Genomic DNA, 72,089 nt, shown 5'->3' with positions numbered 1-72,089 from the left:
AAAAGACTGAGCATTTAAAAAATATTGTACAATATCCTGGATAAATATGTCATGTGTCTATTGCCACCTAGTCCATATAATTTTCACAGAAAGAAAGAAGGTTGGGGTGGAAACAGGATAAGAAAGCGACCTAGATGGTTTTATTTCAAAATAACAAAAGTACTTTACTATTCTTCAAATCATTACATTTGCATCAATGTCTTCAGGGTAGAGTAAAGATAGCTATACCTGTCTGCACAAAGCTCAGCCTCCAAGGACTTGAAACCACTTACAATTTTTAATGCTGCAATTTAATCTTCACTAGCCTAGACATCATCACTATTCAGAGGGGAGTTCTAAACTTCAAAACAATTCTCCAACTTGTGAAACGCATATGATTACATAAAAACTGATTCACTTAATTCTGAAGTCATATCACCACTTTCGGGCGGCTTGATTACAAAGGGGTATGGGCAGGAATATTGTTTTACCCTGACAAAATGTGTTACACACCTTAAGGGCGATCTTTCACAATTTCCACAAATAAACATTGTGCCCAAGTATAATAATCACATTTTCTCATAACAGCTACTATGTATCAATGGGTAAGAAGATAAATGAGAACGTTTCTGGGAAGTTTGTGGGCGCTCGAGAAATAAAAGGATTAAAAGTGAGTTAGCGCAAAGAGTACTAAGGAGCAGAGGCTATGATGCTGTCTTAGGCAAACACCTCCCTCCTTCTGCGTCCCGATTTTCTTCTTTTTCAGGTAAAGGCTGTGGCTTAGAGGATGCCAAAGAGCATTTCAATCATAGCCCTTACAGTCCCCAAGATTCTAAATTACTTTATGTAATAATGTAAAGAATTAGGTAAAAAGAGTAAGTCAGCAATTCTGCTATTAAAGAATGGGATCTGTTCATTTTCATATGCTACCAGGGATAGAAGCAATAATATCATCAGCCCGAGGATAAATTCCACAAACTACATTTCCTCTTTATTGTCTCTCCATTTACTTACTTCCTCCCTTTCAATAGTGGCTAATCCTTTAGGTTCTTATTGAAGGAGCTTGTTCATTTCAAAAAGGCCCTCACACTTCCTAGTAATAAAAATGACGCGGGGACATTTTGAGACAAATGGATTTTAGAACTTCTAGGAGTGTGTCTTTTTTTTTTTTTTTTTTTTAATAGCTACATATGGTTTCCAGACCATAGCTTCTTCCTTGGCCATTTCTCCTAACGATGACCAAGGAGATAACATGACCCCGTCATGGAGGTTCAAATTTGGGAGTCAAATGAGCCAACTATGCTCATTTTATATTTTGTAAAGTATGTCTTACATACACTTCTCTCCCCAAACTTACAGAGATATTAAAAATCCCAACTCTGAGGTTATGCAGCATTAGGAGAGAGAACATTTCCTTCCTCAGAATCAGTAGAGAAATAAAGGTCTACACAGGAACACTGGCTTTCGAGGCAGCACCCTGGTGACAGGGGAAGAAGGCCAAAGTGGAAGGAAAAGTGGGTACAGTTTTATACATCTAAATCAGATACAAAGCAAAACTCTGAGCCACTTCTAATTACTTAATAGTTCATCATGTGATATGTATGGTCTCCATTTCATTTTTACTCACAGTCTGAGGGAGGTGCAATATATGTCTCAAAAGGGTTGAAAAAATGGAGAAAAATGTATAGATGATTAAACCAAAAAAAAGTCTTTGCTCACTTTAAACTAATCAGAGAACTTTAAATAGGTGCAGGTTTGGGGGTGGGGAGAGTCAGATACTTGATGGTGAGTTAGAATAAATCACTTTTTAAAGTTGTTTTCAAAATTTAAAATTTTTAAGTCCTTTCCTATTCCTGGATTCATCCTTCCCTGTTATTCTGGGGACAAAGATCCTAGCTAAAATGAGTGTTGGTGCTAATTAGCAGTAATACAAACAAGATGTCCCAATGACACATTATTCTAACTAGCGCTCAATTATGCTAAATTCTTTCCACTGGAAGAATTCAAAAGTATTATTTACTGTGTTAATCATGTAGTATCCTATAGAATTTTTTTTAATTTCCTTTTTGACTGCTATTATATAGGGCCACTATTAATCCATTTAGGTAAATATAGAACATTTTTTAGCAAGTTTGTACACATTTACCTATTGGATTGTTTGATTCCATTCTGATTATCACCAATCTACCATTGTAAATTATTATTTGTTTACCATTATAATTTAATATTGCAAATAATTATGTATTTGTCTTTTCCTAAATGAAGAAGTTGATACTTATAGAATTATCCTATTTCTTTTTAATTTTTATTTATGTTAGATATACAAAAAATACATGTAATATATATAATAGTATATAGAGAGAATATATGTATGGTATGAAGCAAAAGAATAAAATGAACACTCATAAACCTACCGATAAGCTTAAGAATTACACATCACTAGCTTTGTTGAATCTATTTCCGTGCCCCATATCCCATCATCCTGTCTCCTCTCAGGAATAAACACTATTCTGATATTTTAATTTTCCTCTTACTTTCTTCTTGCTTTTAAAAACATAATAATTAGGACACGTATTATACCTTTCATGTATTTCCATATAAAAAGAAAGCAGCATTCTAAATTAAGAATGGAACAATATATGGAGAGAAAGAGATTGAGTACTTAAAATGTCATGCATTTCAAGCAATTGATTTCCATATAAATATCAGGCCTCTGTGTAACAGATTTTAAAATTTAGCTAAGGCCAAAAGTACAATGGCCAGATTTTAATAATTTCTCAAGTTATTCATTCTGTTGACCTGAATATGTCCTACATTCTTAAGCTTTGTGACTATTCCATACCAACAATGTATGTACCACATTCCAAAATGTTTTCTTGACTTAAAAAGACTTGAAAGACATTTTAAGAAATAGATATATTAGCAAATACAGAACACTCTATATGTCTAAACTGTGGGGAAATGCGTGTGTGTGGGTGTGAGTGTGTTTTCAAACTTCCATAACTGCACTTGACCCTTGAACGGGTCATGGGTTTGAACTGTGATGGTACACTTATATGCGAATTATTTTCAATAAATATATTAGAAAAATTTTCGGAGACTTGCAAAAATTAGAAAAAAACTCACGGATGAACCAGATAGCCTAGAAATATAATAATAACAATAACAATAATAATAATAATAATAATAATAATGTTAGGTAGTAACATTAAAATGTAAAAATACAGTATATTATACATACAAAATATGTGTTAATCAACTGTTATTGGTAAGACCCAGTAAATAGTAGGCTATTAGTAGTTAAGTTTTTGGGGAGTAAATGTTATATGCAAATTTTTGACTGCATGAGGGTTCAGTGCCCCTAACCTCAGCATGGATCAATGGTCAATTGTTCTTCTTTAGGTTAAGTTTCTCTAAGTAGGATTACTCTGCTATAGAAATATGCATTAGAATGAATATTGCTTAATGGCTTCCAGGAAAATGTATATAGCCCGCCAACATTACATTAGAACATCTACTCATCCACTCCTGCACTGGGCCTTATCACTTATTCTAATCTAAGAACCTGATATGGAAAAATACAACATTTTAAATTTGCACTTGTTTTTACTAGAAACGTTGAATATACTTTGTTTACTATTGATATGTCATTCTGTGTAAATTACTTGATTACGCATTTTGTACACATTTTCATTGTTTGTTCAACTTTTTCTTACTGCTTCCCAATATTTTGTATATTTATTAAGAAGTTAATATTTTGCCATATGCTATTCTATTCCATACTTACCCAGTTGTTTAATAACATTTATGAATTAAGCCATTATTTCTACATTTGCTTAAAACTGAAATTTTAATCATATAATAATTTCCCATAAGTAGTTTGATCCATATCTGTTCTTTACTTACTGTCTATATTTAGAACCAGTTCATTATCTTTTTGTTTGGATTTGATATCTTATTTGTTTGAAATTTTATATAAATTGCCTACTTTCACAAATATAAACAACATGGAATTGTAAGGCAATCATCTAGATAATTCAACCCAAAATTTATTTTAAAATATTCATACAATTGAAGAAAAAATAGGTCTGAAATCCACATAGTATCACCTACTTGTAAAATATGTTATTCAAATTTGCGTATATGGCTTTGGAACACTTTTCATTATCAACTGTAAAAACAAATTACAGTAATAATTACTTCGTCCAAGCTTTAGCCACATTAACAATTCTGCTTTTACAAACTCCAAAATTAAGTATGTATGATGGAAAGCAGGAAGATGGTGGTGATATTCTTAAAGGTTTCTGTACATCAGTATAGAGAAGACCAAATAGGCTTAAAAAAGAATTGTTATCAAAAGTGTATGTCTGTGCATTGAAGAATGAATCCTGAAAGTAATATCTAACCTTTCAAAATAGCTGGCAGAAACAAAATGTATCCTGAAATTTGGAAGAAACTATTATTTCTACTTGCCATAAAATGTTCAGGTTAATAATTACAGTCTAACATTAAAGTGATTACAATCTCAGTAAAATTTATTATAACATTCAGTTTTTGTTATAACTTTTATTATTAAACAATGCATAAATCTGCATCTCTACTTTCTAATTGAAGGGGAAACTGAAGAACTGAGACAATTATATGGATAATTCAAGCATAAAAATTTTCTCAATTCAGCTGAGCCACAATTATCTATCATTTACTTATAAAAAACAAAATCGGATGTTTCTTTGCTTACATAAGCATTTACAAAATACATTAAAATATCTAAATTTTCATTGCTAACTCTATTCTGTTGAAGTAAACCAAGAGTTCTGAAGGAACGAAAAGTTTTTCTCTTTTAGCTGATGCAGAGTAGAGAAGATAATATCCCAAAAAACCCTACTTTGAAGAAATTAAATTAAGAAAGCATTTTATTTATTTATTTATTTATTTATTTATTTATTTATTTATTTAGACTTGATTAGTATTTTATTTTATTATGTTCAATTAGCCAGCATATAGTACATCATTAGTTTTTGATGTAGTGTTCAAGGATTTATTAGTTGTATATAACACCCAGTGCCCATCACCACAGGTGCCCTCCTTAATACCCGCCACCCGGTTACTCAGTCCCCCCACCCCCCCTCCCTTCTGTAACCCTCAGTTTGTTTCGCAGAGTCCAGAGTCTCTCATGGTTTATCTCCCTCTCTGATTTCTTCCCATTCAGTTTTCCCTCCCTTCCCCTGTGGTCCTCCGCACCTTTCCTTATGTCCACAATAGCCAAGCTGTGGAAGTAGCCGAGATGCCCTCCAACAAATGAATGGACAAAGACTGCATTTTAAAGGGTTCGAGGGACAGAGCCATTCTGAAGACAGTTTTGGAAAAGAAAAGCAAAAACAAACAAACAAACAAATAAATAAATAAATAAATAAAATTTAAAAGATTAAAAAAACAAACTATATTTTTATTAAGTACTTGACATGTCGTTCTTAGCACAGGTGCATGCTATTGGTATGTATAGGAGCAAAACGGCCCTCTGCAATCCATGATAAAAGTGTGAATGGTGAGGGGTGCCTGGGTGGCTCAGTCGTTAAGTGCCTGCCTTCGGCTCAGGGCCTGATCCCAGGGTTCTAGGATCAAGCCCCACATCAGGCTCCTCCGCTGGGAGCCTGTTTCTTCCTCTCCCACTTCCCCTGCCTGTGTTCCCTCTCTCGCTGGCTGTCTCTCTCTCTGTCAAACAAATAAATAAAATCTTAAAAAAAAAAATGTGTGAATGGTGAATCCTTAATTTACTTATAACTTAGGACCACATAGAATTTTTCAGTATCTTCGGGGACCCAAAGAAACTTTGTTACCACCCAATTCTCCTTCCTTTTCCGTCTGGTGGGTGTGTTGAACATCTGGAAGGTAAGGAGGGAATCAGGGGAGGTGCTGGTAGAGAGGCAAACTGTTGCTAGTGCCAAAAAGGAAAGGAGTTGCTTGAATATGAGGGCTCCAGTTGGCTTTTCACACATATTCACTGTCTCCCTTTATTTATCAGTGGACTGACCCAAGGCACATTACAAACTGTTGTTTTTACTTTGGGCATCTATCTACAGTCTGTAAGAACTCCTCTTCATGCCTTTTATTTAACCCCATCTCCTTATGGTAGGGAAAAATGGGTAAAATCTTTTATGCATTGTTGTGGTACACAAGTAAAATATGCTTTCTTTAGAAAATCTTCACTCATCTTATTTAATATTCAAGACCTTTTGAGCCCTACTATGTGCAGGATTAAAGAATTAAATGAAGGACAAGACAGCCGTTTTCTTTGAATCCATAAAGTTCACAGCCTAGTGAAGAAGAGGTAAAATAGTATAAGTTTTACCTGAAGTTAATTGGGCAGTTGGGAAGGTGGTCCTGCAGTGGGCCTGGAAAGCTTCCTAAAAGCACAGAGGAAGGGAAAAGTATGTCCTTCCCAGACACAGTGGGAAAAGAGAGAAGGAAGGCTGTATAATGGCAGAAAAGAATTCTAGTGTGGCTGGAAAACAGGTAAAGAGGAGAATGACACTTGAAGAAATTTCAGTAATGTCATCAAATGAAGTGCAATTGATTTATTGTAGTATAAAATATTAGTGTTCAAAACAGACCAAGTTAGAAGGAAAAATAAAAATTACCTCCAGTGCCTACACTTTAGAGATGAAAAAAAGAAAGCACAGAGATCTCATGGGACATTAGTGAAATCCCAACTGCTATTCTGAACAAGCTGTGTTATTTGTAGATCTACAATGAGTTCCCGTGGTCAATTTCAGAATGATTTAAATTACCCTATGCTGTTGTAACCATTTGACAGTTTAAAAATGTTAATAAAGTGCCATAGCAATGCTTTCACATTCTGTGTTATTCTTTAATTTTAATAATAACTTATATAAATGTCTATATCTAATTTCCAATGTATGATAACAGACGCAAAATTCAATTAGAAGGATACTTTGGGGACAATTTATGTTGAGGAGGGACCCTATGGAAAAATTAAATGTGCCGAGTCACAAAACAATTTATTCTAAAAGCCCAAACAACAAAAAATTACAATATCATTGACATCATTTACTAAGTTAATTTTATATAACAAATATTATTTCCTAGTCAGTCACTTGCTTCATGTTCATATATGTGTAGAGATGAGTGGGCGGTAGGAAAAAAACCAAGTAGGACAAAGGCAAGGGGATCCAACTGGTAGAGAGGGGTTGTACTCATGTATGGGGTCATTAGTGGGGGTCTGAAAGTTACATTTTTGCAAAGCCTTTAAGTTGGTGAGTTCCTTTGCTTATACCTATTGAGATTAAACTGAAATGGGGAAGGTCTACAGTGGGAACCATTCTCAAGTGGTTTTTCAAATATATGTGATAAGAGAGGATGATGGCTTTTTTCAAGGCAGTAGTAGTGGAGGTGGTGTTTTTCCTCAAAATTATTTCTTCAGAAATACCCACAAATATTACAATTTAAGATATTTGTATTGAAGTATAATTAACATATGGTGTTATATTAGTTTCCGGTGTGCAATATAATGAGTCACCAATTTGATACATTACTCAGTGCTCATCGTGATAATTGGACTCTTGACCCCTTTTATCTATTTCAAACCCATCCCTCCTCCCACTTGTCCTCTGGCAACAATACAAATATTTTCTGTAATATTTCAATTTATTTAAACTGAGAATTATAAAAATGCAACTATTGGTAATATAGCTCATTTTTCTCAAATAATCTCATAAATTTTACATATTTGCCTTTAATAGAGGAAGGGCTAAACATAAGTAGAATCCAACTTTTCTCCTTGAAAGCTAGCAGACATTTTCTTGTCATTTCATTCCATTTCATACATTTCTTTCTTGTGCCACACTTACTTTTTGTTTTACTTCTAAATAGAATTAGTAATGTGCTTTCAAAACAATGTGCCATTGAAATTCACAATTATTTTCTCTGAGAGATGAACTGTGAGGTTCATGATCCTTGGTACTTATGTTTCCTTTGAAGAGTGGCATCATTCAACGGCCTCTTTTGTTTTCATGTACCTGTTTTGTCCCAGTTCTAGCTTTTCCCCCCCCATGGCAATGTCTAACCCTTGTATATTTTCTTATCATGTTATCGTTAATTTTGTTTTTAATTTAATTAATATATGCGCATTGCCTAAGGAGTCTATTAGTTTTATGATCTTCAAGATAAAGAGCAGCCCCCCGGCTCCCTTGGTGCTGGTGTACAACTGTGGTCTTCAGACTTCCCTTTCACCATCATCCTGGGAATTCCCTTCACTTTCTTAGTTGTCTCCATCATTTTCTGGGACCTCTGGCCTTTTCTTTTGATTATTTGTTATCCAGTAGCTTCCTGTAAAAAAGTGTGAGGAAGGTACCTTTTCTCAGTCTTTATATATCTGAGAAAGTACTTATTTTCCCCCTCTTTCTTGGTCAGTATTTTGATTACACATGGAATTATAAACTTGAAATAATTCGCCTTCAGTATTTTAAAGGTATTGATCAATTATCTTCCAGCTTCCCACATTGCTGTTGAGAAGATCTTAGTCATTTTGATTTTTTATCTTTATCCGCAAATATTTATGTGTTCTGGATATTACACATTTATCCAACATGATATCTCTCCTTTCTGTGAGTTTTCTTTCCACTCTCATAACAGCTTCTTTTAATGCAAAAAAAGTTTTAAAATTTAATAGATTTATCTATTTTTCCCTTTTCTTGCTTGTACTTTTGGTGTCATATCCAAGATACTATTATGAAATCCACACTCATGAAGATTTAGTCTTATCTTTTTTTTTAAGAGTTTATTGTTTCAGCTCTTATATTTAGGTCTTTCATCCATTATGAAGTGATTTTTGAAAATATTTAGTTATTTATTTGAGAGAAAAAGAGAGAGAGAGCATGAGCAGGAGGGATGAGGAAGAGGGAGAGAAATTCTCAAGTGGACTTCCTGCTGAGCATGGAGCCTGGCACGGGGCTTGATCCCAGAACCCTGAGATCATGACCTGAGCTGAAACGAAGTCAAATGCTTAACCTACTGCACCACCCAGGCGTTACCATTATGAAGTGTTTTTATATGTGGTGTGATTTGCATGTGGGTATCCTGTTGTCCCAGCACCACTTGTTAAAAAGATCATTATCCCCCTCACCCCCCATTAAATAGTTTTGGTCTCTTGTAGTTAAGTTTAGAAGTCAGGATATTTGAGTTCTCCAACTTTGTTATTTTTCTCAAGATTGTTTTGTTTATTCAGGGTGTCTTGCAATTCCATAAGAATTTTAAGATCTGCTTTTCCATTTCTGAGAAAAAAGTCATTGAGATTTTGATGAGGATTGTATTGAATTTGTAAACAGCTTTGGGGTATTGTCATTTAAATGACATTAAGTCTTCCAATGCATGAACACAATTTTTCTCTTCATTTATTTGGGAGTCCCTTAATTTTTGTTTTCAGCAATGTTTTATAGTTTTCTGTGTACAAGTCTTTGTATCACCCTGGTTAAATTTATTCCTAGATATTTTATGCTTTTTAATGTCATTATAAATGGAACTATGTTGTTAATTTCCTTTGGCTTGTTCATTGCTAGTGTAAAAATGTCTCTAGCTGTTTTCTGTTGAACTTATATCCTGTAACTTTCTTGAATCCATTTTTTTGCTCTACTAGTTTTCTTGTGAATGCTTTACACTTTTTTACATATTATATCATGCCCTATCTGTGAACAGAGATAGTTTCACTTTTCCATCTCAATTTTGATTTTCTTTCTTTTTCTTAACTAATTGCTCTGGATAGAAATTCCAATTAAACAATTAATATTTGTTGAGTATGCTAAGAATGGGCATACTTGTCTTGACCTTAGGGAAAATCTTTTAATGTTTTACCTTTGAGTATGATGTTACCTCTCTCTCTCTCTCTTTTTTTTAATAAATACCTTTATCAGGTTGAGGAAGTGCCCTTATGTTTTTAGTTTGAGTGGTGTGTGTGTGTGTATGTGCGTGCGTGTGTGTGTGTGTGTATGTGTGTTTTATGAAAAACTGTCAAATGTTTTCCTGCATCAATTGTAATGGTGATTTTTTTTCCTCTTTATTCTATTATGTGGTATATTTGGAGTTTGGTGTGGTATTGAAATGGATCATCTAATATTTCAAAGAGGAAAGTAGATATTTCTCATTGATTCCCCCTGGGGTCAGTATAGAGGTGTTTAAAGAGTTAGAACCCAATAGTTATAGATAGCTATTGTGGAAATTGAAGAGTGGCCTTTGGTCAACTGATATACTGAAACTTATTCATGTTATTCTTACATTATCTCACCTGCACTCTTCCATGCTATCTATGCTAAGATCAGATCCACATGCCATTTCTTCGATAAATGCATTTTTCTGCATTTCTGGTTTGGGGGGCGCAGCTTTTTTTTTCTTTTAGTTAGATTTAGAAACAAAAAATATATCAAATTTATATAGAATAAATATGTCCAGGGGTGCTTGGGTGGCTCAGTCAGTTAAGCACCTGGCTCTTGGTTTCAGCTCAGGCCATGATCTCAAGGGTCGTGAGATCAAGCCTGTGTCGGGCTCCTCACTCAGTGAGAGTCTGCTTGAGATTCTTTCCTTCTCCCTCTGCCCCTGCTCTCACTCACACTCTCTTTCTCTAAAATAAATAAATAAAAACTTTAAAAAAAAACACCACATTTTCTCTCCGTCTCCCTTTGCCCTTCCCCAACTCACATGCATGCTCGCTCGCTCTCTCCAAAAAAAAAAAAAAAAAAAAAGAATATATCCATTCACTGAACTTGTTAAAAGAGGACTGAATTAATGTTTTATATAAAATGTTATTACACTACAGGAGGTTCTATCATATTATTATGAATTAGAGAATATATACATATTTTTCAATAAACTTTATTAAAGTGAAATAATTTGAAGTTTACATATGAGTAATTGAAATATTTGAGTAAAAATGACAGATGTTTACATTTTGAATGCTGTATATATAATAGAGAATATGGAGAATCATGGTGTGATACAACTATACCAGGAAAATTAATGTGAAGTTTTGGGGGAAAAGAAAGCTATTCTAATGAGTGAAAAAAACCTCTCCCATGGAGAATCTTTACATTGTATGGTTTTAACATAAGGGTTTATAAAGTTATTTCTGCCATGCATAGAAATGTGCTTAATAAAAATTCTAACCTTGAGTAAGAATTTGCTTTTTGCCCTGTTGTTCGTTTCATGTACATACATGAATGCCTATACCTATCCAAATGTTCTCTTCCCACAACTCATTACATATAATATTGACTTGATTTAACCACCTGATTTCGTGCCAGCTTCTCTTTTTCTTGAGCTCCAAAGCTTCCAAGATAAACAAAAAAACCAAAAGTTGCTCATTTCTTCACAGCTAATTTCTCCTAAAGCCATAAATATTCTGTATTGAGAACTAAGAAGTAGTGAATACTGGGATCTTCTTAGCTGGATTTTTCACTTTTGTATAGTTTTAGTGGAGATAGTGAGACAGAAGTAGAAGGAAAACTGGTACTGGTATCACTGTTGAAAATTAATGCATGGTGAATTTTTGAAAAATATTAAAGAAAACATGCTATCTAGAAGCAAGTTTAAAAAAAACTATCTGAAATTTCGAAATGCTTTTAGTTAACTAAAGGGTGCCAAAAAATTTAAAATGAAGGTTAGTTTTTTTAAATTAACCTATGCTAGAGCCACAAATCTGTCTGTGAACAATGTCTTTTGTATCAGTTTATCCATAGATCCTCAAAAAGAAATACTCTAGATTGCCAAACCACAATTTAAGAAGTTTTGCTGCTAACTGTTAATCTATTCTCACATGATTCTGGTGGTAAAATGGAAAAACTTAGACTCTATATTACCTTATTGAAACATGTTTTATTTTTTATTTTTTTCTTTAAGTAGGCTCCATGTCTAGTGTGGAGCCCAACATGGGACTTGAACTCATAACGCTGAGATCAAGGGCTGAGCTGAGATCAAGAGTTGGACGCTTAACCAACTGAGCCACCCAGGTGGCCTTTTTTTTTAAATTTTATTTTTTACTTATTTGTATTTTAATAAAGTGAAATTTATTTATTTATTTATTTATTTATTTATTTATTTATTTATTTATTTATAAGTAGGCTCCACGCCCAGGACAGAGCCTGATGCGGGGTTGAACTCACAACCCTGAGATCAAGACCTGAACTGAGCAGGAAGACTTGATGCAGGGCTTGATCCCAGGACTTGGAGATCATGAGCTGAGCTGAAGGCAGATGCTTAACTGACTGAGCCACCCAGGGCCCCTGCCTTCAACTTTAATCAGACAGATCTAAAATGCAGGTTTTGACACATTGGATTGATTCACTTAGTAGGTTACACATTTTTGAAAATTGTTAAGTACTATTATATAATTAGCTAGGATGTGTCTTTAGTACAATATACAAAAATATATTTTTATTAAAGATTTTATTACTTTAGAGCAGTTTTAGGTTATGATAAAAGTGAGAGGAAGGTAAGGAAGTTTCCCAGATACTCCCTGCCCCCACACATGATTAGACTTCCTCATTATCAGCACCACTCACAAGTATGGTACATTTTTTACCAAGAATAAACCTACATTAACACCTCATATTCACCCCCAAGTCCTAGTTTATGTTGTGTTTCATCATGGTGGTTTATATTTTATGGGTTTGCACAAATGCATAAAGACATGTGTCTGTCTAATTAAAGTATCATACAGAATAGTTTCACTGCTATAAAAAATATTATGTTCCCAACAGATTCATCATTCCCCCCAACCCCTGACCACCACTGATTTTTTTTACTGTCTCCATAGTTTTGCCTTGTTCAGAATATCATACAAATAGTTGGAATCATACAGTGTGTAACCTTTTCAGATTTGCTTCTTTCACTTAGTAATATGCATTTGTTTCCTCCATGTCTTTTTATGACTTCATAGTTCATTTTTTTAGAGCTGATTAATATTCAATTAACTGGATATATCACAGTCTATTTATCCATTCGCCTGAGCAACATTTGTTTGCTTCCCCATTTTGTCAATCATGAATAGAGCTGCTATAAATATTTGTGTGTCGTTTTTTGTGTAGATATAAGTTTTTAATGCTTTTGGGTAAATACAAAGGAAGTTTCTGGATCATATAGCAAGAGTGTGCTTAGTTTTTAAGAAATTGCCAAACTGCCTTCCAAAGTGGCTACCCCATTTTGCATTCCTACCACCAATGAAAGAGAGTTTCTGTTGCTCCATGTCTCACCAAATAAGTCAGAATTTCTCAAGATGGTGCCTAGATATCATTATTTGTATAAAGCTCCTCTAGAAAATTTAAAGCTGAGTAGCACTGATGAAAGACATTATTCATGTGTCTGTTGGTCATTTGTCTTCTCTGAAGACGTGTCTATTCATGTCTTCTGCCCATTTCTTGACTGGATTATTTGTTTTTTGGGTGTTGAGTTTGATAAATTCGTTATAGATCTTGGATACTAGCACTTTATCTGTAATGTCATTTGCAAATACCTTCTCCCATTCTGTGAGTTGCCTTTTAGTTTTGTTGACTGGTTCCTTTGCTGTGCAGAAGCTTTTTATCTTGATGAAGTCCCAATAGTTCATTTTTGGTTTTGTTTCCCTTGCCTTTAGAGACATGTCTTGCAAGAAGTTGCTGTAGCCAATGTCAAAGACGTTACTGCATGTGCTCTCCTCTAAGATTTTGATAGATTCTTGTCTCACATTTAAGTCTTTCATCCATTTTGAGCTTATCTTTGTGTATGGTGTAAGAAAATGGTCCAGTTTCATTCTTCTGCATGTGGCCATCCAATTTTCCCAGCACCATTTATTGAAGAGTCTTTTTTTTTTTCCATTGGATATTTTTTCCAGTTCTGTCAAAGATTAGTGGACCATAGAGTTCAGGGTCTATTTCTTGGCTCTTTATTCTGTTCCATTGGTCTATGTGTCTGTTTTTGTGCCAGTACCATGCCGTCTTGATGATCACAGGTTTGTAATATAGCTTCAAGTCGGGCATTGTGATGCCCCTAGCTTTGGTTTTCTTTTTCAAAATTTCCCTAGCAATTCTGGGTCTTTTCTGGTTCCATACAAATTTTAGGATTGTTAAAAATGCTCTACATCACTAGCCATCAGGGAAATACAAATCAAAACCACAATGAGATACCACCTTACACCAGTCAGAATGGTAAAAATTAACAAGACAGGGAACAACAAATGTTGGAGAGGATGTGGAGAAAAGGGAACCTTCTTACACTGTTGGTGGGAATGCAAACTGGCACAACCACTCTGGAAAACAACACAGCGTTTCCTCAAAAATTTAATAATAGAGCTGCCCCATGACCCAGCGATTGCACTACTAGATATTTACCCAAAGGATACAAAAACAGTGATTCAAAGGACTACATGTACCCCAAACTTTATAGCAGCAATGTCCACAATAGCCAAACTATGGAAAGAGCCCAGATGTCCATCAATAGATGAATGGATAAAGAAGATATATATCCCAGATATATATATAATGGAATATTACTCAGCCATCTAAAAGGATGAAATCTTGCCATTTGCAAATGTGTATGGAACTAGAGGGTATTATGCTAAGTGAAACAAGTCAGAGAAAGACAGCTACCATATGATTTCACTCATATGTGGAATTTAAAAAACAAAACAGAGTATCATAGGGGAAGAGAGGGAAAAATAAAAGACAAAATCAGAGAGGGAGACAAACCATAAGAGACTCTTAACTAAAGGAAACAAACTGAGGGTTGCTAGAGGGGAGGTGGGTGGAGGGATGGGGTGATTGGGTGATGGTCACTTGATGAAATGAATGTTGGGTGTTATATGCAACTAATGAATTACTAGATTCTACCCTTAAACTAACAATACACTGTAGGTTAACTAACAAGAAAGAAAGAAAGAAAGAAAGAAAGAAAGAAAGAAAGAAAGAAAGAAAGAAAGAAAGAAAGAAAAAGAAAAAAATGTACCCAAGTGAAACCCGGAAAGCAAGTTGATAATTCTGACCAGTTAAACACAGCAAACGTAGCACCAATTATAACTTTAACATGATTGCAGTACATTTTGTTGATCACTGTCTTTTTACAATTTCTATCAGGACATAATTTTTATATCTCTCAAATTATCATTCAGTGTATCACTTTATGTTCAACCATCCAAGTTATTCTTTTCTTTATATCATGAGAATTAACATTTTCCAGAGACCAATGAACTGCACTGAGAGATTCCTTTACATGAAGTACTGCAAGTTAGTCATTCAAGGTTTAAAATGTGCAGGAACTGATGTGGTTTTATCATGCTAATCAATGGAGGGCCTTAATAATAGAGAAACTTAGAAACTTAAAAATAATTTTCTATAGTATCATTTGAATTTGCCTTATTTTGACCTATATGTCTGAAGGGTATATATTTTTTTCTGGAAGATAGTATACATATATAGTTATAGTTATATAGCTATAGTTCATGCTGTCCAGCTACTGTAGTACAACCCCCTGCTATTTTCCCATCCATTCCTATCAAATATCGCACAGCCTGAGAGGGAAAGGTATTTATATTCTAAGATTGTTGAAACTCACAAACCTCCAAAAGCTCACAAGAAGTCATTCAAGAATGAGTAGTAGCTTGGGCATGGGAAGAACCATGAATGTATCAATGCCCCCAAAACTTAATGAAGACAAAGCGAAACAAGCTGCCACATGGCCAAAGACAAAGAGGAGCGGACGACACGGAAAATCAATTCTTATCCAAGACATGTAGAACCAAAAGGAGAATAACAACATCTTGGACAATATTTTGGTACATAAAATCCCTTAACACAGCATCATTGGAAGGACAATAGTACTCATTAAATTTGGTATTACAGACAAATAATTAGGAATTCTGAATAATTCAGTACAAACTTTAAATTGAATAGGATGCTTATTCTCAAAATCAAGAAGTAATTTTTTCTAGTTGCTATGCATAATCAATGTTTCATTATTCAAACGTACTTTTTCTCAAGTCAATGTGGATAATAATATCCTGAATAATAAGACATTTGCAAATTTCCTTCATTTTTCAATATCAGAATTATTGAAAAGTTTCAAATATAAAATCAGAACCTGTTTCAATTGCAGAAAAGAAAAAAGAGAAAGAGAAAAAACAAAACAAAACAAAACACCCTTGTGTGGATCCCAGTGGTAGGAGAGAGGCAGTGATTAGCCATGCACTATTAATTATGCCTGGTATTCTAGCATCAAGGAGATCAGCTCTTCAGTAAAATTTTCAACGGAAGTCGTAATTCATTACTGCTTGCAGTAACTTAGTGAAACTAGTTTATCTGCTTGGAAAACTTAATACAGGCTAGGAAAACCTTATTCACGTATTTTTTGCACTCAGGTAGAAATATTACTTATATTATGATCAGTTGTTGAAATTATCTGTACTTTTGGCTAAGAATCATGGCTGAATTTGCTTCTGTGAATTTTACTTCATTTTTGGTACAGGCCACTCTGACTGTAGCCATCAGAGACTATGTGGCTATTTCTCCTCCAAAAATAGTAATGACTTTAGAACAGTGTGCCGAGAAATGTTCTCTTTTTTCCTGCCATAGAATATAGAGCCCAGAAATTCCCTCAGGTGTAAGAAAAAAGAGGAAAGTTTTTGCATTGTGCATTTGGTGAAAATCAGCCTGAAGGTCCTGATGGTTTTTTGTTCGTTTGTTTTTTTGTTTTTTAATATATCTCTGGGTTAATGCTTCTATCTACCTTTTCTTGTGAATAGCAGACCTGTGTTTTTCAAAGGTAGCAAAGCCTAATTTTGATTCATGGAGAGTAACAGTTTGACACATTGCCTTCTCTGGCTTCCCATTCCCAAAACTCATAAACTCCTTTACAAAGACCTATTCTTCTAGGTTACTTAGATGTTCTTTTGACAGAATTGGTCCAAATTGGTTCTGCTAAGCTCCCCAAAGGTACACAGGGCATCATGACCTTTGCAGCTTTCTTGTGAATGCAGTCGTGTCAAACTTCACTGAGCCTTGACAGAATTAGCTCTGCTAACCCTGACAGGGCAGGTTTTCACAACTAGCATACAAAGCCCCTCTGTTTGCCTAAAATAGTAACGCTCCTTCTCTCTCAGTCCCTGTATGTCTGTGATTTACGCCTTTTTAAATGCCCATTAATACCAGTACAATGCATTCATACAGCCATTGCCATAAACAGAAAGTAAATCATGCTTGTCTTGAAGGACTCTTTCTTGAAAAGGGAAAGATTACAATTGTTCTTTCATGTATTCATAAGGACTTACTAATCTCTTGCTCAGGTTCACCTATAAGGCAATGACCAAAGGCCCTATGAAAGTAAATGTAAATAGGCAAATATTTGGTCAATCTTATTTGCCTTCCTCCAAGGGGCAAAAAAGAAAGCACAGGTGTTTGCATTGGGCTTCTATAGAAACAGAAAAGAAAAAAAAGTGCCTTTGAACAGGCAAGGATTTTTAAGATGGAATGTTAGATGCAATATCTCAGAAACATGTCTAGATTTTCTTACCAGCTATCTATGAGTCCAATAACATAGAAAAAGTAAACTATTTTTATCTTAGTCTCAAAGATAATATAATAAATGGAAAGCCCAAACAGTATTAACTCTCATAAGCTAAGAGTTCTTAAAAATCCTTCAGGTTCATTAATTCAGAGAAAGAACTTTAACTCAATTTTAACATCCATCCTTGACCGTTCTTTCTTGTCTCTCAATCAGGCAAAGTAGATGTTCGCTTTTTGATAATATTGGAATTTGGATGGTTCCTATGAATGATTTTCTACACTCTGCTTTCGTTCTCAGTCTCAAATATAACTTTTAATATAACATGGCAAGAGTATTTTTTCCTTTGAATGAATGACCGTACCGTCCCACAGACTTTTCTTCAGCAATCCAGGATGTTAAGGGTTTTATCTCCTCTCACTGACTTGTCACATCGACCTACAGTATGACAGGCAATTTTATCCATTTGGTGTTGAATTAGATAGAAAAGTGGCCCAATTACCGCTCCCCTCATCATATATGTGTCCTTGCATGTGTATGCTGCAACACTGTCGTGTTCTGGCAGGGGCGTTATCTCCTATTCTATGCGTGGAAGAATGTATTTTGCAACTGTAGATTAAGAAGGAAAGTTAGTGTTTGGTAATGTCAAGTTATGACTAAAGGATTAAGGTGAACAGAAAGAAGGAAGAAAGAAGAAAAGAACAAATTATATGGAAAGGGTTTGGTCCTTCCATTGACCTTTGAACTGATTTTGAACCCCACTGAAGAGTAAAGATAGAGATATCTGTGAAAGTCTGGAATTATTCTGTGTGTGTGTGTGTGTGTGTGTGTGTGTCCACGCGCATGCACACAATGTACCACAGAGGCTGCTCTTCTCCCCTACCTCTGAACAAAGGCTACCTCAATTGAGCATCAACACGATGGCTTGCTCGAGTACACCAGTGCCACTCTCTTGACAAAGACAGCAGCATTCCGGTCATGGCGTATGGCATGAGGCTGTACACAGCTGAAAGCGATCTTAAGCAAGAGTAGGAGCAGAATGTGAAATTAAAAATGTAATACCATTCACATTAGTAGCCCCAAATGAAATACTTAGATATCAATCTAAAAAAATGTGCACAAGACCTATATAAGGAAAACTACAAGTCTGACGAACTTCCTAAAGGAGAATGAGTGCTTAAAAAAAAAAAAACCCCAAAAACAACATAAAAACCCTCCTAAGTGTTGTTTACTTCACACACACAAAAGCATATCAATCATTAAATATTTAATAAACTGAATATTCATATTTAACACTTTTCAGTGTATTATGTTCTACATAAACTCTGTATTATTTTATACAGATGATAAATGTTTCTCCCACTACAGAAGTTTGAAAATCAAGATGATTAGAGGGGCATCTGGGTGGCACAGCGGTTAAGCATCTGCCTTCGGCTCAGGGCGTGATCCCGGCATTCTGAGATCGAGCCCCACATCAAGCTCCTCCGCTATGAGCCTGCTTCTTCCTCTCCCACTCCCCCTGCTTGTGTTCCCTCTCTCGCTGGCTGTCTCTATCTCTGTCGGATAAATAAATAAAATCTTAAAAAAAAAAAAAAGAAAATCAAGATGATTAGAGAATGTCAAAAAAGTGAGGAAGAGCATAATATCTAATACCTAAATCTGTAGGATCTTAATAACAAGGTCATTTAGTTTTGCCATTCCTTTAATTTTGGCAGACCATATTTATCACTTTCTTTCATTTCATAAAAAATTTGCTAGTTATAATATAAATGTGCATTTCCACTCCCTTATAATCTCAAAAACAATAAAAAGCAAACAAAATGGGAGTACTAGTGACTCAGTCAGTTAAGCATCAGCCTCTTGGTTTCGGCTCAGGTCATAATCTCATGGGTGGTGAGATCAAACCCTGCGTGGGTCTCTGCACTCAGCTGGGAGTCTGCTTGAAGATTCTTTATCTCTGCCCCTCCTCTTGCTCATGCTCTCTCTCTCTCTCTGAAATAAATACATACATCTTTTTAAAAAAGCAAACAAAATGGAGATTTGTGCAGTGTATTAAAGAAATTTATGAATTAAAATGAGATAAAATTGTTCAAAACCACAATAGATACCACTTCACACCAATTAGAATGGCTAAAATTAACAACTCGGGAAACAACAAATTGTTGGCAAGGATGCAGAGACAGGGGAACCCTCTTACACTGTTGGCGGGAATGCAAACTGGTATAGCCACTCTGGAAAACAGTATAGAGGTTCCTCAAGAAGTTAAAAATAGAGCTATCCTATGACCCGGAAATTGTCCTGCCAGGTTTTTACCCAAAAGACACAAATGTTGTTACCTGAAGGGGCTCCTGCACACCAATGTTCATAGCAGCAATGTCCACAATAGCCAAACTGTGGAAAGATGAGATGTCTATCGACAGATGAATGGATAAAGAAGATGTGGTGTATATGTGCGCGCACACACACACACACACACACACACAAACACACACAGGAATATTATGCAGCCATCAAAAAATGAAATCTTGCCATTTGCAACGATGTGGATGGAACTAGAGGATATTATGCTAACTGAAATAAGTCAATCAGAGAAACGATTATCACATGGTTTCACTCATATGTGGAATTTAAGAAACAAAACAGAAGATCATAGGGAAAGGGAGGGGAAAAAAAAGTAAGACAAAATCAGAGAGGGAGATACACCATAAGAGACTCTTAACTCTAGAAAACAAACTGAGGGTTGCTGGAGGAGAGGTGGGTGGGGAGGACGGGGTAACTGGGTGATGGGCATTAAGGAGGGCAGGTGATGTAATGAGCACTGGATGTTATATACAATGGATGAATAACTGAACTCTACATCTGAAACTAATGATACGCTATATGTTAACTGATTGAATTTAAATAAAATATGTTTTAAAAATGGGATAAAATTATTGGGAGGATATTGTCATGTCCTGAATCCTTGGAAAATGCATTGCTTTGGTTTTGTACTACATATATCTAAAGCTTTGCCTTGTGGTTTGATAATTAAGAATATTCTCCGAGAATAGGGATAAAGCTCTTTGGAATCATTGATGAGAAAGGAATGCAAGTCGGTTTGGTCTACGGACATGGCTGAGAAGGCAATGCTCATAGTTAATGAAGTCACTGGGATCTGAGTAAATTCAATTAATCAAGCACTTCAATTTATTAAGCACACTAAAAATTATTTCTAATTTTAAAAAGTGGGTTGAAACTTGATTTTCAAAATGATCAGAGAAATCATATAAAATTTTCACAGAAACTCAGTAAATTAAAACATCCTAAAATTCTCTAGTAATTACTTTAGAAGTAGTTATTTTAGAAAGCTGAAAGACAAGATAACTAGATTATTTAACCTAGCATTCCACTTCAGTTGGAATGCCAAGTACATATGACCTGCCTGTAACAGAAAAGGCAGAGAGTTCATTACCTTTATTGCTATCCCAGCCACTCTCTTGGAAGCAAAGTCTTTTGTTTTTTTAATTCAATAACAAAACTTGCTTATTTGCTTGTAACAGATCCCAACTGCACTGAAACTGCATTCTAAATTCATGTTGGAAAAATTACAGTTAAAATACTTCAGTATAATCATACTCTAGTTCAAAGTATTTCTTTTATTTCAGAAATTATTGTAACAATGGAACTACTAGTGTGGTTAAATATTATGACTCTTTTTAACAAATACATGTTCCAAAATATTTTAATAATGAGACAAAAATTAACAGGACATTAAAAATATGCAAGTCTGGTAATTTTAGGTATAGTTGAGGGCACTGATTTGTTGGAGTGGCATGTGAGCGCTGGCACCTACAGGCTGGCAGAAGCTTGTGCTGCACATCTCTTCCAAGCCCTTGTTCGATGGCATTATGTAGATTGCTTGAAACCAGCCGTGATGAGAGTATTTACACAATGGAAATCTGCAAGCACTATAAATTAGGAGACTCTTTTTGTGGTTTACTAGCATACCAGTGGTGATGTAAAATATTGTTAACTAATAAAATCCTATGCATAGTTTTTATTTTTAATGCTATTAGACCAATGATTATTAGAATATTTAAATTTTGGCTTCCTACTATTTTCTATTTTATGATTACCAACAATAAGACTGAACTTCACCATTCCATACCTTACATTACTAAGTAATTCATAACAGCCCTTTTCATATAATTTGTTTTGGCAAAACGTTGCTTTACACACACACACACACACACACACACACACACGTGCATATGCAACTGTTTTAGGTTCATAACAAAATTAAGAAAGTACAGAGATTTCCCATATACTCCCTGCCCCAATACTTGCATAGGCTTCCTCATTATTACCATCTCCCACCAGCATGTGTATTTGTTACAAGCGATGAATCTATGTTGATACATCGTAATTACGTCCGTACACTACAATTTCCTTGTAGTGATGTACATTCTTAGTTTAGACAAATGTATAATGGCATATATTCATCATTATGGTATCATGCAGAGTATTTTGACTGCCTTAAAAATTCTTTGTGAGCTGCCTATTCACCCCCAACCCATCCACCCCCAAGCCCCAGAAACCACTGATCTTTACTACCTTAATAGTTTTGCCTTGTCAGAGTGTCATATAGCTGGAATCACACAGGATATAGCCTTCTCAGATTTGCTTCTTTTACTTAGTAAAAGTAAAATATGCATTTAAGCTTCATCCACGTCTTTTTATGACATGAAAGCTCATTTCTTTTTAGTGCTAAATAATATTCCAATGTCTGGATGTACCACAGTTTATTTATCTATTCATATACTTGAGGACATCTTGGTTGCTTCTAAGTTTTGGCAATTATGAATAAAGCTTCTATAAACATCAGTGTACAGGTTTTTGTGCAGGCATTAGTTTTCAACTATTTTGATAAATACCAAGGAGAGTGATTGCTGCATTGTATGATAAGATTACATTTAATTTTGTTAGGAACTGCCAAACTGTCTTCCAAAGTGGGGGTACCATTTTGCACTTCCACCAGCTCCACATTCTTGCCAGGATTTGGTGTTGTCAGTTTTCCAGATTTTATCCATTTTAATAGGCCTGTAGTAGTATCTCATTGTTTTAATTTGCTCTCCCTGATGATGTATGAGATGGATCATCTTTTCATATGCTTATTTACCATCGCTGTATCTTCTTTGGTGCAGTGTCTATTAAGGACTTTGCCCATTTTTTAATCTGGTTGTTTGTTTTCTATTTAAGTACCAGTAATGCTTGCTTAAGACTTCTATTTTATTTTTATTTTTATTTATTTATTTTTTTTAAAGATTTTATTTATTTATTTGACAGAGAGAGAGACAGCCAGTGAGAGAGGGAACACAAGCAGGGGGAGCGGGAAAGGAAGAAGCAGGCTCATAGCGGGGGAGCCTGATGTGGGGCTCGATCCCGTAACGCCGGGATCACGCCCTGAGCCGAAGGCAGACGCTTAACCGCTGTGCCACCCAGGTGCCCCTCTATTTTATTTTTAAAAAGACACATTTTATTAAAGAGTTTGTGTAATATTAATATTTTTTATTCTTTAAATAAGTGGTAGATTTTGCAAGTGAATCCATCTGGAGCTCTGTAAATAATATTTCTTTTTCATCTGATTGCCTTCTAGATTTCCTCTTCATCTTTACTTTTTAACAGTTGAATGTAATGCCTCTAGGCTTAAGTTTTGTGGAGAAGAAGATATTTTCCAGCTTTATATTCTTTGAATTTTTTTGGAAGTTCAATTTAGTGTTTTTCATTATTTTGGGAAACTGCTCAGACAATATCTCTTCAATGTTTTGTTGTTGTTTTGTTTTATTTTGGGGGGGGGGTCTGTTTCCCCTCTCTTCTCCTGTGAGATCCTAAATTACATTCATGTTCAACCCAATGATGTCCTAAAGTACAAAGTGCTCTCTTCTTTGTTTTTGTTTTTGGTTTTGGTTTTTTTCCTCTTTATTTACTTCTTGTATTTCAATCTGGGTAATTTCTGTTGGCCTATCCTCAAGTTTACTAATTCTTTCTTTGGTTGTGTTAAGTCTACATATGACTCTATTGAAGACATTTTTCATCTCTGTTGCTGTATTTTTCATTTCTAGTGTTTCAACTTGACTATTTTTTGTAGTTTCCATTAATATGCCTATCTATTTATGCACATCGTGAACTTTTTCTATTGGAGCCTTTATCACATTAATCAATCATTTTAAATACCCTGTCTGATTGTTTAAATTCCCATCTGGGTCATATATAAATATGATTATTTTGATTGCTTTGTCTCTTGACCGTGAAGTGTTTCTTTATTTGATTTTCCGTGGTCACTGAATTTTTGGTTGGAAGCCAGACATCATGTGTAGGACAGTAGAAACTGAGGTAAATAGTATTTTATGCCTAGAAACGGACAATCCACTTATTTGGCTACACCATTTACATTAGGGGCTCAAATCGGTCAGGAGTATGTCTGGGTTTGTGTTCAGCTCTTGCTATGTTTAACTTCGGTGCGCTACTAGCTTTAAATCTCTCTTGCATTCTTTGTGTTTACTGCTTTCAAGGGTTCTGCCATCTGATGGTGGCCAAAAATTAAAACTTTCAAAATTTAATTCAATAGGCAGCTCTATCTTCCTTTCTTGCTTTTCCCTACGTAAGTCAGTGTTTTCATGGCCATGTTGCTTTAGAATCACAGCTCTATTTTTAGATATTACAGTAATTGGTGGCCTTGTGACCTCAGCTTTTTGATGTATCCAATAAATGTTGTGACTTTGTGGATATTTCCTTATTGTTAGGATAGGAGAGATAGTCTTTCCAACATTTCATATTGTAAGCAGAAGCTAAAAATTCTTTTTTTTCTTTTTCTTTTTGTATGCTTTGTACTGTTGGCTCCATCAGGAAACCCATAACTACATTTTACTGTGTGAAATATTTCCTGGATAGAAAAAAGAGATGGAAAGAAGCAGTTAGAACAAATGATTGCTGCTAACGTTAAATGTATTATTAGCATAGCAGGGAACTTATAACACATCATCTTCATTGAATTATTTATGGAAATACATATTTTATAAGGATGTGACAATTTGGTTATTTATCAGAAAAATATTTCTCAGAGACATTAATCATATTTTACAACTGAAGTCCATGAAGTTTTTAATCTTTTAAAGACTTGGAACACTTTACAGACGGTATACATATCTCAAATTTTAGTTTGCAGTTCTGCCAAACATAAGCTTGTCTTTAAAAAAAAAAAAAAAGAGAGATGAAAAGGGGGGAGAAAGGGTGTCAATTATCTACTGTGCTGCCATAGGAAATCCAGCTATTTTAAGCACATCCTTCGGTGAGGGAACAACTCCACTTATCTTTATCCAAACAACTTCAGATTTAGAATACTCTTGTTCATTAAGTACTTTAAAATGTTATTCAGTTGAAAAGAGGCCAATCTCATGAGTGATGTTTGGGTAACTGCACAATTTGATCAAGATTTCGCCTTTTCCCAATATTTCCTATTGAAATTTGTACTCTGAAATTTATTTTAAGTGACTGTATAATAAAAGTGTATTTACTTAATAGCCTCTATGCAGCATAAAATTTCTATTTCCTTTCAGATGTCATTTTAAATTTTATAATTCTTTACATATAACCTAAATATGGGAACTACTTCCAAAAGGAGATATGGGCTTGACTTTACCTTTAATAATGCTTAAAATAATGTGTCCAAAATATGCAAATAATGAGAATTTACATTTTCTGTAGTAATCAAGCAAAAAATGTTACTTTTAAATAAAGGAAATTTCGTCTTTATAATCCTGTATCTAAATACATGAAAGGTAGGTATCACAATCAAAATTTTAGTTTACCTTCAGTCTGAGATTGCAGAGTAAATTTCTCTTTGTGTGTTTTTATCTTTTACACCAAGCAAAACTGTGGGAATGAGAAATCAAACTAGAAACTGCACCTTTGATGACACCTTTGATGACACCTTTGTTCCCCAAGCATGAGAAGAATAAGAGGCTGTCAGGAGCAATAAAAATTGGACAGTATTGGGAAAGGAGTCTAAGAGACACTGTAGCAACTATTTCCTTTGATCCTCAGCCAGTTGCACTGTACATATCATTAGATACATACAACAAACTATTTTTGGTGCATTTGCTCAATGATATTAATTAATGAAAAGAACAAACGTTAAAGCTCGATGTATTTTAGACACTATATCAAAGATCATAGATACTGGTATACTGTTCTTTCTAGTTGAATTTCTTGAAAAATAATTAAAGACCAGTGCATAACCAGAATATTTTCACAAAATGGGGAACAAGAGACTCCACCTATCCCCTTTTATATGCACAAGTTTTATTTTTAAATGAATTCCTATTCCACTTTAAACAATCCTGGCTGTGATTTTATCCTAAGAATATGACATTTCCCCTCACTTCAGCCATATAAAACTTCTCTTGTTCTTTAAAATTCGCTTTGGAAAATTCTTTCTGCATTGTTCTATGTTGTTGATTTAATCTGTTGTATGACAAAAATTAATTTACAAGATGATATTTAAGTCGGCTGGGGGGGAAAAAGCAATGCATTTGAATGACACAATAGAGTATTATTACCAACTAACTTATTCAGTGAAACTCTTATCCTGAACTCATGTTCTATTAAACTGACTGGAAGAGACTAATGACAAGAGTCTGAAAGACAAGTTTAAGACTAAAGAGCCAGAATTCAGTCAATTTCCTGGAGTGCTGAAGAGACCTTGGAAATCAAGATCTGTATCTTGAGTCTCTATCTTGAGTCTGTATCTGTATCTGAATGTCCCACTGGATCCCAAATAATTCAAGATGACAAATTTCAATGTACTTTTAGTAACTCAAGCAAAGGTAGCCTTTTAGTGGTAAGAATCTCAATCTGAGTATCTTTTATTTATATGAGCCCATGCTCTGTATTTTCTTTATGGCCTATTCAATAACATCAGGAAAAATAATCAAGTTTTAATTCACTTTATTTTCTCATTTCATCAATGCTTTCTAGAAATATTTTCAATGAAAACTTCTTAGCATATGTACTTTATTTCTACGTTTTTATAAACTTAAGGGATGTGCCCTTGAATTTATATATATTTTTAACTTCTAATTGCTCTAAATACTCAGCTCATTAACTTTTCCTTGATCTTGTTGACATAACAGTAGTTGTTTCACTAAGCAAATATATAAATAAAATTCATAATTCACCATGATAACTAATACATAATTTATTATGGTACAATTTTGTTGACATTTTTAATTTATGTTGGCTTTATTTTATAAGCAGCTATTACTCTAACAGAATTTTTATTTGTGAATTATAAGCAAAGTATTCTTTTCTAATTTACTTAGAAAGATGAACTCAGGATTAAGGAAGGAAGGAGTGAAGAGATTATTTAATCTAAGAGAATACAACTAGGAAAAAAAGTCACTGGTTATAAATAAAGTAGATAAATTTTGTGAAGCCGAAAACTTTTTGAGGGCAAGGTTGTATATTACTAATTTTTGTATTGACAAATCCTAACACAGTGACTGATACTTAAAGTACCATTAAACGTATTATGTTTATCATTTTGTCAATTAAAACTATTACTGACTCACTAAATGACTAAATAAATCAGTGGATGTGCCAATTTTCTGAATAGCTTGATATTACTTAGAATTTTCCACACTGGTTCAATAGCATTTATGCAACCAAAAGAACTCTGAGCTGGACCTGCCATCTATGACTTACCACTACTAATCACCTGTTTATACTGATGCAAGATGCTCAGTGCTTGAGGTTTATATATTTTTTATTTGCAGCCTGGAATGTTCCACTTATCTTTAGTAATAAATTTACTTCAAAAATTCTCATTAAAACTATACAGACAAGTTCTTGCTTAAGATCTTTAACTTTCAAGCTGATATTCTGTGTTTGTTTCTCCTTTTCCCTCAAACAGGTGGATTTTCTTTTATAAATATGGAAAAGAGTTAACCCCCTCTATTTTTTTTTCACTCAGCATAATCTCTACAAAATGCAACTTTCTGTCTAATTAGTAAGGCATGGGCTCTACCACTAGATAGAAGGGCTCTACCACTATATAAACTCTCCAATATGGTAAAGAGTAAAGGACATAAAACAATTCCCCTGGCCTGAAATAATAACTAGGAAGGATTGTTTTTCTCCCATTACCAGCAAGGACCTGTCAGAAATGATCTATATTTTTAAAAAAACATCTTTTCTTTATCATTTATTTGTTAGGCTAGTCCATGAATCTTTAACAGGAACGTGTGAAAACTAAACTTTAGCTGAATGGTGGACACAAATGATACCTCGACAGTTTTGCTTCCAACAGGCAGGAAGAAATCCATGAGCAAAGTGACACTAGAACCAATGGAGGCTATTTGTAGTCTTTTCTCAGCTGTGCAATGAACTCTTGTAGAAGTTTATCACTGACACAAAGGAAAAAACAAACCTTACCTATATATATATATACCTATATATACCTATATATACCTATACCTATATATATATATATACACATATATTAAAGCATAAATGATGAATATAAGGTGAATTAAAGGACCTTAATCAGTGTCTACATTTCTCACATTCTGTTGATAATTACATATGATATTTCTGTATTTAAGTATTTTTGTCTTTATAATTCCATACCTACCCCTATATATGTGTGTACACACACACACACACACACCTATCTATATATTTTCATATAATACTTCTATTTTACAAACACAAATTTATTTAAGGGTTATATTTTGCCTATCATTGACTCCTAGTGCATAGCATACTGCTCAAAAGAGGAACTCAATTAACGTTTATAAATATCACAGTGAGAAATGTATTAACTCTAGATTGTCCTATACAATCTTCTGGAGCTTGAGAAACATCATAGAGTCACAAATATTTCTATTAAGTAGTCCAGAAATACATTTCTCTCAAATAATAAGTTTTCATCCTCATCCATCATCTCAAATTCATGAATTGGTTGAAATGGAAGCTCATTTGTCAGCGGTGTTGGTGTTGTTTGTGTTTTAGGATATAAAAATGAGTCATTCTACTAAAATAACCTGTTGCAAAATCAGAACTTTGATTAGATTTCTTAAGAAAAATTTTTAGTTGGCCCCAAAGCAACTTATTATTTCCTTCTGGCTCTTGGCAACAATATATTCTTGACATAAAATTGGTCTAATCTAATACCAATTTCAAATAAAAAATAAGATGAATCAAATTTGAGGGGAGAGTTCAAGATCTTATATCATGCCATTCCATTTTATTTAAATATGCTTTATTATTTTTGACCAGAGATATTATAATGGCAATTCTTATTTTATTGCCAAATAAACAGAAGAAATATTTTTAAAATCATTGTTATCACAGTAAAGCCTAAGTTCAAGCAATTAGTCATGTCAAGAAATAATAAATGCTATTACTCATTCAGAATGCTTCTTGGAACTATCCTTTTTCTATCTCTACTCTCTATTGGTTACTTGGGAAGTTCGGATTATTCTTCCAAAGAACTAAATCTAGTATAATTTTATTATTTATAAATTGTTAGAAACCATTTAGTTGGTTCCTAAATAAATGTTCTTCAAGGAAACAAACAAAAAAAATACATGTATTTAGAATTCATTCATTTAAAAAATTTTATATTGAATTATATCCTGTAGAGCCAAGTATCTTTCTCTCAGTCCCTTTCCTTCTCATATTTTCTGCATATTGGATTTGTATTGTTTCAAGTTCTCTGTGAAACAGTGTGCTGTGTTAAGACTTGGCTATCATCCTAAGGGCTTATTGGTTCTCAAGCTCCTCGGGAGCCTCTCAGGTAAAACCTGAAACTGTCCCCCGTATGCAGAAGGCAGTGAGAGACGGAAGAAAGAGGGGGGCCACTCCAGATTGGTGGTGGCAGGTCTAATAAGCAAGAAAATTTACATATGAGGCTTTTCCTGGGCAGCTGCAAGATGCGTAGCTCTCTGCGGTAGCTTGCCAAATCTTAAAAGCTTACATAGATGCCTTAACTGGGATCAGTTATATATATATCACCCAGATGGTCTTAACACCACATCAGTATCTCAAGGCTATCTAAGGGGTGGCCTCCGGGAACAAGTAGAATGCACACTCTTAGGAGAGGGGAGAGGGTGAGGAGCCTCCTATTGCCTTGATCCGGTTCACACGTGAACCAGAGGTCATGTCCTCCCGATGTCACCCCAAAAGAGTTTTCTAATATACAATGCTTGTCATGGTTATTCTTTCTCAAGTGCTGACACAACTAAAGGGTCGGTACCTTGCAAATTCTATTTTCTAATTTCCTAATGTGTGTATTGCCTAAGAGAGCATAGATAAATGCTGATGATGGAGAATATGACCATTTGATTTCTTAAGGGCACTGTTGTAAGAAAAGCATCATCACTGTTCTGCAAGCTGCCCTGGATTTCTTTTTACTATTAGGTACCTCTTTATCTTTAAATTTTAACGTTGTACTAGGATTTATCACTATGGCTGGTGCTCCCTTGAACGAAAAGTCAAGATATGCAAACACAATTTGCCAATTGTTCTCTCCAGATCAATTCAGAGGATAAAAAGTAAAATTTTCTCGTAGGATTATAGTCAAATTTTGTTCTTACTAAGACAGCTGTCCTGGGTCAATTAACCTTCAAACATTCTGCCAAAGCAATATGTTTGTATACTAGCATATGATAAGAGAACATTTATAGGGGAAAAAAGGTCCCTTTTTGAGAGGCTTGTTAATAAAGTTTAGTAACTTAAAATTGTGTTGCCTGAATGTGGAAAATGTATTGAAATGAAATGAATGCTTATAGCCAAACATAAAACCTGGCTATGTTAGCTTAAGGAAACATGTGACCAAAACTGTCTGAATATTACCCTCATCATGATTAAGCTTTAGACAGTTTGCTTCTTGACTTTCCTTTTCCTGAGAGTATTTACTTTAGAAAACATGCAATTGCAAATTCCTTCTCTGCTCCTTTGAGGTATAAATCTTCTCCCAGCCTCTTATCAATATTACAACCCAGTAATGTCATTCTCAAGGGCAGGAAACTACCACTTGGTAATATAATCATCAAGAAATTACCTTTATCTCCTAGTTTCTGTGGGAAGATAGGAGCCAAACTTCAATGAGCACCAATTAGCAAACACAAATAGTCTAATCACTTTGGCCAATTTCTTCCCTACAGTCCTCCACTACTTTTCCAGTAACTCATTCCAGCCCTTAATATTCTTTTGTTGTAGCAGAATTGTAGTTAATCTCTTTCCTATTGCAGTAGTCTTGAATAAAATCTTCCTTGCCTGTTTAACTTGTCCAATGCAATTTTTCTTTGACACATGTATGCCATTATTACTCGAACAATCTCTCAATAGCATATTCATTAGAAGTCTAGTATTTTTTAGGCCCATAGAACATTGAAGTACAATAAGTATCCTTGCTAAAGGACAGAGAGGCACTTAATTTAATCAGCTATACCAATGATGTAAGATATTCTGTTTAACTCCCACTTGTTTATCTATACTGATTATAACAATCTACATTGATTATAAGAATGATATAGAAAAAGCCATGCTCAGGTGAGGATGAAGAGACAGAACCACTCTTACCTTTGCAGAACCATTCTAAATTCCTGTATCTCAAAGAAAAAAAAAAAAAACCTGCAATTATTTATCAGAAACCTCATATAGATAAGGAAAAATGGAAAAAGGGTGGCTCTCCAGAGGAAAAAGGAAGGCAATCTGAAAACTACTAATATGTAAATCGGACTATTACAGTAACCTGGGGATTGTCCCAGTGTTCTGCGGAGAATGTCTTCGCACAAAGTTGATAGAACAGAGGACTTCCAAAGCTGGAATACTTTAGACTTCAGGTCGCTAATGAAAAAATTCTTGTAATTTATTGTGATATTGTTAACTTTTCTTTCCCAGGAAAATGATACTTAAAAGATTTCTCTAGAGTCTTTCTGGTTGTAACTAGGTAAGTTGGTTAGCCTCCGAAGTAGTGTTTTGGGTTCTACTGTAAGAGGAAATACAACAAATTGGATTAACTCATCTCTTTGAGGCCAGATATTTCAGATGAAGAGACTCTATCACTCCCTGTATATCTGATTTCATCACCACTCCCTATCTTTGAATCAAAATAGATTGAGAGAACTCTAAAAGAACCTGGGATGGGCACCTGGCTGGCTCAGTTCGTTATGCATATGACTCCTGATTTTAGCTCAAGCCATGATTTTGGGGTCTTGAGATCAAGCCTCCATTTGGGTTCCACAGTCAGGGTGGAGTCTGTTTGGGATTCTCCGTGCCTCTGCCTCTGTCCCTCCCCCCACCCCCTTGCACTCACTCTCTCTCTCAAATAGTCTTTAAAAGAACCTAGGGTTATGACTAAATCCCCTACACTAAATATATGCAACAGAGCGGAACAGTTAATACCTGAAGATACGCTTCTTCAGGGAACGTGTACCCTAGGCATCCGTGTCCACTGCAGAAAATAATACTTTTTATAGATATAACATTTTCATCACTAAGGTCAACTTTTCTTCTGCTTTTATAGTCAATATTTGATGGCAAAACCAAAACTGGAATGCACAACTCTCTATGACTCTCAAGAATTATGCCAGGACAGAACCCAGAAAGGGGAGTCTGCCTTAGAAGAGGGGTAGATTAAACTTCCATTTCCAGAAGAGGACACCGATCCCTTACTCAGGATAGACTGGGATATATTCTGTAGCTTAAGCTATGTAAGACAATCTGATGTTATGTATGATTTTTACCTTTATTGATTTTTAATGACTTGAATTTTGTTAATCTCTCTTTCCTTAACTTTACTTGCTATGTGTAGATATAATTAATATCTTTCATTGTTGTAGCCCTTGACAGGCTGTTGAAAGTTAATACCTTAAAAGTTCATTTTGGTGTAGCTTAGTTTTTTTAGGCTGTGTGAAACATTATAATCTGGCTACCAAAAATGTGACTTTTTTGGGACGCCTAGCTGACTTAGTCAGTGGAGCATCTGACTCTTGAGCTCAGGGTCTTGAATTCAAGTCCCACGTTGGGTGTAGAGAGTACTTAAAAAATAAATTAATAAAAAATATGTCTTTATTTACTTTCTTTGTGAAGTCTATATAGTAGGATAAGATGCAAATATTTTGGTGGTGATTTTTTGGTTTTTGTTTGTTTTTATTAATCACATTTATTACTTTTTTTAAAAAGATTTTATTTATTTATTTGACTGAGAGAGAGACAGCCAGTGAGAGAGGGAACACAAGCAGGGGGAGTGGGAGAGGAAGAAGCAGGCTCCCAATGGAAGAGCCTGATGTGGGCCTCGATCCCAGGACTCTGGGATCATGCCCTGAGCCGAAGGCAGACACTTAATGACTGAGCCACCCAGGTGCCCCTCACATTTATTACTTTTTTAAAAACTATGTTTTAAAGAAATTATATCAATTTTGTTTCATGATGGTATAGTGTTTTCACCTTTTATAAGCCCCTCTACTCCATAGACATGAATGAATGAGATATAAAAAGATAAAAACAAAATGACATAGCTGGGTTTAAATACAAGTTGAGTATTTCTTTGGACCAGAAACAGAACACAGATGCAAAATTTTAATCTGTCTGGAAACTCTCTGAGATTTCTGGCTTGGGGATCTAGACTTTGGCAAGGGAATCTAATCTTACATAGGAAAATGATCAAAAGTGTTCCACCAGGAGTTAATTCAAGACTCACTGCTTAAAACTAACTTTTGCAATCTCCAGATTTGTTTTGGGGAGTTCTGTTTTGGCTATTTATTGTAATGTTGAAGATATCCTATACAAAGAAAAGATTTTTTTTCCTAAAGTCAAAGGAAAACATTAAAAAGTAAGTAAATAAATAAAGTCAAAGGAAAACAAAATTACTACATAACTTTTGCACTGCCTTCTTATCTTCAGAGATCACTATTTCCATTATTTTTAATTTTATTAGGGTCTTTTTCTTCCTTGAAAGACCAGTTTCCAAGAGTTTAACTGGGATTTATTTAAGTAATACTTTTTCTTCTGCTATTGACCATCCTCTTTTTCTAAAATTTCTATTATTTCATTAGCCTTTATGATACATTTTCTTTGTATGTGTGATTATAGGTAGATAGATTATGTTCAATTTCTTCATTTTGTTCTATGATTATATTATCTATAAATATTATATTTAGATGTTTTTACATCGATTATTTACTATCTTTGGTATATTAAAATAATCCCTGAAGCTGTCTAATGAAAGTACCCTGGGCCCTTTTAATGTGAATGTGAATTGCTTTTGGTGGTCTTCAGCTGTGAAATTGCAGAGAACATGATACAAATAAATTTCTGATGTGTATTTCCCCATGGTAATGGAAATCTCACAGACTAGTTGTCCTACATCTCATATACATCAGGCCAATTTTGTTACATTTTTTTTCCATTTTAAAAGTCTGTGATGCTTTTTATTAGCAAGCACAATTCTGAATTATATTGTGAAATGGTGAGTTTGATGATATCTTCTTCTAAAACATCCTATATTATTTTTCTATTTCCTTAAACATTTTGCTACTTTGTATTGGAGAATATTTTCAGTTTCAGCTGGATCAGAGAGAGAAACAGTTTCCCACCTGGTTTGTCCTACCTTCATAGACCTATTTGATTTTATTTTCTCCCACGTATTCTGAAAAGCAACCTGAGAAACATTCATTGTATAATGCATTCATTTATTGGCGTAACTATTACTTTCCATTGTCTTATAGGCCATCTCACAATCTGAATGTATTATTTTACATGCCATTTGATTATATTCCTATCATTTCCTAACATTTTAAATATATTATCTGTGGACATTCCATTCTTTGCCTCTTTGGGGATGCCACTCTCTAAGTGTGCCTTCTAAGTAGCCTTTCTATCCAACTTATTATAAATAATGCCTGGCTCAATATACTTATTCTGTTCATTCTCTTTTGTTTCTCAAGCTTAGCTTTAAAGCACAGTTTTTATCTTATGGCATCATTCCCTGGCACACATTAAGCCTTAATGTCTTTAGCAGCTGTTATGCTACCGAGACTCTTTTTTTTTTTCCCCATCTCTTAGTTATATGGAACTTATTAGTATTTCCTTAATTTATGCTTGCTGTTGTCCACATATATAAAGGTTCTGAATATCCATTTTGGCTTTGTTCGTATATTCATTTAATCATTCTTAATTTAGTTACTAATTTGATATTTTCTGGTGTATTTTTTCCAAAGTCTAGTTAGTTACACAAGAAACTGGCTACATTTCAAATATCCATATTAAAAAGAATTAGGAAACTTCCTGATTCATAGACATTGACTTTATATTTGATCAAATACATAGGCTTTACTTCTGGCGCTGCTAGAAAAACTATGTCTATTGCTTTCTGATATAAGAGCCATTGAGTCTGACAGCCCTGGCTCTTGACAGAGATATTTTTGTAAGTGTTCTAATTCTGTCCTATTATGTGCCCTAGTTTCTATGACTTCTTTGAGCTTCCTTCTGTTTCAGTATTGTTCTTTAAAATAATTGGTTTAGTTGAACCAGGACCACATAGGACATCATCTGGCATTAAGCTTTTTTAATACTAAGAAGTAAAACTCAGTCCAATGAGCAAAAACAAATTTTGTTTTAAGCCACTATTAGAAAGATCTGTTATACATTATAGTTGTAGTAATAGCTGATGATACACTCATTTTCTATCTCTATTTGCATGTTTTAAACAAATACCATGCATATTAGATTTAAGGTGTTCAATATTAAATACGTTCATTTGTTTGCTTTATATTTACTAATATGTTAATTTATCTGATCTAAGTTGGATTAACAGCATTATTTTGTAGGGATAATGTATACTTGCACTATTCCATTTTTTTAAAATAAGGTGAATAGTTGAGAAATTAAAGATATCTTAAATAAATTTTGTAACATTCATTTGAAAATTTTATCTCAAACTGAAAGAAGTGATTCTATATTTTCAAAATTTATCTTTAATTCTTAATGGCCATTTCTGATCATTTATCTTATACAACTTTAAATAAACTTAAATTATGCTTTGATAAAAAAAAGTAAATTACAGATACATAGATTTCTTACTCTCTGAATATACTTTTAGTACAAATTTTAACTATTTCTATCAAGTTTGTAAGATATTAAGTAATTACTTTTCTCAGACATACAATATTGTGAATTCTACCTACTTCAGTAAAAATTATTGTAACATCATGAAACATGTCATAACAACCTATAGAAGTTCTTCCAGCTTCCTATTTTTATTGTTGTCCTGCGATTTTAACTACCATTAAAAAACATACTGAATTTTTTCTCACGTGGCAGTGTAAATACCATTAAAAATACCCAAGACAATAGACAACTGAGCAGGTCAGTGTGCAATTCACCTCTTTAAAAAGAAATAGAACCAAATTGATTTCTGGTCCTGTAGTAATACCCAAAGTAGATCTGCATAGAATATTTCATTCAACAAACATTGCACCTCACTGTGCTGTTATGGTTGTTTTTGATCAGCTTCCTTATTAAATAACATAGAGAATATTCTCTAAATTTATTGCATTGGCATTTACATCCTTCAGAGTTTTAGTCTGCTCCTAAATTCCCTGTTCAGTTTAGCTGACTTTTATTTTTATAGCAATACTTCCTTGATGAAGGAAGTACAAGCTCCTTAATCTGGGTAACCACCCAGACTGTTTTCATACTATCTCAACAGTATCATCCAAACAGACTCCAACACATCATTTACATTCCAAACCACTTTTTTTTTGTCAATGTACTCTTTCATACTTGTACATCATTTAGTTGTGTTTTTAGGAAATAAAGCTGAAAAAAGAAATCCTTACTTCATATAACCATCATGTTCAAATTGTACATATACAAGGAGAATTGTTATGTATTCCAAAAATAAGATTTTGGTTTTGTTATTCTTATATATGATGTCTACATTGGTTATCCTGTCGACAGAAATCGACAATATGGTCCTGGTGCTCGGCATGCGCTGTTACTGAGCCACCACAAGATGAGTATGTAAGTCACAAGTAAGCGTTTACATACTTTTAGAGCCACAGAGCATGTGATTAGCATACTCACCTCACTCCAAGAAGTACAGGCTATGGGCCAGTTCAGGTCTTACACAATTTGCCGATGAGTCATATGTGGCAAGAGCTGCATATTCCTTGCTGGCAGTAGGTAGAGACATACTAAAATGTGTGATGTTTCGGAGTTACTAATCAGCTGTAACCTGAAAGTATATAATAATATAAGAAAATGTAAACCCATACTTATTTTGTGATTTCTTATCAATAATTTTGATTTTTAATCCAGTCTTTATTTTAAGATTTTTTATTTATTTATTTGAGAGAAAGAGAGATAGCAAGAGAGAGCACAAGCAGGGGGGAGAGGGAGAAGCAGGCTCCCCGCTGAGCAGGAGCCGGATGTGGGATGTGGGGCTTTATCCCAGGACCCCAGGATCATGACCTGAGACGAAAGCAGATGATTAATGGACTGAGCCACCCAGGCGCCCCAAATCCAGTCTGTTTTTTTGTTAATTTGCCACCATTCCTTAAATTAAGAAAGTAAAATGTATGTTATAAGTTTTAACCCTAATTTAATGACGACAAAATTAACTTCATTGGAATTTTGTGTCAAGAAAAGACGTAATTGTTCTGAGTCTCCTACCCGTTTCTTCCTTTGTGCAACACCCTTACTCCAGTGCCCTATCTATAAACTCCAGTCACCTCAGTAATATCAAACTCCAATTTCTATCTTCTCTGCTCAGAGACCGCTTGCTTTGTGTGGGCTTACACCCATATACTGCAGCCTAGAAGTTCTTCGGAGGAAAAAGCCAGGGACATCACTTTTTTCCATATTTTTGGATATTAATTCCCACATCTTGTTTTCTAAAATCTAAGAACAGTATTTATTGTATTTATATATGTATTAAACATATATTTCATGTATCTTATCCAGATAAAACTTGGATATGAGAATTTAATAGGTGGTAATGACATTCCTATAAAGGAAATTGACATCTCCGCTTATATAATAAATGAAATTTTTTTTTCTGTTTGATTTAAACCATCTAATTATGATAATTAGTAATTCTACAAGATTTGCTTATTTTCTACTTCATGAAGAACACTGTATAGAATATAAAAATGGAAATCCTTACATATTAATTTTTTGTTTACTCTGTATCCATATAATGATTATCTATCTGAACCAAGTCCTCTGCTCTTTAAATTTCATAAAGATCCAATTATATGAATTTATTTTTTATTTCAATTTTACCTGCATTATATAAAATATATGTGATTATATATATCATTTTGGGATATTTCCTAACATGAATCTTAATTGATGTGGATGAGGAATGAAAGTAGCTAACAGGGAGCCTGGGAGGCTCAGTTGGGTAAGCATCTGCCTTCAACTCAGGTCATGATCCCAGGGTCCTGGGATGGAACCTTGTATCAGGCTCCCTGTTCAGTGGGGAGCCTGCTTCTCCCTCTCCCTCTGCCACTCCCCCTGCTTGTGCTTTCTCACTCTTTCTGGCAAATAAATAGATAAAATCTTAAGGAAAAAAAAAGAAAGTAGCTAACAAACTGCCCAAAATTAAATATTATAGGAGTAGAAATTAATATAAAATAATAAAAATCTAATTATTTTTAGAGGCAATCTTACATGAATATTACATTGATTCTGAGTAGGAAAGTGCTCTATTCTTGTATTTGCAAAAGAAATATTAATTTGTTTTTTGTATTTAGCAATATTTAAAAAGCGTGGAATTGTTAAAACTTTAATTGGTGTAACAAAGAGACTAAAAGTAAAAAGAATTTTTTTGTCTCTATCAAGAAAAAGAATCTACACTATATCAAGAAGAATAACATTAGCACATGGAATTATTGTGTTACTTTAAGAGAGGAAGAAATATGAGAGCAAAGTCATAATTGCATGCCTGATAATACACATAGCAATTTATTGGACATGCAATTTCATAATATATGACACTGTGATTAGTCTGAACAATTTGATACTAAGTAATTTATTGGAGTCATTTAATTTGAATGTGTGATGATTAATGGCATTGCAGATGTGTTTATCTAAGGTGTACATTACTTTAGGTCATTCTCACACATTTAGTTTGATAAGATCTTTTAATTAACTTATAATTTATATCTATTACACCGATTCTGAAAGTATTTTTAAGTCCAAATAAATTGCAATCACGTGGATATCAATAGATAATCTACATCAGACAAGCAGTGTATCAAGATATATTTGAGTTATAGTGTGTGTATGTGCAGAAAGAAAGAAACAAGGAATTTATTATCCTGATTTTTGTTAATTAACAATAAATTTGAATGTGAACATTTGATTGCTTTCCAACTAAAGATAAATAAGTTCCCTGTGACTAGGGGAGTTTCATGATTCAGAATATAAAACACTTCAGTGCCTACGACTTAGAGCTGCAGATTTTTTTGAAGAAAACAAAATTTTTAACAGAAAGAAGATAGTATAAAGGACTGTAGAACCCCACGACGGCTCAAAATTTCGTGGAATGCTGCAACTGAGCATGAAGTTTTGGTTAAAACAGTATCTGTTGAAAGTCTTCTAAGAAGCAGTTAGATTTCTATGTGCCCTCAAACTCTTTGTGACTGAGTGAAGTGTCTCTTCCTACCAGCCAGAAATCCAGAGATAAAGGAAAACACTGTCTCTGTAAACGCAGGACATCAGACATTTGGGGAATATCATACCAGAAATGGGGGAACTAAGTGAGAGTTTACATACACCATGCTAGCCTAGTCAGCTTCCAGAAGGGGGTTAGTCATTTTCCAATCTTAGAACAGTCTTCCCTGAAGATTCTGACCAACTGTAGTGAAGCCCATGTTTGACCAGTGGTACTTGCGTGCTCAGAATTCTAATAAACTTCTTGGTGCCTCATTCATAAGTATGAACAGAAAACCAATGATCACCAGACATTTGGGAAAAACCTCTTTTATAAAAGAGAGCAAAACAAATAAATATAAAAAAGCAACTTGAGGAAACAGATTAAGAAGTTTAAAGAAAACTTAAAAAAAAAACCTATCATCAATTAATAGAGAGAGAGAAAAAAAGAGAGAGAGAGAAAGAAGGTGTTCCATCCATGAAACAAGAGTAGAATACAATAAAAAAGACTATTTGGAAAGCAAAAGTATTCTTGGCAATTAAAAATATGATAACAGAAATAACAAATTCAAATGAAAGAGGAAGGAGATAAATTTGAAAAATCTTCCAGAAAACAAAGTAAAAACAAATTAATTTTTGGTTGTAAAATGGGGAAAATACAATTAGAAGTTAAGTTAGTGGAAGAACAAAATCTGAATAATAGTTTTGCAGAAACCAAAAATTATTAATACAATAAATTAAGAAAAAAAATCAAATTTGAAAGAAGAGTATCCAAATTTTAAAAATCCACTGCTTGTCTAACACAGTAGATAAAAATACACCTATATTAAGGCATATTGTCATAAAATATCAAAGCACTGGACACAAAGAAACTATACTACAAGTCTTCAGAGAAAAGAGAGAGGATACAGAGAGAGCAAGCATTTCACCATGGAAAAATATGATTGGGGGGGCGCCTGGGTGGCACAGCGGTTAAGCGTCTGCCTTCGGCTCAGGGCGTGATCCCAGCGTTATGGGATCGAGCCCCACATCAGGCTCCTCCGCTATGAGCCTGCTTCTTCCTCTCCCACTCCCCCTGCTTGTGTTCCCTCTCTCGCTGGCTATCTCTATCTGTCGAATAAATAAAATCTTAAAAAAAAAAAAAACTTAAAAAAAAAAGAAAAAGAAAAATATGATTAGGAAGTACGCTTTCAGTATTATCGCATGGCTTATTTCTGTTACACGGAACAATCTTATTATTAGAATTTGAATTAAAATCCAACCATCTTATTATACCTGTCAGAATGGCTAAAATTAACAACTCAGGAAATAACAGATGTTGATGAGGATGCAGAGAAAGGGGAATCCTCTTAACACTGTTGGTGGGAATGCAAACTGGTGCAGCTACTCTAGAAAACAGTATGGAGGTTCCTCCAAAAGTTAAAAATAGAATGGTCCTAAGACCTAGCAATTGCACTACTCAATTTATCCAAAGGATATAAAAATACTGATTCGAAGTGGCACATGCACCCCAATGTTTATAGAAGCACTATCAGCAATAGCCAAATTATGGAAAGTGGCCAAATGTCCATCGACTGATGAATAGCATACTACTCAGCCGTCAAAAAGAATGAAACCTCGCCATTTGCAATGATGTGATTGGAGCTAGAGTGTATCATACTAAGCAAAATAAGTCAGTCAGAGAAAGACAAATACCATACGATTTCACTCATGTGGAATTTAAGAAACAAAACAGTCTAACATAGGGGAAGGGATAGGAAAATAAAATAAGATAAAAGCAGTGAAGAAAGCAAACCATAAGAGACTCTTAACTATAGGAAACAAACTGAGGATTTCTGAAAGGGAGGTGCGTGGGGGATGGGCTAAATAAGTGATGGGCATTAAGAAGGACACTTGTGATGAGCACTGAGTGTTATATGTAAGTGATGAATCACTAAATTCTCTCCACGAAACTAATACTACATTATGTTAACCATCTGGAATTTAAATAAAAACTTGGAAGTTCACCTATTGGAAAAAAAAATCCAATAGACCTTTTCCATTTTTCTCTTCTATATATGTCTTGTTCCCATCTCTGTCACCTTGTTAGAATTTCATAATCTTTTCTCATTCTTGCAGTAAAAGGACACATGACACTGAATGGTGTTAATGAGTCTATTAGTCTATAGCAAAGCTAATACAAGAGATACAACTGAAGAATAAGAAGAATAGAGGAAATTCAGATGCAAGAATGATATATTTTAATTCGAGCTAGAGGGGAAATGTGCTTCAATATTTACATTTGCTCCAATTCTTAGAAAGTATCCTAGATGATTTTGACTGAGTTCCTAAACTACCTGTGTAGGAAAAAACTATTCTGAAATCTTTATGGGGAAAAATGGTGTATTATAGGTCTCTATAATTATCTGTATAAGAAAGAAATAAAGGAAAGAAATAAAAAATAGGTGGGTAGGAAGTGGTGAAAGAAGGAGGGGAACTTACTTTTCACAATGAGATTTCATTTTCCTCCTTATTGATTTTGTTCCTACAACCCTATCACAGAACAACAAAGAGAAAATAAAAGTTTTTTGCTCAAAGATGATATGATTGTCTGTGTAGAAAATCTAAAGCATTGGCAAGAAGAAAGACAAAAACACCTCCTGGAAGGAACAGCAAGTATACCAGGTATATTGCAGATATCTGTGCTTCCATTTTCATCCATGATAGCCAAGGTATGGAAACAACCTAAGTGTCCGTTAGTGGATGAATGGATCAAGAAATACTTATACATATATGCGATGGACTGTTATTCACCCTTTAAGAAAAAGGAAATCCTGTCATTTGTGACAACATGGATGAACCTGGAAGGCATTATGCTAACTGAAATCAGCCAAACAGAAAGACAAGTATCATACAGTGACATTTATATGTGGAATCTAAAATAAAGTTGAATTCAGAAACAGGAGAAAAATGGTTGTCAGGACCTGGAGAGCATGGATATAAGAAAAGTTTGGTGAAAGGGTATGCATTTTCAGTTATAAGATGAGTAAAGTCTTAGGATGCAATGTATAATGCGGTACTTTAATTGATAACATTGGGTTGTATAATTTAAATTTGCTAAGAGAATACAACTTAAATGTTCTCACAAAAGAGAAAGTTAAATGGGGGGAATATATGGAATTTTAAGGACAATAAAACTATTCTTTATGGTACTATAATGGTGAATAAAAGACATTAAATATTTGTGAAAACCCATTGAACTTACAGCACAAAAAGTAAATCTTTGGGTTAAGGTTTGCAAATATCTTGTCCCATTCCATAGGTGGCTTTTTCATCTATTGATGATTTCCTTTGCTGTGCAGGTTTTTAGTTTGATGTAAATTTTTAATAAAATCATTTAGGAGATTCGGTGATCTTAGGATAGAATGTAGAGTATGACTAAAAGAACCTAAATGTGTCACAAATATGTGAAACAACCTAATTGATGCAGGTGGGAGAATAAGGTGCTGGCCTAACATCTGGAAGTGAGTGCAGTCTGTAACCCTAAAGACAAAACAAACAAACAAATACAAACCTGTACATAGCACTGTACTCTATTGATAAAGCTATTTCCTGTGGGGCTGCATGAATCATTCTAAAACCAATACATATGTGTATTGGCATTGAATGTCAATTGATGACAGATGGTGGGAATCGGGTTTCTCATTGTAGGAGTGGGAGGTTACATATAAGGAAGGGGAGAAAGCTAGAATGATCCATGTGGTAATAGATTAGAGTTAGAGATATCAGTATGAAGTCATGTTTAGTGTATACATATATACACATAAATAATATATAACTGATGTGTATATATATGCAAATAATATATAAATGATATATAACATATGCAAACACATATACACATACATATATATAAATAATTATAGATATACATGTATACGCAGCTTAGTATACACACATATATTTCCAACCTCTGTTAGTTAAGTAGAACTAAAAGAAAAAAACAACCCAGTAACAACAAGGACACCTAGTACCTTGGGGTTTGATATCATTCTCCAATTTAAAGAATAAGGGCTCTTCAGAGAAATGACTGATTCTAGGATTGGGGCACAAGTTATGCCTGCAGCATAAGGTAGTGTGACATAAAGTAATAAAGTACTAAAACACACACACACACACACACAGGCACACGCATGCACACACACAGTAATGGGTGTATATCAAAAGAACATGGGCGCTAACTAAAAACTCCCAAAGGCCAAAGGTGAGACAATTTGAGAAAAAATAATGTATTTGATTAAAACCCAGAGTATAAAAATAAATGTGCTTGAGTCCATATTGATGTACATAAATGAATACAATAAATGGGGAAGAAGACTCTAATAATCATAAATAAATGGAGGAGAACTATGTGAGGAGGAATTCCAATGACTTCAGTATATATTCTGCCGTTAAGATGTGCAATGTAACTCCCACTTCTTAGGTGGAGACTACGCATAGTGACCTTCTCCCAAAGAGTACAGTATAGAAAGGAAGAAAAAGAAAGTAACTTCACAGGGGAGAAACCTGACGATCATGACCTCAAGCCAGGTGATCTAGGTTAACATCAAGAGTAATGACTTCCTTTTTTTTGAGAGAGAGAGAGAGAGCATGTGCACATGAGTGTGTATGGGGGGCAGACAGAGAGGGGGAAAGACTGTCAAGAAGGCTCCCTGCCCAGCGTGCAGCCCAACACAGGGCTTGATCTCATGACCTTGAGATCAAGATCTGAGCTGAAAACAAGACCAACTTAACCAACTGAGCCACACAGACGCCCCCCAAGAGTAACGTCCTATTGACAGAATAGACTCTTGACATGTTGTGATGAAAATGGCACTTCCTCTCTCTGACTGGCCTTCTTCCCAAAAACACATTATCCCAGTCAAATCATGAAGAAAACATAAGAAAAATTTCACTGCAATGGCATTCTATAAAATATTTGGTCAGTAATCTTTGTAACTATCCAGGTCATCAAATCAAGGAATATGAGAAATAGTCACAACCAAGAGGAGCCTAAGGACACATGACAACTAAATGCAAGTGATAACCTGGTTGGGATCCCGGAACAGAAAAAAGAAGACATTAGGAAAAACTATGGAAATACGAATAAAGTATGGGTTTTAACTAATAATAATGTATCAATATATACCTATTATTTCTGACGAATGTGTGGTACTAACATACAATGTAAGTAATAGGGGAAACAGTGTGGGGTATTAGAGAACTATATCTTAGTTCTCTGTACTGTCTTCACAATAATTCCTTACATCTAAACTTAGTCTAAAATAAAGTTTACTTAAAAATGAATGAAATAGAAATGAAACATAGAATAGAGATCAAATTAAAAATGTAGCTTTAGGAAACCACACATAAACTGAAAAAATATTTGGCTGGAATGAATCATAAGAAGCATGAAAGCACAAAATATATCAGGAGTGTAAAAGAGGGCAGTGATACTGATATTTTAAAAAATAATGAAAGAATCCCATGAATAATTTCATGTCACTACACTTAACTTCTTATGAATAACTTCATGTCACTACTACAGGTAAAATGAAAAAAAAACAAAAAAACAAAAACAAGCAAAACTAAACAAGGTTATTTAGAATGTGGGTACATATCAAAGGTGTATTCATGTTGCTTAGAAATGAAGACATAGGGGCTGAAGCCATAAACACATCCAGCACGGCCGTTAGTATCTCAACAGTTAGGATCACATGATCTTGAGAAGAAGAGGAATTGAACCATGAGGAGAAATCACCCTACATTACATGAAGAGCTGGCGATGTCCTGTTTCTTGACATGGGTGATAATGTTGATAGTGTTTTCTTCATAATTATTCTTTGTTCTGTACATATATTTTTTTTTGCAGTCTAATATACGTATGAAATATCTCAGCAGAAAAAAAAGAAATATCGTTCTGGCTGTGCTGTGTAATATCGATGTGAGCGAAGCACCACTCAAAGTGCACACATTATTTGGGAGAGTTTTACACTGAATCAGAGAGAACCATCAGGTTGCGAGCAGGGCCAAGGCTTATGCCTGTGTCCACACAGGCCACACACGTGGCACCCCCAACGGGGGTCATTATTTGGGAACGGGCTGTGCTTGGCTGCCTTAGAACTGGGCAACACAGTCACCCAGTCCAGGGAGAGTCTGTTCAATGAGAACAAATGGCTAAAGCTGGATTTGAAAAAAATATAATAAGCGTTATTTCATATTATGTTGTGGGCTCAATAAAATAATGTAATAGTTTATTGATATAAAGACAAAATAAAAAATAAAAATTGGCCTTACCCAAACCCGCATTCTCTCTTTTTGAGTACTTTTACTTGTCCACTTCTGCCACCCACTAAATTATGTTCTCCTGAGTAACTTTATATTTTAACTCCAACACTGTGTGTTCTTTTGTATTATATTCCATCAAGCATCCATACGGAATATTTTTAAAGATTTATTTATTTATTTGAGAGAGAGAGAGAAAGCGGGGGAGAGGGAGGGAGAGAGAGTCCCAAGTCGACTCCATGCGGAGCACAGAGCCCAACGCTGGGAGATCATGACCTGAGCCGAAACCAAGAGTCGGAAGCTCAACCGACCATGCCACCCAGGCACTTCCACATGGAACATTTTGTTAAACCCGTCAGTCACTTATCATGATCCATACATACTTATTGTTCACCAGTATTTCCTCTCTGTTTCATCTGTCCCATCTTAAAATGTCTTCTGACTTATTTATTATAATTCTTACTTGAGTATTTTCTTCTATAAATAACGAAGTTCTTATAAACACAAATACACACACAAAAAGCAGGTTTAGGTAGGAAAAAAACTCATGAAGTATAGATGATTCCTCCCATGTTTTTGACTTGGACATCAACGTGAATACAGGGAACCCAGGAAAAGAATCATGTTTAGACAAAACAGTGGATTTAGTCTGGGGCATTAATTCCGTGATTCTCAACTGAGTGATTTTTCCTCCCTCAGGAGACACTCAACAATGTCTGGGAACATTTTTGGTGTAACAACTGAGAGGTATGCTGCTGGCATCTAGTGTGTAGCCGACAGATACACTGCTAAACATCCTACATGGCACAGGACAACCTCCTCTCATCAAAAAAATTACCAAAATGCCAAAAGTGCCAAGATTTAGGCACACTGGTTTATTCCGAGGTAACTGGAGAAGTCCAGTATGAGATCTGATACACTTATCTGAAGCTCAAGCAGAGACTTGGTAAGAAACTGTGTCTGTGGAATTGTTAGAAAAGCTCCTGCAGGAATGGAGCCCTTCCTTATTTTCATGTAATACTTTGTAAATGTTTATTGGCAATTCTGTGCCCTAGTCTAGACTGTGAAATCACTCAATTGATGAATAGGTTTTGAAGAAATAGTCTGCTCTTTAAATGTATTCTCCCTTTAGGTTTGTTTTGAAATAGCACCAAATGACAGTTCTTCAAAGAGCTTTGAAAGAGACTACATAAAATCGTGAAAATTGATAGTGCAATACAAGGCATAATTATTGAGCATATAAGTGAATGATTTTTGCAAGTATATGATTATTTTGGCCCTGGCATCAAAAAATCCATTCTTCCTAAGAGAAATCATTATCATTTTCACCACGTTCTATTTTCTGTTGAATCAGAAGGGGGGAAATACTTGTAAATGCTTTAAGGGAATATTTCTGTCAACATGCAATCACGATTTCCTTTGTACATGATGTTCATTCATGGTAAAATAATTTGATTTGAGTCTTCAAGAGCTAGCCAAAAGAGAATGTTGAGATGCAACACATTCATCTAATTTATTTCACGTAATACCCCTTTTGGAAGTCAGGGTCTCTATGTAGAATTCTGCAGGTTTTCCCCAGAGAAAATCTACTTTATCATTCCCATCAGGCGCTCTCTGCTCAGAGGATTTCGGTGTGTGGGTGATTGTTTTCTCGCATGTACAACAGTAAACAGCTCCTTCAAGACTTTGTTGTCCTCATGACTTTGCTCACCCCACTTGGTGAAAATAGACATGTTTGTTGCCATTCAGAAGCTCAAACACTTCTGAAAAAAAAAAAAAATCCCTGAGAGAGAGAACTGTGCCATCCTGATGCTGCCTCATCCTGGGCCTCAATCTCTTCTAGAAAAGGCTCTTTATTAGGGATAAAGCAAGAAAAGATAGAAAAAAATCAGAGCCATTTCTTACAAAAGTCAGTCTCAGAAAATTCCCTTGGAATAACCCTTGATATATTTAATAGAACTCTTGGTTTTACTTGATCTACTCAATTACATCTTCATCCTAGAGTCAAATTAAATCAATTTGTGCTTTAGAAAATAATCAAAGATTTGTTCAAAGATTTCTGGACAAAGATGTCCATGGTGTGCATGTGTGCACTCATGTACCTGAAAAAACTAATCTAAATATCTAACAGTGAATAAGAGAATGGAGAAGCAAAATAGAAAATTCTTCAACTATTTTATGATTTGTGTCTATATAGTTCTTTTTTTTTAAAGAATTTATTTATATATTCATGAGAGACAGAGAGAGAGAGAGAGGCAAAGGAGGGAGAAGCAAGCTCCCTGTAGAGCAGGGAGCCCGGTGCGGGACTCGATCCCAGGACCCTGGGATCATGACCTGAGGCGAAGGCAGATGCTTAAGGGACTGAGCCACCCAGGCACCCCATGAGTCCATATAGTTCTAAATTAACTCTTATAGATGTATAATATACATATACAAAGGTGGCAAGGTATAAGTGTACTTCTCATGAATTACCACTAAGTACATTCCTATAACCGCAACTTGGCAAAAACTTGATAATGAACCAGTATTTTTAATTTAAGAATTCACCATCTTTATATGGAGTGTACAATTTGTAATGCAGATTTTATTTTTCCTGTCTAATTTTGTAAAGTTCTCTTTCTTTTCCTTAATTTTCCTAGTTAATCAAATTACTGTTTGCTTGTTTTTCTTATCTGAGGAATTTTTTCCATCCTTTGCAATTCCATGAGTGGTTTCCTTGCTTTTCTATGCTTCATTACCAAATGCAGATATACCAAGCACAAGTATCTTTATCTTTCTGTAAATAATGTAATCCAAGCCACTGGCATAATAGACACTCAATAAACATGTATAGATTTAATTAATATATCACTGTTACTAAATCATTGCAAAATACCAACTATTTTGGCTCACCAAAAAGCTCTGTTCTCTTCATTCCCTTCTGGGATGCATTTTTGCCAACCACCAGATTATGCTTTTGCTGATTCTGCTTTGCGTTCTGTCCCATCTGCATGAAGCATCTTTATGTAACATAGTGTTACACCACTCCAGTCACTAAGATGATCCCTATATTCACCACTCACCAGTATTTCCGATTTCATCTGGGCCATTTCTTGATTAATTCACTATAATTATTATTTGGATATTTCCTTCTGGGGTGAGATAGGCTGCAAGTCTCTGTACAAGTAAATCTCTATCTCCTTCCCTGTGGCTGATAAATCCTATCTTGGCTGGAAATACGATTTTTAAGTGGTACCACTTATTTATGAGTAGCCTCTAATTCTCTCCCACAGTATTCTTCTTGCTTCCACAGTTGCCAAAGAGAAGCCTGATGCCAAAATAATTACTTCTTCCCTTTTTAACTGCTTCCTCTGTCTGAAAGCTCATAACATCACTTCAGTCATGGGCTTCATTAATTTTATCAGAATAAACATCAATCCTGCTTAAGATGAAATTTTCCTCTTTCCAATTTTTAACTTTTCTCTTTCAGCTTTCTTATTTTTTTTTCTTTTGAATCGTTACGGATCCATTTTACAAGTCCATTGCTTTACCCTCATGAATTCCATTTCTTTGCATTTTTCTGTTTGAGATGCTTCTGTTCTACCTTCTCATTTGCACTTTCCAGGTCTCAACTGTGAAACTAGTCCTTTAACTAATTTCTGAAATTGTAATATTCAAAAGTCATATAATATTTTATTTTCCAATAGTCTTGGTTTCTATAATTAAATCTACTAAAACAGTTTGCTTATTTATTAAGTTCTAGTCTGCCTTCTCCAGCAAACCTAAATCACTAGGAATGCAATGTTTTGCTTGTTGGTCCTCTGTCTAGTTGCTGAGTATTCCTCATTCAATTATTTTTTCCTTACCTGTTTAAGAAGTGAAATTCAGGTTTATGCTTGGCTTTATCCAAAATAACAGCAAGTCTGAATTTCCTCTGCAATCTGCCAATGGACCTTTTCATTCTCCTCCAATGCGCATAAAACTTTGCCATCAGCCTCAGGAATAGGGAAGATTCAGACACAAGGTCAAATTCTCAGCAGCCTCTCTGAGCCCAGAGACCACAGGTCCTCCCAGGAACACTGACACATGCTAGAAGCTGTTTCCTCTTGGGGTGGGGGAGGGTAGGTCCATGAAAGTCAGAGTATCAGGCTCTCTGCGGACTCTGTGCAAATCTCATTGTTGCTGCAAACTTCTTCACTGCTGATCACTAGGCTCTCCTAGGCCCAGAAGGAGTAAGACCAGTCAGTGCCTCTTCCTCTGTCAGGACCCTGTTCTCAACCTCACAGCCCTGTTTGGCTGCCCCAACTCCGCTTACTAGAGATGGGGAGGGGCGGTGGCAGAGCTGGAATTGAATGAGGAGAACAACAAGCTCACATTCAAGCAAATACCTTTCCAGACTCTTTCTCGAGGTATTAAAAAGATCATTTATACCTCTGTTATAAGGAAAAAAAAAGTGCGACTTTATTGTTGTTGTTGCAATAATGGTAATTTTACAGGAAAGCGTTACGCTACATAGGGGAAATATTCAGGATTTGGCTTAACATGGCTAGCATTATTTCTTTAAATTATTCTAATACATTCACATGGAATTCTTAAGCTTCATAGTAAGATTAGTATTGTGCCTCTTAAGCAGAACGGCATTAAATGTGCTAATTATTCTATGTCCTTGGTAAAATAAGAATCATTCATTTCACTATCAATAAAAACAAAATAATGGAAAGAATCCTTTGAGTCAGTACAGACGCCAGAGAGAATAACAATGCTACGGCATTCTAAATACAAAAAGATGCCTCTAAAACAGATATCAGTATTTGCCTCTTATTATTCGTTTTACTATGTGTGGCAAAATGGTTTGGAAACAGAGATGACCCTCCAGTTGTTTAAACTGTACGAGAGAGTTCGGTAATATCTTCATAAAATAGAGATCCCGAAAATGAATCTAGGATAAAGCTAAATATACCTCCAATTTTCAGTGTTGAGACCAAAGTACGAGACATTTTTTAAAGATTTTATTTATTAATTTGAAGAAAAAGCACACCCACAGGCCAGTGGGGGAGGAGCAGAGGAGGAAGGACAAGCGGACTCCCCGCTGAGCTGGGAGCAGGAGCCCGACTTGAGGCTCTATCCCACAACCCTGAGATCATAACCGGAGTCAAGAGTATTTTGCTTAACTGACTGAGCCACCCAGGTTCCCCAACAATATTATAATATTAACACTTGTTGAAGACCAAAGACCAATATAGTAAAAGAAAAAAAATAACAGACTTGGGACAACACTGTGTTTATACTTCAATAATTAAAACTAATCTTTGATTTATAAATACAATATAGCTTGTAGTTTTAGAAAGAATACTGTATTGGAGTTTAGTAAACCAGTAAGTGATCATTTTTAACAGCTTAATTATTTTCTCAAAATATAGACATGGTAATATTACCTTGTAGTAATAATATTTCTTATGCTTTACTTGAAAAATCAAAAGATTTGTAAACATTTAAAACTTGATATTTAACCCCCATACGTGTACTTTAGAGCTGTGTTGCTTCAGCATATAAATAATACAACATATCAGTGAATTTATACAAAATTATACAGAAACACCCAAGAAGTTACAACCCCCCACCAAACAAACAAAAAACAAAAAAACAACCCCATCCATCTTTTCCTAGTTTGTATTTGTAAGTCAGTTATACAGAGCAATGTTTCTCAAACTGTAATGTGCCGGAGATCACCCAGCACCTTTTTAAAACCTAGATACTTATCATAACAAGTTCTCAGGTGATGTTGATACTGCCGGTTTATGAACCATTCTTTTCAAAACGGAGGACCATGTGATCCCACTAAATATGGCTGAACTCAATATTCACCAAGCTAAAACTGGTCGTTTAGGAATATGAAATGTGTACTAGCAGCCTTTAGGTATAAGCACTGTATTTACTTGAGTTTGTAAAGAAATAGTCTAGAGCTAATAATAGCCGATCTAAGTCATTTTAACCTCTTCCTCATTGCAGCTAATGAACAAAAAGAGCAAGACATTAATTTAAAAACCGAGTGGAGAATAATTGAAGGAAATGTCAATTGTTGAGTTGATTATTTTCCTACAATTTTAAATAGAGTCCTTTTTGCTAACAAACAGTCATAATAAAATGTAATGTCAACTGCCAATTAGGGACATTTGCATTACAGAAAACGCGTGGGCAGTTCTTGTCGAATCCCTGATTTTCACGTTAAGACTGGTACATAAAAAGGTGAACACTCCGTGATTTTTCTTTTTCTTTATCCTCGGTGTTGTGTGTTTTCCCTACTTGTGCTGTAGAATTGAAGTCTGCGCAAATCCTTTCTCTCGGGTTGCGTGATAAACACCAGCCTCTTCATTTCCCCACAGCGGCCATGTGCTTAAGCCGCAGGACTCCTGTTTCCTGTAATCGGAGTCACAGTTTCGTTCCCCCACGATTATTTGAAAATCATGTAAAGAGAAAGCTGCACTTTTCTTTTTTTCTGCCAAGTTGTGCTAGGATAGTCTATTATGCATTGGCATTTGAGTGGGAAACCAAATGATAAATACACCCCGTAGGTGTGGTATTTCAAATCCCACTTGGTCTTGAAGTGCCCTGGGGAGCTAAGGGTATTATTTACTGAGCATTTCTAAAATGGTTCCCTGCAATGCATTGTCGTGGGTACTTTGTCTTTCTTACCCACCTAGTGAAATGTGATTTGTTTTATAGTAAAGATATATTAAAATGACCTTTCAATTCCTGTCGCTACAAAGAAAGCTATTTTTGAGGCCAGGAACAACCGTTTACTTAAATGATGTCACCTCTGCTTAGTTTTGCCTCCTCCCAGGGGCAAAGTTCTTATATGTATTCTCTACTTGCTTCTTGTGTTTCTTGTTAACTATTTTAGCTCTTGGATTGTCTTTGATTTTTATTTTCATGTATATAAATATGTAAAAGCCTTATGATGTCTTTCATTTTGTTCTTTCTCCACACCCTAGATGTTTGTTTTTTGTAGAATTTTTTCAGAATTTTCCAATATGCAAATCAATACAGTAACTAAAATGAGAAAAGGAAGACAAGAAGACTTTTTTTGTGAAAATAGTTTGTCATTTAGACTGTATTGACAAGTCTATATCCTAATGTAGAACTATGTTGATATAGATAAATAGTTGATAGATAGACAGATAGGTATTTGTTATTTGGGCAAAAAATAACAGAAGCAACCTTTACTATTCCGTCATTAAAGTGACAAAACATTACTGCAAAAATCTGTAACTAAAATAAGAGATACCAGATGTACCTATAGCCGGGGCACAGGGGTGCAAGAGCACTGGCCCCAGGGGTCCCAGACAGACCAAGTTCTGCCACTCCTGCTGACAAAATCCAAAGACAGAGAAATGAGTGGTGGTGAAACAAGAAAAGAATTTATTTCAGTAACACCAACCCTGGGAAGACAGCAGACGAAGGTCTCAAAGACTATCTCTAAAGTGCTGAAAATACTTCCAGGTTTATAAAAGGAAAATGTGGGGCAAAGATGGTTGGCTATGTGCAGATCTAACCGATCTGTTGTCTTGGAGTCAATCGCGGGTGACGTCTTGCTAGCTCAGGGCAGTCCACATGCTTGAAGGGGTAGTTTCTGTTCACTTCAGGGGAGGCTTTGCCCTCAGGGTTTTCCGCCTGACCCATGAGACAGGCTGGAAAGAAAAACCCAACTAGAAAGTCTGAGGTCAAAATGGATGCAGCTGAGGTCCTTTGTCATACCTAACATCACAAAAAAAAAAAAATGTTTGGAGTCTTTACCGTACGGTAAGCACTGGGGTAAACACTGCCAAAACAGAAATATACATACGTTGTCTAAAACACTATGGTTCGTTTCAGTACAGAGTTATCTAGTAAATTGCCCAAAATAGATTGTCATTGAAGATATTTATTTCTCTTCCTGTGTGACATAATTTCTTTATCCTGCTATAAGAATAATACAACAGAAATACTACAAACCAGGTATAAGGACAGTTAAAAAGAAAATCACAAGCCCAACATGGTGTCACATAGCTTAAGGCCCCAAGTCAGTAAATCGAGACAATACCTAAGTGCAGTTTCAACTCCCGAGAAATAGAACCTTTCACCAGTCAGTATGGGGATTTCCCCGTCAGCACGAGAAATTTACTGATAGACCCCTTCCGTTCCCCTTAGGAGTGTGATCGTCCCTAAAAGAAGGATTCTTTGCTAATAACTTGCTTTTCTGCATTCTCTCTCTACTTGTGCAAATCTTTCCTGTTCTGTAGCCCTTTGGATCTCCCATCTGCTTGCTAGATGGGATGCTGCCCAATTCATGAATCAATTGGTAAAACCAATTAGATCTTTAAAATTACTTTGCTGAATTTTTCTTATTTAATGGTGGGATTAGTAAGATTGGTCCATCTATATAAACGAGACAAAATGTTCCAATTTGCTATAGTATATCTGTGCTCTGCATTAAGCCCTGTGAATTTCTTGACTTTTTTGAGCTAGAAAATTCTAAAAGATAACTAACTCAATGGTTTTCAAAGGATGGTTCCTAGAACAGCAGCAATAACATCACCTGGGAAACAGGCTTAGACACACATTTTCAGGCCTCAACTCAGATACACTGAACCAAGCACTCTGGGGGCGGGGCCCAGAAACTCCTAGTTAATAAGCCTCCTAGTGATTCTGATAAACACTAAGTTTCCTCTAGCCTAACTCTCTCTTTATCAAAGGAGAACATTAATTAAAATCAAGGGAAGTCAACCAGGTCATAGAGCTAGCTAAAAAGCTGAAGAACATAAAATGTAGCACATAGTAGATACCCAGTTATACAGACATAATCAAAGCCACAAAATAATTAAATGTAAAAAATAAAATCATTTTATATCTGAATTATTCCTGCAATTTAGGTATACTGCATTATTCCAGTACCAACACCAAATCAAAAATTGAACCTAATCTTTAAAATCACTTTGTATGATTATTTAGACAGCTGATGATGACAAGGTCTTAAGGCTAAGATTAGGTTTTAGTCCTGAAAAGATCTGTTAGAGTTATTAGAGAAGTTTGTTTGTTTTTGCCTTAGTCTAATCCTGATTTGAGTCTGAATTCAGGAGCTTTTTGTTTGATTGTTGAGAAAGGATTGTAGAAGGCATTGAGCAGAGAAACAAATGGCAGAAGGGTCATTCTTCAGAGGAGGGATCAAAGGAGTATCTTTTAATGTATTTTTTCATGTATACATTGGAGAAAAGGTCAGTGATCAGTGACAAGACACAATTCTGGTTGCCTTTAAGCAAATTCAACTGTCATTCTCCCTTCATTACTCCCCTTTAAGCAAATTCAACTGTCATTCTCCCTTCATTACTCCCCATTTGCTTACAAAAACAACCAGATGAACACTACCTTAAAAAGCAATTTGACTTCTCTAAATCTTTGTTAATCTACCATGCTAACTTCATTCTTTGGTTCACTGCAAATATTTTATAACTACCAAATTAACACAGATTAAAAGTTAAAAACTCAGAAACCACAGAACAAATCAAAGATAAAACATTAGTTTTTGCTTGAAATATCTCTAATTAATATGTGTATATGTTCATTTGTTAGCCAAAGTAGTATGATGTGACAATTGCTTTAAAGCTTTTTAAAAAAATAAACAAATTTTGTAATTTTCCATTTCAGTAAAGTCTTTTAGAGGCATAATTACAATGAGTATTTAATATTCCATTATGTAGACATCTGATAATTTTCCAATCCCCTGTATTTAGATATTTGGGTCATTCCCAACTCTTCATCATTACGCTTGATTCTGTGATGACAAACATCCCTGTAGTAGATAAATAATATCCTCAAGCAGTTTATCTCTGATAATATTTTAGCATAAATCTAAAAAGTAAAAATTGATAAAAAACATTTAGAATTTTGTTATACATTGCAAATTGCCTTTCATACATTCCTAGAAATATATAATATTTACATCCAACAAGTAGTATATAAAACTATTACTTCTTGGGACACCTGGGTGGCTCAGTCAGTTAGGCATCTGCCTTTGACTCAGGTCCTGATTTCAGGGTCCTGGGATGGAGCCCCAGTGGTGAGCTTCCTGCTCAGCAGGGAGTCTGCTTCTCCCTCTGCCTCTGCCCCTCCTCCCTGTTATGCTCTCTCTCTCTCTTTCAAATAAATGGATTTTAAAAAATCTTAAAAAAAAAATCCCAATTTTTACTTCTTTGGGGTGCCTGGGTGGCTCAGTCAGTTGGGCTGCAGACACTTGGCTATGGCTCAGGTCATGATCTCAGGGTCCTGGAATGGAGGCCCACCTTGAGTCCCCCCTTGAGCCCAGAGTGGAGCCCCGAGCCAGAAGTTGGGCAGGAGTCTATTTGAGGATTGATTATCTCCAACTCCCTCTGCCCTTCCCCCTCCCCCACACATGCACCCACTCTCTATATATAAAATAAATAAATAAATCTTCAAAAAAATTGTTACTTCTTTTATATCTTTAAAGATTTTATAGAGCAAATAATGTTTCTGTTCCACTAAAATTATATTATTACTGTGGTAGATTAATATTTTAAATAATTATTGGCCATTTGTAGTTCCCATTCAAGTACTTTGTCCATTTTTAAATGATGTGTTCGTATATTTTTTATTGATAAGCAAAAATCTCTTTAAGCATTAAAAGAAACTTTTTCATTTCTGTTATAAATGCCTCTTGTCAGTATTTTGGAAAGAACAATTTTAGAGCACTGTAAAATTTTATTTGCATTCTTTTCTTCTCAAATTTTAAAAATCTATTTTTCTCTCCCTGTGCTACAAAAACTGCTCTTGCTAACGGCATCCTCGTGGTCAAAATACATTTCACTCCTTCTACATTAACTGTCTGCAGCATGGAGTCTTGTCCCTGATCAACACCTTAAAACTTCTCTATTTTGATTTCCCTAGTTCTACTTCAGTGTTTTGGACTGTCCTTCATTTCTTCTTGAGCTCCTCTTGCTTTGAAGTCTCCTGAAAAGAAAGATTCCTCTGAGTGTTTCCCTTGGTTCTATGCTTTTGTTTCAATATACTCACACAAAGAGGGAGTTTCCCAAGAGGCAGGAGGGTTTGGAGTTCCGATTCCAAAGAATTTAGTTTTGTCTTAACTCTCTAGCTCTAGTAGCATTTTCTCATTTAGCAGAGAATCCATTTTTCAAATAATAATAATAATAATAATTGAAGCCATTAGACTCTCAACATCTAAGTACACAAATTTATATGTTCTTACAAATTTTCTTTCCGTCTTCTCCTGTTAGAAAAGAAAAATCTCCTGTTAGAAAAGAAAAATTTTCTTTCCGTCTTCTCCTGGGTGGCACAGCGGTTAAGTGTCTGCCTTCGGCTCAGGGCGTGATCCCGGAGTTGTGGGATCAAGCCCCACATCAGGCTCTTCTGCTATGAGCCTGCTTCTTCCTCTCCCACTCCCCCTGCTTGTGTTCCCTCTCTTGCTGGCTGTCTCTGTCTCTGTCGAATAAATAAATAAAATTAAAAAAAAAAAAAGAAAGAAAAGAAAATTCAACTATTTGCATTGGCTAAGATATTTCCTAGGCTGCTGAAAATTGCTTAAAATAAACAAAAACAACATAAAACAACACCACCAACAAAACTCTGTCAAGAAACAAACAAACAACAACAAAAATAGAAAGAGATTCATAAATACAGAGAACAAACTCGTGGTTATTAAAAGGGTTTGGGGGATGGGCAAGATGGATAAAGGGAATTAAGAGGTATAAACTTCCAGTTATAGGATAAATAAGTAAAGGGGTGAAAAGTACAGCATAGGGAATATAGTCAATAATATTTTAATTACTTTGTGTGGTGACAGATGGTGACCGCATTTATCATGGTGAGCATTTTATAATGTATGTAACTGTCAAATCACTATGTTGTACACCTAAAACTAATATAATGTTATGTGTCAATTATACTTCAATTTTTTTTAAAGAATAATAATTAATTAACATCTGATTGCTTCGACTCAGCCCTAAAAACATTGAAATTCTGAATTTTCCACAAGAGCAAGTTGTCTTCTATCTCCCTCCCTCTTCAACAATGACACCTTCATAACTTACATGCTCAGGAGTAAGATCACATGAATCCAAATCTTCATCTACTCCAGCTCCAAGGCCAAAATTACAGTGTACGATACCAGGGTACAAGTTACGGCAATAGCTGAAAGTGGAGGTAGGTAATTTTAAGATGATCATATTTAAACATATTTCAAAGATTATACGAAGGGAAATATTCTTTTTAATGTAAGTTATATTCTAGGCCCCAGTTTCACTCTCTGAACAATGGTCAGGCTGCTGAGCTTAACTTTCTATTGACAGGACAATTAAAAAATCTATGAGGGCAGAAGTTAATTTGTAGATTTTTGTCTTTTCAAATTTCTAATTATTGCTGTCTGGTGAAATTGATAATTCCAGAAATTAGATTTATGGTTCTATCAGACATTAACCAGTTTTTTATCTAATCAAGGACTCCTAACCTTTCTTTCTTGACTATCATACCTACTTCTCAAATGTTCTCTGGACCATTTGTAACATCTTTCTTATGATGCATTGAATAAACTTTTTGACAAAAGTTCATTTTATTTTTACATGAGTCATGATTTTACCTTTTTAAAAAGATATATACTTGAATTCACTATAATCTAGTGCTTATTCCAATATTCACAATTATACTACAAAATAAGAATATTTGTCTCTGTTCATACATTGAGAAATGTGAAACTCATACATGTTAAATAAATGGCCCAATGTCACACAGCTGCTGAGGGTTGGACCTTGGAATAGAAGACAACTTTTCTTCTATATCATGCTTCTCACGTTATGCCACATGGCTCCATGCTAGAGGTCTGCAGAGTCTGGGATAAGTTAAAAAGGTGAGGCCTTCCAGCGTTATTAATTTTATTGAAACATATTTGGGAAATATATAATTTAAATTATTAATTTATGCCACAAAATATTTTTGTAGTGAATCCAAAATTATATGAATTTTTGTATTTGCTCATGCAATCACTTGTTTTGAGCTAAATTCCCTAACTTCAGGATACTCTTTGACTATCTCAGGATACATTGGTGAAAAAAAAATATTCAGAAGCACTATTGAGGTACGGCTTCTTCCAATGCATAGGACAAATAACATATCATTCCTATATATAATGAAACATAATTTGGTGTCCCAGATTATTTAAATTTCAAGCCATAAGTTATGATTCAGATCAGAATTGCAATATGCAGACTTTGCAGATTGACTATGTTATTGCAAATTTTATGGTTCAGTTGAGCCTTATCATGCAGCTATTGGTTAAGTAGATTTTAGCCGAAGGACTAAAATACATATAAATATAGAGAAGCACAACACAAGAGTGAACAGTATCTTCACTGACAAACACAGATATTCAATAAAATTTTTAATACATAATATTACATGTATATTTTCTTTCTCCCTATGAATATGGAAATCATAACCTGTTTCTACCTATATATTTGCTTATTTAGTATTATTCCAAGTAGATATGCCTTGTATTATATTTAAATACTGGGATATCTTTCTTAGTAGAACTTTAATTAAATATTTGCTAAAAAATCCATTTATTAAATGACTGTATTTGAATGCCTGTTATGTGCCCCCAAATGTTTAATGATTATTTTGTCTATGTGGAACAAAAGACAAAAAGTATGAAAACAAACAAACAAAAAAATATGAACGTGCTATTCTAAAGAGATGCCATTTGCATTACATCACTATTGATTTTCCTATAAAATTCACTCAGAGGTTTTATTCTTTCATTAAGAACAATTAGTCTGCTTATACTAAAAATTTTCATCTGTGTAGCAAAATTAAGTCATTCGAGGAAGATGAATAAATGGTACTAAATGTACTTTCCCATGAAAACCGACTAGAGTACTTGACAAAAGAAAGTAAAACAAAGTTTACAGATGTTGGACAACAGGCAGCATGGCACTGTGATACCTGAGAAAAAAGGAGTTAACAAGGTGGGGTCTACAGTTGCACCAGTTAATACCTCAAGGTATTAACATCTGAGTAAATATAGAAGAAATTTCTCATTTATAACCTCTTTAAAAGATAAATGACTGTTCAGGCAAAAAATAAATAACAATGTATTTTGAACTTTGTAACATACATGGAAGTATAATGTATGACGCCAATAGCTAAAAAGATGAAGTAGAGGAAAAAATATATCGTTGTAAGGATCATTCAATATACATGAAGTGGAAAAATATTATTTAAAAATAGAGTGTGACTACCAAAAGGAGAGAGATATAGACAAAGATAGAGGTGGGAGAGAGAGAATCAAATAATGGAGAAGAGAATAAATAATTGAAAAATCAATGCAAATAATGGCAGGGAAAGAAAAAAATGACTAAAAAGCAGATGGGACAAATAGAAAGTAAATAGAAATGATAGTTTTTGGTTTTGGATTGGTTTTTTTAGAGAGGGGGTGGGAGAGGCTGAAAGAGAGGGAGAGAATCTCAAGCAGACTCCCTGCTGAGCCCAGAACCCTGTGTGGGGCTCGATTCCACAACCCTTAGATCATGACCTAGGCCGAAGTCAAGAGTCAGATGCTTAACCAACTAAGCCACCCAGGTGCCCCAGAAATGGTAGTTTTAAACTCAACCATATCAATAATTTATTTAATAAATAAAGTTAGCTTAAACATTCAATAAAAATACATTGTTACATACTATATACTATCTGCAAGAAACTCATTCTAGTTTTGTATATGTTGATGGGGTAAAAATAAATGGATGGGGAAAAAAAATCCATTGTAGAACATTGGTGTTTCCGAAGCTTCAGATTCCTTGCCTGGAACAAAACCTACTGTGTGTTCAGCCGCCATATGGCCCCGGAGCAACTGAGGCTCAGGGAACTAGAACAAATGCTGATATTCTCATAAGTACTATTGCAGTGAGGAAAACATCATTCTCTGTCTCTGACCCACGAGTCTCAAGTCTTTTGCCAGCAACCATGAAACTGTGGTAAGCTAGATTGTTCGATAGCAAGAAGCGTAAAAACCGGATAACAAGGGCGCGCCTGGGTGGCTCAGTTGTTTAAGTGTCTAACTTCAGGTCAGGTCATGATCTCAGGGGCATGGGATCAATACCCCCACTCCTGCCCCAGCCTTGGGCTCCCTGCTCTGTGGGGAGTCTGCTTCTCCCTCTGCCCCTCCCCCTGCACATGCTCTCAATTTCTCTCTCAAATAAGTAAATAAAGTCTTTTAAAAAGCAGGATAACAAGTAGGAAAAAATTTCAAACTCTTCACAGTCTCTTATAGGATCCACTTTCAGTTGTTACGTGACTGGCCATTGTGGACTGATTTAGTGTGAGGCCTTGGTTTTTCCATTAGCAGGCCTTTCCACAGGCTGCTTGAGGGCTTTCACAACATGGTAGCTGTCTTCCCTCAGAGAGAATGATCCAAAGAGATGGAAAGCCAAGTGGAAACTAACACTTTTATTACCTCACCTTAGAAGTCAATTAGCAAAATTTTACAGCATTCCTATCCATTAAAAGCTAGTTAGTAAATTCAACCTCCACTGAAATAGAGAGGCATAAAGGATCCTCTGTTTAAGGGAAGAGTATCAAAGAATTTTCTGGACATATTTAAAAACCATGGTGCACTATCGTTTATATGAAGTTCTAGAAAAATTAAATCCATAATGACAGAAAACTGACCAGTAGTTGGCAGTGACCAGGGGTGGGAAAGAAGGAAACACACAAGGGAACTTTGTGGAGAGACGGAAATGTTCTATGTTATGATTCTTATGCTCATTATACAGCTAATAAAACTGTGCACTTAAAATTGATGAATTCTATTGTATGCAAGTTATACATCTATAAATGCGATAAAATTTTGAAAAAAATGTATGGGATTCATGAAATGTTGGTTATTATTTCACAGGGACATAGTGTCTTGACTTCTGAGAAAGAATATATCATCAGGGAGAGTGACAGCACAGGTGATTAATTCAATGACATGAGAGGGAACTCGTAATTTCCAATACAAAGTTGTGTCCATCACACTTTTCTAGCCCAGCTTCTTTAAATTAGAGGACGAAAATAAAAGTCAGTAGTAATCATGCTTGTTTTTCTTCACCATCTCTTCTGTGGGGTAATGAGGTACATTGAACTCAGCACTGATGCCAACAGCTTCAGCAGTAATGGGAAACTTCCTATAGAAATGTCAGGCAGCGCTCTCGGTATTGGGTGATGGGAGTTGTCAGCAAGCAGTACTATCACCACCTGGCACAGTTAGAGTGTTGTTACTCCCTGACAATGGCAGCAGAGGAAAGAGCCTCATGGTAAGTCAGAGCAAGAATATAAGGAATGCTATGAAGGGGCTGGGAGATCTGGTCGTCAGAGCACAACGGAGATTTCAGGAGCATCCCAAACAATTTGGAGAAGATTTTAGGGGGATCTGGAATTTTCAGAAAAAATTTCAAGCTAAATTCAGAGAAATGGAACCCTGTTTTCATCTGACTGATAGGAATTTGGAAACATGTAATATAGGTAGAGCACAGACGTTCTTCGGAAGAAAGACTCTGTATCTGTTAGAGTAAAGGGCACCCGCATTTACTAAGCAACCTCTTCGCACCATAAGGTGGCCTGGGTTTCTGCTATCTTTTGTAACAGAAATAATCCGATGCATCAAAGTTCAAAGTGAGCACTAAGTTATCTAGCACTGACAAGGAATTAGAGTTTATCTTTAAACAAACACTTGATAGAGTTCTCACAAATCAAAGAAGAATTATCTACTTTAAAGGAATTTGATTAAAATAACCCAAGAGGTTTCAAACTATTAACTTTATAACAATCACCTCCAGCTCTTGTTAAAATGAAATTTACCGGGCTCAAGAACAGATATTCTATTCTGTTTTGGGTAAGATCCAGGAGTCTGAATTTTAAACAAGCATCCCGAGCGGTTCTAAAGCAAGGGGACCTCAAAACAGTCACGTTTTGAGAAACACTGAAAAGAGTAATATCAATACTTCATAGACCATAATCTCAGCATTCTGAACCAATGCAGGCAACACATTACATTATAGAATAAAAAAGCTACACCATCAAAAGCTTAACGGTACATGGGTTTTGATTTATTTTTCTCAGCACATTTGAAAAAGAATGGACTGGTACTAGAGACATTTCTATTAATACTTTTCAACCCTTATGGACTAATTTTATATGAAAATGTTCCCTTTCATTATCTTCTTGGATCCCTGCCGCATAATTATTTTTTTAGTTCCTCTAATTTAAGGATTTTTCTCATCTAAAAATTGCTCTTGTTCTATAGAATAATCTAGAACATCTTAACTTGTTTAGAATTCTTTCTAGAAAGCAATGAACTGAAACTCCTTTGTCTGTATCTGATACCAAATGGCAAGCAGTCTGACATTCACAGAGATTTAATTACTACTAAATCAATATTATGTATTTAAATCTAATTATGGTGGAAGAATTAGGATTCTGATGAAGAAAAGATCTCGTGGCTAATTAGAAATTTAGTTAGCCTGCATTAAAACTAGCATATTCTACATCTTGACTATCTTGATAAAGTACAGGACATTAAAAACTGACTTAAAGACAATTCATTGTCATAACTATAGTCATTATAATTGTATATTAGGTATACATAGACCAGGTTTTTTTTTTCTAACATGTTTACAGTTTGCAGTCAGGACTTTCTTTCACCTTACCTCTGGCTAGGATTTAGTTCCAAAAGAGAGAAAACTAATCTCTTTCCTTGAAGTTATCCACAGAAGATCAAGTCTCATAACTGTTGTTGTCATTCAGCACCAATGTTATATAATAACCCTAAATGCAGAAACCTCCCTTTCCCCCCTTATCGGTGGGGAATATGTTCCCAGACCCGTAGCGGACGCCTGGATCCACAGCTAGTACCGAGCCCTATAGATACTATGTCTGCTCCTATACAGACATAGGATAAAGTTTAATTTATACATTAGGCACAGTGAAAGATCAAATCTACCATACGAAAGTAATGTAAGTAATGTGAATGTGATCTCACACACACACACAATCTCACGCTCCTTCGGTGTGATGAGAGGAAGCGCGGTCAACGCCGTGGGCACTGGGACACGGTCAGGCTACCGCCGCTCTTCTGACAACGCAGCCGAAGGAGCCCCTGCTCCCGCACTGCGGTTGACTGTGGGCAACTGGGGCAAGTCAAACCTCAGATAAGGGAGGACTACTGGATTTCCCATTACTTTTCACTTCCTTATTCGTGATCTTCTGCGGAAACAGATGTTCTACTCTATTTACATAATGAGTCTTCATGTATTTGAAACAGACTATTATTACCATTTAACTGTAATGTTAACAATTGTACCCATCATGCCCGGGAGAACGCAATCTTACAGTGAGGAGATTTAACAACAAATAAGACTCAGTGGTGTGCTGTGAAGGAGAATCATGTTTTCGGGTATCTCTTTTAAACAGTAGCTTATCGACAGTTGTGTAAGATTTGAATCTGAAAAACACTGCACCGTGAAAGCACAAATTCTGCTTTCCCTCCTCACACGTCAAATTGTTCTTTTGTATGATTGCCTAGGCTCAGTGCATTTCCTGAAAAATACCTGCCGGTTGTCTAGATAAAATCAAGACCTTTTTTCTCAAACACTTTTAATGCCTCTACGGAGAATAAGCTCAGTCCACTGTTATGTATCTATATGTTATACACACGTGGTGCGCTGTCCTTGCAGGCATCAGCTTTACATGTATGTAGATTTGTTGACATCTCTCTGCTTAGAGATAGGTAAGCTCCTTGAAGACAAGGGTGCCTGTCTTAGCCAGCAAGTCCCTGCCAGGGCATAGTGAGTTTTCAATATTAAAGTATGCTAAGTAGAAAATTAAGGGAGTTGTATGAGAGAGAATTGGAGGGAACTTTAATTGAGAGACTTCTTTGAAGAAGTAACACTTAAGCTGACACTGAAGGAATACAATGTAGTTGGAGTGTAGATAAAAGTGTACTTAAAGTCCCAGAGACAAGGAAGAACATAGCATATTACAGGAGCAGTAAGAAGGACTCGGGGTCTGGAATATAGCACGGGGGAGCGTTGATTACGTTGGCAAAAGATGATGCTTAAGACAAGGCTTGAGAGATCAGGCAGGGCTTTCTAGAATGCAATTAGGATTTGGGATTTTTAACTTAAATGTAATGGAAAGGCATGAAAGAGTTTGGAGTAGGAGGACAGCATGATTTATATTCTAAGAAAATTTCAATATATAGTGATCAATTAAAGTGAATGGAGCGAGTGGAAGTAAAGAAGTAATGCTGTATAGATGTCGGAATAGGAGACGCATGGACTCGGCAATTGAAACTTGTTTGCTGGAGACAATTTTGATTTTGGTGTTAGGTATTATTTCTGATTCTCTTCAGTTTGGAAGAGATTTCTACTTAAAGTCCAAATAAACCAGCAGGATTGCTATCTGCAAGGGGAGCAAAAGGAAAATCATTCACGGATATACACTTCACGCCAGTCTGAGAAGGCGTGATCCTTCATGGACAAGAATGTAATAAGATATTTTTGTTTCTAATATTCATCTTGTCTCTCAGATTCCTCTGGAAATGAACACTGAAAGCAGCTATGGAAGACTCCCTGATGGGACTCAACATTTGAAATTAAAATGATCTAGCCTGCTGCAGATGCAGCTATCCATAAACATTTGACATTTTAAAAAAGTAAATAAAATTACATTATTTTATTGATAATGATTTTTAAAATATGCATGTTTTTGGTGTCATAAATTACTTTTATGTGTTATTTCCCCACAAATACGTTTAAGTAACAGCTACTGTAAAAATTTCTATTACTTTCTATTCCACTTATTTATAATATTTCATTTGCTTTCACTGTCAACTCCATTGAAAAAATAGCCTAAATTCACTATTTAGCATCATGAAAACAAGTTTCTTCCCTTATTATTGATAAAACCATCATCAAAGATCATTTATTCTTTCCTAACTGCCAAATGCAACAGCTTTTTCTATGTTCATAAACCACTTCATCTCCTTACGTTTCTCTACATCTCTTATATATACTAAACTTTCTATCTTCTTTTATTCTACTCTTTTCTGTACAAATTTCTTAAATTTCAGCTTTCTCACTAAGCACTGCTTCATCCATTCTATAGCTTTTCCTCTTTATTTTATGGCTTCCTCATTTATGTCCAGGTTCGCCAACTTGCAGCCCCGGCAACAAATCGAATCAGGGCTCAGTATTTTCCTTCAGTTCCTTATTCTTATTTGTGCGGAAGACCATACTACCCTCCCGGTATCACAGGCTCCTGCACCTAAAACCCACTTTTAAATAAACAGCCATTACTGAACAATTCTTTATAAACTATATGAGCCTTCTCTTCATTGCCACTCATACTATCTAAAAAGATTCCCTAATTGATTGCCCTTTCCCATAACCTTTCTCTTTTTTTTATTTCATCATTTAAATAGCTTTCATATTTATTTTTCTTAATTATTGGTGACTTGATAGCACCCCCTTCATAGAAAACGTGCTTAAAAATACATTCTAAATTTTGCATATGAACTTCAAAACAGTTGCAGTCGAATTCAACTTCATCTACTAATACACTTTGCACACACACACATTGTGTTCTTCCTCATCAAGGGTGCTTGCCATTTTTAGAATGCATTACACGTTTCAGTTCCTCCTTTAAGTCGGGTGCCTTAAAAATAGAGCCCAACACTAAGATTCTTGTGAAAGTGATTTATTGAGAGAGTCTTCTTGGGAGAAAGGAAGTGCTATAGACAGAATGTCTCATGCCCCCAAATTCGTATGTTCCAACCTAATCCCCAGTATGATGGTGGTGGGAGGTGACTAGTGCACTTCCAGAAGAGCCCCCAGAGGGCTCTCTTGCTCCTCCCTCTTTCCACCATGTGAGGACACAGTAAGAAGACAGCCATCTCTAAACCAAGAAGGGGACTCTCACCGAAAACTGAATCCTCCAGAGCCTTGATTTTGGATTCCCCAGCCCCCAGAACTGTGAGAAATAAATTTGTATTGTTTACAAGCTACCTAGTCCATGGTGTTTTTGGGATAGCAGTCTGAATAAACTACCACAGAAAGAGAAATAATAAAAATGCATTTCTCCTTCTTTGTCTTTAAGAGCATATTCTCTTTATCAGCGTTTAACACTTTTCTTCTATATCCTTTTACAATGAGTTACTTATCCGTAATAAAGTCCTTGAGAACAAAGACAGTTTTTTTGTTCATTATTTTTATATTCACTCTACCACAGCTTCTAGTAAAAAGCTCTATAACATAGTCAAAATTTAAAAGTATTTCTTGAAATGTATTGTCAGTGAAAGTGAATATTTTACAGGAAATCTTAAGAGTAGTAATCTTATATTCTGGAAAAAAGCCATTATATATTTTATGTTTCAATGTTATATTTATGATTATGGATTTAAGGTAGTCTTTTGTATTTCATGTCAGACCTTTCAAAAAATCATCATTATTTTTGTCACTGAAATGCTATTTGGTATTGTTCCAAGATTAATTATACTAGCCATTCTTTCTTTTTCCTTTATAGCAAAACTGAAAGCTATTAGACATAAAATTCAGAGACCTAAAGAGAGTCTCAGGAGGTCACCTTAGCTCAAGTCTTAAGTAGACCTAAACCCTGATTTCAAATTAATCCCGAAGATAGCTGTCCATGTGTTCCATTTATTTATTATTTTTGTAAAGACAAAGCCACCATTCTAATATTTCGTGACTTTTATAGGCTTTCTTTTTTTCCATACAAAAATATAGGGTGTGTTTTTTTCTGTTTTTTGGGCCTCTCTAACAAAGTCTAGGCTCCAACTGACTTATTTTTATAATTGAAAGCAAGCATCTATTTTCATATTTCTTCCTCAATTGGCTTAACGTTTGAATCTAGATTAACTTTCTTTTCTTCTGAATTAGGAAAAGCCATTTGAAAGTGAACTATTGAACTTATTTTAGTGACCTTTTTTTTTGAGATGATTGTGGATTCCTAAGCTAGTCCTAAGAAATAATACTCTTTAACCAGTTCTCCTTCCTGGTAATGTCTTGAAAATTATAGTACAATATCAGAACCAAAATGTTGACTTTGATACAGTCAACATGCAGAAATTTTCCCACACCACAAGGATACTTCATGTTGGACACTTCCCTCCCTGCCTCATCCTCCCCCTTAACTCTGTGTAACAACAAAAATGCTATATAAATGAAATCATGTGATTTGTAAACTCTGGATTGGTTTTTTTCATTCAGTATAATTCCTTTGAGATTCATCCAGGCTCTCGCAGGTATCCATAACTTGTTCTTTTTCAATGTTAAATAATATTCCATGGTATGGCTATATCACAGTGTAACTACTCACCCAGTGGAGGACATCTAGGTTATTTACAGCTTTGGGTTATTACAAATAGAGTTACTATAAACATTCATGTACAGGTTTTTAGTGAACATGAATCTTCATGTCTCTGGATAAAAGCCGAAGAGTGCAGGAGCACCTGGGTGGCGCAGCGGTTAAGCGTCTGCCTTCGGCTCGGGGCGTGATCCCAGCGTTGTGGGATCAAGCCCCAGTCAGGCTCCTCTGCTATGAGCCTGCTTCTTCCTCTCCCACTCCCCCTGCTTGTGTTCCCTCTCTCGCTGGCTGTCTCTATCTCTGTCGAATAAATAAATAAAATCTTAAAAAAAAAAAAAAAAGCCAAAGAGTGCAATTGCTGGGTCATATGATAGTTGCATATTTAGTTTTTTAAGACACTGTCGATATGTTTGCCAGCCTAGCTATGTTACATAGCCACCAGCAATGTATAAGTGATCAAGCTTTCCTTCATCCAGTATTTAATATTGACACTATTTATGTTAGTCATTATGATAGGTATGTAGTAATATTTCACTATTGTTTTAATTTGCATATCCCTACTAATGGCCAGTGATACTGGGTATTTGGTATGTGCTTATCTGCCATCTGTATATCTTCTTCATTTAAATGTCCCTTCATATATTTTGCCTATTTTTTGGAAGATTTTATTTATTTGTTTGACAGAGAGAGAGAGAGCATAAGCAGGGGGAGTGACAGGAAGAGGGAGAGAGGGAAGCAGGCTCTCCACAGAGCAGGGGGAGCCTGACGTGGGACTCAATTTCAGGACCCTGGGATCTTTTGTTTTTTTAACTTTTAGCCCTGAATAGCTAATTTCTCCAGTCCCTTTTGTTGAAAAAGCTACCCTTCCTCCATTTAATTGCTTTTTCTCCTTTATTAAAATCAGTTGAGCCTAATTGTATTGAGCCTAATTTCTGGATACTCTGTTCCATCCTACTGATGTGTGTGTCTATCCTTCCACCAATCTCACAGAGTCATGATTACTGTTACTATTATAAAAATTATTGAATTTGAATAATTGGTTCCTCTAACTTTTCTTTTACAAAATTATTTTTTCTACCCTAGGTCTTTTGCATTTTTATATAAATTTTAATATGATACTGTCTATTCTACAGAAAATCTTGCTGGGATTTTAGTAAGTATTACATCATCTGTGTATCAATTTGCAGAAAACTGATGTCTTTATTATGTTGATTTTTTCAGTCCATGAACATGGTATGTTTCCTCATTTATTTGGGTATTTTTCAATTTTTTCCCCTTCAACATTGTAGTTTTTAGCATATAAATTCTTTACATATTTTAGTCTTACATATAAGTATTTAATTTCTTGAGCAATTACAAATTATACTTTTAATTTCAGTTTCCACATGTTCATTATAGTATACAGAAATGCAGTTGAATTCTGTGTGTTGACTTCTATCTTGCATCTTTGCTGGGCTCATTTGTAAGCTGTGGGAGGTTTTCTTAGAGGTCTTTGTGTGTGTGTGTGTGTGTGTGTGTGTGTGCATTACTTGAAATTTTCTACATAATCAACCATGCTATCTGCAAATAGGGACAGTTTAAATTTCTTCCTTTCTAATATGTATACCTTACGTTTCCTTTCCTTGCTTTATCACTTAAAACTTCCAAACTCTGTTTAAAAAGAGTGGTGAGCTTGTATATCTTTGTCTTGTTCTCAATCCTAGCAGGAAAGCATTCAATCTTTTAGCCTTAACTATAATGTTAATTGTAGGGTTTTTGTAAGACATTCCTTATGAAGTCGAGGAAGTTCCCTTTTTTACCAGCCAATTTACCAGAATACCAATGACTTTTTTCCAGAAATTAAGCAAATCACTGAATTCTCTAAGCCTATGTTTGAGAAGAAAAATAATATAATTTTGATTTCTATATGAACCTAAAATTAGAGGTGTTAGTAGGTAATGGGAAATAAAAGGATAAAACTGAAGAAATAGATGCATTAGTCATCATCACAGAGTTTACACTTATATAACATTTGTATCATATCCATTATATCTGAAACTTCAATAAAACGGAAATCTATAGTATCAAATGTGTGGATTAAGGGAAACTATGATAAACAGCTAAAATATTGAATGTGGGAAATAAGTTTAAAAAAAAACTTAAGAGACTCTTCCCTTCAAAATTAGATGCGTTTGTGTCACAATCACTATTGTAAATATAGAATAAATATATTTCTAGGTAAGGAGTATCTTCATCTTACTTTAAAAGTGATATAAATTTCCCCTTGTTTCCTTGTTTCTGGTAATAGATTTTATTTCAGACTGGGAGATCTTTCTTTGTTTCTTCAACATGAAATATAAATATAATCAATATGATCAACCATATATTACTCTCTTGTGATGATAATTTTTTTTTCTTTGAGCCAATTACATAGACGCTACAAGGTAGAAAAGAGTGATAGCACTAATTATGTTTCAAGTTATCAAAGACTGGATTTAATAAAAGTCAGTCATACTTAAAATATTAGGAAATTCGATGCCTAATAAATATTTGTGGAATAAGTAAACAAATGATTATAACTTAAGTATTATATTATGAGAAAAACAGCCTGATTCCCACAAGAATTAAATGTTTCCACAAGATGGCAGATTGATAACTGATAAGAGAAAAACAACTAAATCTTTTGTTCTATGTAGATTCATAGTTATCAGTGTACGAAGTGCAGTGAGTGTATACCAATAACATTTGACAGTCAAGTCAGCAGGAAAAGGAAAATGACTGGGCCCATGTTAACAATTCCTTGCTTCAGTTTCCTGTTAACTATGGCTGCAGCTGTCTGAGCCAGCTGTCCTATGGTAGCCTGATTCCCAGCGTGCATCTGTAGGTGGTGGAAGAATGCCAATAAAGAATAGGAAAGGACTAATATGCCAGTGGAAACCAACTAACCATGGTGAATCTGCCACCTATATGTGTGCTGGGGGAAAATACTAACTGCACCTCCTTGGAATGCCAGTGTCTCCTTCTCACTCAGTTGATTTACAACCCTTTCTTTGCTGTTTTTTAGTCATCTTGTTTTCTTAACTCTGGTTGTGTTTCCAAAGCTTATTTTCTTTTCCATAATCTATTATGCTGTTCCCTCACTATTTAGAATTTGCTTTGTTTCTAGTGCTGTCTCTTTAGTTTGCTTATATTGGGGAACATTATGAGTAGGTATTTATCATGTTACTTAGGTTTCTTGAATCTTTACAGTGTTTGTGATCAGCAGTTTTGCTAAATTTTCACAAAAACCTATTACAAGTGAGCTTTACAATTGATGTTCCTTCTGAAAAAGATGGAGAAATAGGGATAAGATTTACTTTCATGACTTAAAAGAATTTTAAAAATGTATAAAATATAAGAAATCAGTTCATAAGACACCTGACATCTAGAAATGAAAGACAGTTATTCCTGAGAAAGAGGAAACAAATGAGATGAGCTTCAGCTTAATGACTGTAGAAAGTTTCCAGGACATAGGGCAGACTGGAGGATTCTAGCACAGTCCAGACTGTTTGAGTTGACAATATAGAACAGGAAGGCCAGGGAGGCCAAGGTAGCTAGAGTTCACAGAAAAGAGTACTGGAGGGAATAGGGGTACACAGATAGAGGACTCCAAATGTCAGCACAAGAACTCCCTTATGTGTACATTTGTGTACCAATCAGCACACGTGTATGAACAAACTACCCAATGCCAGAAACAACCACTGAAAAGAATGAGAAAGAATAATGCCTGGAGATCACACAGGGCCAAGAATAGTGCCTGTTCCCAAAGCCAAAGTGCAATACCTCATAATTCATGTGGTATCAGTCAGAATTCTAAGAAGGGTCTTGCTTCAGTAACATGGAAAAAAATTTACTCTAGACTTAATGGTTCTCTGATATTGCCTAACAAAGCTGAAAACCAAGACCCAAGGGGATCAAACTTATCCCAAGTAACTTAACTGTGTTGTAGAACACAGATCAGTATATTTACAAAAACAAAACAAAAAACCGAAACAGACAAACAACAACAACAAAAAAAACCTTTCACAGCCAACAATGTAAAATTTACAATGTCTGATAAAAAAATTACCAGGCATGCATGCAAAGAAGCAAGAAAATACAATCCATAATGAGGAAAAGTATCAACCACTTAAAACTGAACCAGAAATGACACA

At 35.0% G+C, this 72,089-nt stretch overlaps 2 long non-coding RNA genes across 7 annotated transcripts; both read right to left on the bottom strand.

The window, feature by feature from the left end:
• Nucleotides 1-23,022: 23,022 nt before the first annotated feature.
• LOC121101874 lies at nucleotides 23,023-50,442 on the bottom strand. The gene is made up of 3 exons (XR_005833916.1): nucleotides 49,365-50,442; nucleotides 36,643-36,793; nucleotides 23,023-24,433 (listed from the first exon to the last, which is right to left on the bottom strand). It is a non-coding gene; the product is annotated as an uncharacterized LOC121101874 (long non-coding RNA).
• A 2,458-nt stretch (nucleotides 50,443-52,900) lies between these two features.
• LOC103658056 lies at nucleotides 52,901-63,743 on the bottom strand. Of its 6 annotated transcripts, none has more exons than XR_005833912.1 (4): nucleotides 63,243-63,743; nucleotides 57,597-57,696; nucleotides 56,563-56,832; nucleotides 52,901-53,253 (listed from the first exon to the last, which is right to left on the bottom strand). It is a non-coding gene; the product is annotated as an uncharacterized LOC103658056 (long non-coding RNA). The 6 variants fall into 6 exon arrangements; XR_005833914.1 differs by having other exon boundaries at nucleotides 56,756-56,832; XR_567034.2 differs by having other exon boundaries at nucleotides 52,901-55,383; nucleotides 56,563-56,776.
• Nucleotides 63,744-72,089: the final 8,346 nt, after the last annotated feature.

Source organism: Ursus maritimus, unplaced genomic scaffold (assembly GCF_017311325.1).
Source record: "Ursus maritimus isolate PB19 unplaced genomic scaffold, ASM1731132v1 scaffold_11, whole genome shotgun sequence".
Taxonomy (NCBI): domain Eukaryota; kingdom Metazoa; phylum Chordata; class Mammalia; order Carnivora; family Ursidae; genus Ursus; species Ursus maritimus.
Note: the sequence above shows the minus strand (reverse complement) of the source record. Positions and strands in the feature narration are given on the sequence as shown.